The sequence below is a fragment of the Uloborus diversus genome, chromosome 5 (assembly GCF_026930045.1).
Source record: "Uloborus diversus isolate 005 chromosome 5, Udiv.v.3.1, whole genome shotgun sequence".
Lineage (NCBI taxonomy): Eukaryota > Metazoa > Arthropoda > Arachnida > Araneae > Uloboridae > Uloborus > Uloborus diversus.
Window position 1 is genome coordinate 118,948,616 of NC_072735.1, and position 72,089 is coordinate 119,020,704.

Here is a 72,089-nt window from a genome sequence, read left to right on the forward strand (position 1 = left end):
AAAGTGCAAGCGCACCAGAAAGCGGCCAAGAAAACGATCTAGCGGAGAAAACTAACATTCCACAAGAGTAGAAACAGCAGGGACAGGCCCAAGAACCTCGTGATCCATCTGATTTTCGTCTTCTAAACAATCCGTGTCTCCTCTTTGCCTCTTAAAGGCGTTCCAGTCGATCTTGGAGTCCGTGTTTTGAAAGGATATTTTTTTTTTATTACCAGAAGGTTGGTAACTAAATTTTGTAGCATTTTCGCCACGTTGGTGTTTATTTGAAGTATACAGTTTTTCATCACCATTTCAATTGATGTTTGTAGCTGGCTGATTTGGCTGATGAATTCAGCCCTAATTTTGGATTCGAATTTTTCCATTCTTTCTTGAATGGCTTTGTCCATAACATCGTTGGTTACAAATTTATTTTCCTCGCCCTTAGCAGTAATCTGAGCATAAGTGGTGTTGTTACTTTTTATTCTTCTTCTAGCTTCACTTAAACTTAAATGATTGATGCATTTGAATGCCATGATTTCAGCTTCTTTTATCCTCTTTGGGCATAAATTGAAATTAGCTGGATATGCATTTTCGCAATTGATACATTTTGGAGGGAAAGTACATATCTCTTTGTGTCTATCTCCGCAATTTATGCACTTACTTGCCTCTGTGCATTTGCTGGTGATATGGAAGAAAGAGAAACAGTTGCTGCATTGTCTTGGCTTGTCAATGAATAGAGATATTTTTTTTCTCATCATGAACAATTTTATATACTCAGGCACTTTGTGCCCTATGATTGTGATTAATATCATTTCTGTCGGTATCTGCCTCTGAGGGGTATTTTTCTGAAAGCGACGTGCTTCCAATATGATAATTTTTTTTTCTAATTCCAGTTCATATGTCAGGTCGGTTAGTCCTATGTCAATATTGATGTCCCTAAGGAGGAAGCGTGAGGTGTAGTTTTCAATGATTAGATGGGCTTGGACTTTTATATTAAGTATGGTGGTTATGGATGTGATTTCTTTAGCACATTCAAAGCTATCAGTGATAATCAAAAGGCTGTCAGTTCTGGTGAAGTTGATACTAGTTATCTCATTGGAGCGTTTGATTTTTGCCATTAATTCAGCCTTGATAAGCTTCGGTTTGTTACGGGGGATTTTTTCTGTGTCGATACCCGATAAAAATATGGGGAACTAGGTGACACCATTTTCAAATGCTGTTTTTACAATGTCCACATTTGGTACTTCTTTAGTGTATTTGTGGGGCTCCATGAGGATGGGAGAGCATGCATAAAAAAGGAGAAAGCAAGCAAAAAGCAAAAGGCACCTTACCTAGGAAACGAAAACATGAAGTGGCAAACCCCAGAGCAAGTAGAAAATTCATTCGTGAAAAACAGTCCTGTACTCGAGAACTACGAAGCCAATAGGAGAGAAAGACCAAGGCCGAGTAGAGTCTTATATACAATAGGCGGACATACAACGGGACCACCTCGCTCGGCAGCCAATCTACTAAACCTTAAATTTCTTAAAACGCAAAACTCGTGTTAAAAAAAGTTTCCTAATGTGCTTATCCGTCTATGTATGTATGTCCGTTTCTATGTGGCGTTCTACAGGCTAAACGCCTTGGCCAATTTTGGCAATTCTTACGTCAATCGATTTGTCTCAACCTTGGGAGTGTCACTAAACACATGACAGTAATCAAAAGTACAATTTCAAAAACCAGTTGCCATTTTGTCAGTTTGAGATCGGCGTACGCTGGGTATCGCACACTGTGTCGCACGCTACCTGCGTGCTACAAATACAGGTAGTTTTCGCTGCTTAAATTTTTACCCGACTGTGCGTACGCGACACAAAGGCGGGTAATGTGTTTATAAGTCTATGTATGTATGTTTGTTCCTATGTGGCGTTCTGCAGGCTAAACACCTTGGCCAATTTTGGTAATTCCTACGTCAATCGATTTATCTTAACCTTGGGAGTGTCCCTAAACACATGACAGTAATCAAAATTCACCATATCAACAACCAGTTGCCATATTTTGTCAGTTTGGGATCGGCACACGTTGGGTGTTGCACACTGTGTCGCACGCAGGTAGTGTGCGACGCAGGTAGTTTCCGCTGCCTGAAATTTTTTGTTTACTATAAGTCTACTAACTGGGATCTCATGGGGCCGTGGTAGCCCGATCGGTAGAGTGTCGGATTCGGGACCGGAGGGTCCTGAGTTCGAACCTCGATGGTCGTAGATCCACCGTCGTCATTAAAGGGGACTGGGCGACGCTAAATATGATCGTGGTCCCAATGTCCTCCAAGTGAAACGATAGATACCTCTGGGGGTGCTAGCACCAGGTAGCTATTTGCTCCTGGACTAGTTCTAAATTCTCATTAACTGTTCGATCCGGATCTGGTGCTGCCATCTATCGGTATGTAAAATAATGGAGGCAAGGCACTTAGTATGCAGTCCTCGACATAAATACAGTTGTAGTCAGGTGTGACTCTGAATAGGAATAGGGATCTCATTGGCCGAGTGGTCTAAGCGATTGCTTTTCCCACTTGAGGCGGTGGGTCAAGACACCCTCGCCCCGGATGTACTTTCCCCTCTCTCTGATGTAAATTCTGTCATGTGTTCTTTATATGTATTTTGAACTGTAGTAAAAAATATATTATGCGTAACGAAGGCAAGACACTCAGACTGTAGTCCTCCTCAAAATAAACCAGTGCAATAAGCACCAAAAGAAAGAGAGTCTGCTAATTCGATTTTCATTTCTAACATGTTGCATTTGTTTTTGCCTTGATTCAAGAGACTGAGTTTCGCGACGTGTACTTTCTTGAGAGGTTTTTTTTAGTTTCACGAGAAAGACTTGACTGACGACGTTTCAGATTTCGCGTCATCATGAGTTATACAGGCTGTTTATATAGCTGTGCTATGGTTGACTTAAGTTCGCGCATTTTTGCCGAAGGTCAAGCACATGTAGCTTTAAGCGGAGTTAGGTCCCTCGAGGGAGTAATTATCAGTAGTTTATTAGACCACAGCAAGTTACTTAATAAACTTCACGATGCAAACAAACTATCCCAATGAAATGACAAGGTTGCGAAATGTACCGTCTTATAATCATAATAACTAATAAATCAATGAAAATTAACTAAAAAGTGTAAAAATAAAAAATTATTAAATAAAAACAAAAAACCCGACTGCCCAATTAACCTTTGAAATTAGGGGAAGCTTGGTCTCATTTCGCCCCTCCCCCTACTTTTTGTTCTGAGAAATTTTTCTAAAAATTCTATGCACATTGATACAAAACTCATTAGTGCTACGAGTAGTAGTTACAAAAATGACCCAGCAGAATTCAGTAAAAGTATTCCACTTTTCCGACAGATTAAAATTTCTTACGTTACATATGTTGTACTGCAATGCTTGACGAATAAGGGGTAGTAACATGTTGAATCAGATTTAACACTGACACAAAAGAAATTAAATGACATAAATGTGCATTATAATAGAGTTGAACCAAATACCATGTTTGAAAATATAACTTGTATCCACATTTTATTGAATGTGTCCTTACCTTTTATGATTCAGTTCTTCCAAACATTTTTATTTAGCAAGCTCTAACGTTAGCAGTCCCCTTTAAGAACGAAGTTAAAAGCAGAAACTGAAATTGGAAAGCACATTTTTTCAGTAATATTTGGGCCCATTAAAAATTCTGAGGGGAAGTTCAAGCTCTCGAGGGATGGCCTGGCCCGCCGGGACATGTCCAGATGCGCTCATCACCAAAGTGCCCCCACTAGAAAAGAGGGTAAAATATATTTTTTTTAGTAATTTACAAAAAAAAAAAAAAAAAGTTCCTCCTCGGGTAGCCATATAACCTCGACAGGGGCGCCACCAAAATTTTGCAATAACGTCGCAAATAATTGGGTACTTAAATAATGAAACCTTTCAATGTTTCGCAGCGCCCCTAAATGGCAAAATCTTGCATTAGAGGATCGGCTCTGTATCACTGTATTCAAAAGAATGTTCTGCAGCAAAACTACTACTGTGAGCGCTATTGGACGTATTAATGTATTAGGGACGTATTTTAGTAAGGCTCCAGGTAATGATTCCCAAAATGTGCATCTCTTCGGCGAGCCACGAAGCCTCTACTGGCGCCCGCAATTAATGATTTAATAATAATGAAATGTTTCATTACTCGCGCCTCCCGATGATGGCGAAATCGTGCTAATCGGTTTTCTATCACTGTATGACTGTATTCAAAAGAATGTTAAAGAATTTTCCTGGCAAAACCTCAGTCCACATCTGTGAGCGTTTTGGGATATATCACGCATTCGGGGCATAACTCAGTAGGGGTCCGGACCGGACAGAAGGTTCAAAACTAAAAGATCCGCGGATATAGACTATCCACATACTCGTCCAAAAGGTCCGACGGACAGAAGGTCCAGCGGACATAAATTCCACGGATTGCAGGTCCCAATCATTGAACTAGAAAGTCTCGATTTTGGACATCTAGGATATTAGGTCAAGTTCTCTGAGCAAGCTGGGCATAAATTCCGGATATTGAAGTTTAACTTGTCTCAAACTAAATTTGTTAAATTTTAAATGGAAATAAAATTGATTTAATGACATCCAACAGGCAATCATCCCCAAAATGTGGGCCTCCCCGGGAGAGCCGTAGTCATCTACGGGGGGCACAGTGGGATATTGCAGTCGCGTAGGAAGTAATTATTATTAATGACGTTTTAAATAATTATACATTTTTGGCGGTACAGTTTTTGACCTTTTGCAGCCCGAACTTGGATCGCGCACAGTGCCCCCCATCAGCCCAGGACTTAATATAATATTTTTTCAAAAACATTCCATATTATTAAAGAGAAGAAACGAACGCTCCTGGGAAAACGAAGTAATTTTAATAGGAAAAAAATTATAAATGTTGTGAAAAAATCTTAATTTTTTTAAAGAAGAACCTTAAAATTCAATTATTTGATAGTTACAGATTATTACTCAGTTAGTCACGTCCCACAACTCCTGTTTTTTTTCATTCCCCTCCCACCTCTGCCCCCTCTTTTCCTGGACGGTCCAAAAATAAGAAAATCCTCAAAATGTTACGCTTTGGAAGCCCCCTACCTCAATCAACATCATTAAAGAGCGTCTCAAATTTTGTTTCCAGGGGTTTAATTTTGCAACATTTCTAGGGGAAGAACTATCAAACACTTCCCCTCCTAAAAACATCAAAAATCGTTTCAGACTGCTTTTTTGGAGCTGCAATTTTGAAACATTGCAGAGCCCCTAACGTTACCAAATATGGTGTACAGTCGCTTCGCTTCCTAGGACCTCCATTTCGAAAAACTTCCGCGGACAAAGGCCTCATCGCGCCTCGAACCCTTCCTTCTAATAGCATCCAAATCGTCAAAAATTAGATTTAAAAAAATGACTATTTGTTGAGGTCCTCTTTAAATTTGCAGTCCTCTTTAAAGCCGATGTTAACGTATGAAATCCTGAAAATGAAAAAAAAAATTGGGGTAAGGGTGATCGATTTCATTGTATTTTGAAAAAAAAAAAAAAAAAAAAAGAAAAAAAAACAAATTAATCGAAAACAGCGCCTAAGTGATCATCCCTTACTTTAACGTCAACACATATCGCCTATAATCGCGTTTTTAAGACTTCAGTTTCTTAAAATTTCCTCAGAAGGCTCCCTGGAACTTTACACCATCTAAACCTCAGAGACCGTCTAAAACTGCGTTCTTAGGAATTAAATTCAAAAAAATTCTCCGAGGGAGAACGTTCTTCCCCAGATCCCAAAACAGGCAAATTTTAATCAGAACTTTGATTTCTGATACTTTTTCAGCAACATATCGTATAGGTTGTGCTATTGATTTTGATTCTACCGAATTTATTTTAATTATCATGTTAAATTTAAATTAAATTAAAAAATAGTGTTAAATTTTTAAGATAACCAATATCATCAGACTCAGGCCATCACAGATTATATATTGCGACTGTAGGGAATCGCTTCTTCTTTTATGGTTCCTTAGAATCATGGGGTAATGTTCCTTTTTCTGCGGAAACAGCTGTAATTCGTAAAATCAAAACTCTGCATGTCGACTGATGAAACAGCAATAATCTCGATATTTTTTTCATGTAACGGCTCTAAATTTATTTTTATTTCTCTAAAATAATTTTTCAACACATCAAGATGTATGATTTAACATTAATTTATGCAAAATTACCTACTTTAAATAGACATTAACTGATTCTTATGATGATAAAATTTGTATGTAATCTAAAAGTAAAAAAATAAAGTGATTTTGAAGTTCTATTAATATGTACCAATCACTGGATCACAAGATGTCATACACTGAGGTATTAGGTACCAATTACAAAAAACTTTGGTAACTTTTTATACACATAATAGTCTCATACACTAATTAGTCTCATTCCCATGCTTCGTCTTTTGATTTGAACAATATATTGTTCATTTTCGAACAGCTGAAAAAAAATAGTTGCAAGGGGGGGGGGATGATTTGTAATCTAGAGGGAAATTTACATCTAATATGTGGCTTCACTGGAAAAGAATTACAAAGGTTTAGCCTGTACAAAATGATAAGTTATTTACAAAAAAAATAAGGTAACAATCCATCACCAAAAAGTATTTAATATCAGCTGTTACAGAAAAAAATAAAACTTTACAGCTATAAATCACTGGCAACAAAATGTTGCAGCCAAAAAAAAAAAAAAAAAAATCGAAAATACTGCAAAGATTCAGAAACATTTAGTTTTTTGTTCTATAAGTAAAAGCGCGGAGGGGGGGGGGGGTATTGGAAAAGGTACTTTTTCTCATCATTTCTTTTACAAAATGGAAAAAAATTTACTATGCAAAGTTGTTTTAATAAAATAATTTCAGAAGGTTTAGCTTCTAAAATTTGCGAAATGAATAAACTAAAAAATAATAAATAGCGCAACAGATGCATAGCTACTATTCATTTTAATATCTCGCATTTATTTTTTCGACTAAAGAATCATAACTTTTAAGCGTTTATCAAAAACTTAGTCTTTAAAATACTTCTCGGATTTGATATCAGCGTGGGTAATATTAAATCAACTGCATCGACTGCTTTTCAACAGCTGCTTAAGTTCCCGAAGTATTACCGATAACTGCTAAAGAAATCAAAGGTATTTTTATTTAACATCTGTGAGATAGTTAACTGTACTCCTCTAATGGGAGGGAATTGTTAGGTCTTGATGAGAACGAAGGTAAGCGAAAGTATTGTGTTATACATACAGTGTAACTTCGATTTAACGATACCCGATATAACAATTTCACCAATTTAATGATACATTTCTTTGGTTGAGATTTGACTTCACTATCTATGCTCCTCGAATGTCTATGCTCCTCGATTTAACGATATCCTTGATTTAGCGATTCTCAACTCCATAGCTCGAATACGATACCTTGTGGTGATTAACAATACTAAAGAAAAAGGTAAAACATTCCGTTCTACGTTTTCTTTGGAGAAAATTACAGGCTTCAGAGAGTTTGTGGTGTAACGTAATTTGAGAGGAATATAAAAGAAAGTTTCCCACAAGCACGATGAAATATTACTGTCATTCATTAAGCTTCAAAGCAAGTTATAAGTTACGGCATCTGTTTGTTTTACCTTTTTAATCCGCCATTAGACAGTGGCTGCAGCGCCCCCTATAGTTTATTGGAGTTGCAAATAACTTTTTCAAGTCCTTTGACAAACGTTAAATCATGGTTATACCGTATTTTTTAATTTAGAATAGATATGCTAAAACATGAGGCAGCGGATGACCAAGTTTTATTTTTTTCTGCAGCCGTAAAATGTTTTAGATATTTTCTAGTTTTAAAATACGTTGATTACTGATTATCAGGGCCAAGATACTGATGATTATAATCTTTTTTTTTTTTGTATTAGGGGTATTAAAACACTAAAAAACTTCATTGCGTAGTTTTTTTTTAATACTTCTCAGTCTTTTTTTTTTCGCTTAATAAGATGCAAAAAATATGTCGCAGGGATTTTTAAATGCACGTGAAATTTTTCTCGGACATAGGGCCTATAGGAGTGAGTCCTATACTCTGGTTTTATGCCGAAAAATCAGTGAAAAAATTGTAAAACAACCGTTAGAAGAAAAATAGATTGGTTTTAATGATTTAAAATATATTGTTGGCGGGAATTCCCCCATAAGTCTCCCAACTTGCTTCAAATGTTCATGTTTTTGAACTTTGCACCTTTTTAGTCCCTCAGAAGAGTGTTAATGGCTAATCAAATGCTCCCCAAGTAAATACAGAGACTGAAATTGTCGAAAAATGGAAAAGAAGGGGGGGGGGGATGCCATTTTTAAAAACTAGGCGTGATGGGGGAAAACGGTGGTCATATTTTTATTCAGGGGGTCATTTTACGACAAAAGAATCAACAAGAATTATATCAGATGCATTTTGAAAGGTTTTGTATTAATTATTATTATTATTACTAGCATTCCCGTACCCGGCATTGCTCGGGTAATGGAATTTGCAGGGTTAACAGTGCTTGGTGCACCTAGTTTCGAAAATCCTCTATAATAATTACTTATTTCCTATAAATTTTTCTAATTTTGGGAGGATCACGGGGTCCCTGGACTCCTTATATATATATGCCCTTGTCCTTAACCGATCTTTAACTATTATTAAAGATCCTTTTAAAGTATTGATTATCTTTGCAAACACAGGTCATCCACGTTTTATTGTTATACCTATGTTTAAGCAAGAATTTATTTGTATACAAAATATTTAGTTTTTTTTTTTTCTGGTGCTAAAATTATTAAGCTGCTTGATGAACTGACTTTCGAGCAAGCTACATAAAATTGGTCGTGTGAAAAAAGTCCTCTCTTAAACCAATCCCTGCTACTTTTAATGTCTGTCCTTGTGACTTATTAACGGTTATTGCAAAGCAAACTTTTACAGGAAACTGCACTCTTATAAATTCAAAAGGATAGCCCACCTGTGATAATGTTCTTAAAAACTTCGTTTCTAGTTTTAAAAAAATGAAAGCAAAAGACAGAAACATTATTATTTGACTTGAGAAAAGCCTCGAGAATCACGTGAGAAACAAAAACAATATCAAATTTAAAATTCGCTATCGAGCAAAAGTTGAGAAGAAGTACTGAATAATGATTTGAATGGAGGAAAGCCTCCAAAAATAAGGGATTTAAATTTCAATGACAGGTTTTAATTTCACAGAAATTAAGGGGTTTTAATTAATTTCTCCTGAACTAATTGATATTTCGAAAAATCCTTTCTTAGTGGTTACTTTCGTAATCATGTGGACATGCCTGCCAAATTTCAAGTCCGAGGCTTCAGCGATATTGACTGTGCGTTGATATATATATATATATATATATATATATATATATATATATATATATATATATATGTTATCTCAGGACATTGATTTTTTATATATTAAGATTAATATTATTAGTATTATTATTTTATTTATTTATTTATTTATTTTTTTGCCGCTTCATAAGTGTGATTAAACGCTCAGATAGTTTTCTTCTACTTAGAACGCGATTCAGTCAGTGGATAAATAGCACCCCTGCAACACCGGCGGGCGACTCAAGAGGGAGCCCGCTCCAGAAAAAATAAAGAGGTTTAATTGAAAAAAATGTTCTGATTTATTTTTGTCTAATGAAATGTCGCATCTAGGCTTTCTGAATGAAATCTTTTAAAAACTTAATGAATGCTTTCATTTCATGTTTTTTTTTTCTTTTTTTTTTCTCGAGATACTCACACATTTTTATTTTAAGTTTAAATATACTAGTATAGATTTTATTTCATTTTTAAAATTTTATATCTCAAATTTAACACATAAATGCATTTTTAATTTCCTAAACACTCTACAACATAATATGATATACATTACTAACTATGGGCAAAAATAAGCTTATGACCCTCAGAGTTTCTAAAAACCTGTAAAACTTTTAGTTTTGGAACAGAGGTGAAAGGAATTTACGGCTACACAATATGTTAGGTCTAATTTAAATTCCCCTCTGCTAGTATAAAGATAGAGCCAAATTTTTAAATAGACATAGAACTGTCTAGAACTGCAAAGATTCAGAGGCAGGAAAAATTTACGCTTCATCGATTTTTAGAATCTTTGCAAAAAAAATATCAGTGAATTCTTATTTTCTATAAGGAATTTTTTCTTCCTTTCTAATAAAAAACATAATTTTTACCCATTTCATAAAACTATTTTAATAGCAATCGTGGATAAAGCAATTGAAGGTACAGATTTCAGGCCTGTCAATGGAAGCATAAAGCTAAATTTGAACTCTGCGTAAGAGCCTGTAGCAGCAGAGGTTATCAAGCGTCGAAAGAGACCCAGATTTAATGTACTCTAAATCATGAATTTCTACTCTTTTTTAAAAAAGGAACTGTTGTTATTTTCTGCTTGAAAAACACATTTTTTAATGTACATATTTTTAAATTCTTATTTAAACTTTTTCGATGTTCGATTATCCAAGTTCCCTAAGTAAACGCTTCTATATAAGGGAAAGAAAAGGAAAAGCATGGTATTATTGAATGAGTTCAGCTTTTTCTCGAGAAAGACATATAATGGTGAGAATTTTAGCAATTCATACTTCATTAAAATTATGTAATTGTTGTTGTTATTATTGGAGCACACTATTTCAAAACTGTGCAAGTATAAGGAAAATTTAAACTCTCTGCACACCTTTTCCTAACTTTTAAGAAAATGAGTAAATTAGACATTTTCTATCTCAAGAAAAAGAGAGAAAGAGAGAGAAAAGGAATTCTGGTTATGGTCGTGTCCAAGCAAAAAAAAAAGGAAAAAATGGCATGATACGGTCATGCGGTCTGTATAGGCCAGGGGTGCCCACAGGGGGCGGGGGGATTATGGTGCAAATTGCGCTATCAAAATTTTTGGGCGGGATTTTAAAAGTTATTTATTTAAATTTATTTATTAATATATTTAAATTTATGTATTGATTTATTTTTAATTTTTTTATAAATTTTATTTTATTCTGTTTATATTTTAATTTATTCATTTATTTAGTTTGTGTGTGTACTGTGTATATGTTTTTGGCGAGGCATACAACTTTTCTTTTAAAATAATATAAATAAAAGTTTATAAACAAATTTAAAAAAAAAAATAAATTAACAAATTTTTAAAAAAATAATTTATAAAAAAAATTAAAATAATAATTCATAAAAAAATATTAAAAAAATTAACAAAGTTTAAAAAATTAACTAAAAAAATAAAAAATAAAAAAGGGAAAGAGGGTTGAAAAAACTTTAGGAGGGAATTTGCGCCACTGAATTGGGGGGGGGGATGAGCACCCCTGTGTATAGGAGTTCTAGGTTTCACACGACCTGTGCAGCGTGCAGCCTATATTTCAATCAAAGAATTTCATATCAAAGAAAGCTTGCTCTCCCTTCTTTAAAAAAGAAAGAAAAAAACCATACACACATTTGTTTCACTTTCAGATTACTTAGCAATGACTGCCACAATAATTCCAGTTCTGGCTGCTATGTACTTGGGCAGCACATTCAATCTCATCAAATATCAGAAAGGCAACGTAGATGTTTACAGTGAAAGTACATTACAAGGAAACATTCAAGTAAGTTCGGCTAAATACTTCTCTGACTTATTTTATAATCAGTGAAATCAAACGTTTAAATTTCATTTCTTGAACTAGTAGAAATTTTAAAAAATAAAGTTTTTTTTAGCTGGTTAACTTCAGTTGTTTGACCGCAACTGCGATTCTTACTTTACGGATTATCGTGCTCTAACTGTTGAAGTATACCAAATAGTCTAGGTAGTTACAAAAATAAAAAAAAGTCGAGCGAATTCTCATATAAGCCACTGCTCGTAAAAATCCATGATTAAACACTTAAAAAGAAGTGAAAAAGTTAAACAACTGCTCGTATTAAAAAATAATCACTAAATGCATAAACATACAGGATGTTCAAAAGAGTGTTACAGTATCATATAGTCTACCAGTATCCTATCTGGCAAATAACAGAGGAAAGTTTCCCGCTAAAAGTGAGCAACCTCCCAAAAATTAACCTGAAATCTTTCTGGAAAATACAGAAACCTTCCTAATAAAAGCCAGTCCCTTTTCTGGAATAAATGAGGAACCTTATAAGAAAACTTAAAAATTGTTATTGTAATAACCTGACACTTTCTTGATTTACCAGGAAAACTCATAAAGCAGCTTAAGAAAAAAGCCGAAGCTAAAGCAGAATTAAAAGCAAATGCCGAGCAGCTTATTTGCATGCAATTCTTGCAACGGTGCACTGACAAAGACTGCATCAGTTCGCCTTCGCTTAAGGCTCTACCAATCTTGAAGGCTGTAGCAGAGCTGAAGACGAAAACCTAATAAAGAAGCTAAATATATCTTCACACTGGCTGCTAAAAACATTTTTTACAGGAGTGAAAGTCTCCATTCAGGCAAATCGTAGCTTTTTAGAGTAGCTTGAGCAATGAATGAAGACTTGAGCAGAATTCCAATTTTAGAAATCTATAAAATTATTAGCACTAGTATTTTGTACAAAGGATTAAAAGTATTTTTATTGATATCTGTCATTATTAATAAAAAAAGTATGAGAATTTTAATGATTTAAGTTTTTTTTGGGAGGGGGGAGTATTAAAATGAAAAAGTGCAGCAATCCAGTTAACGATTACGTCTATCTAGGGTACAAACAAATCATTTTCTGGTTATTTTCCTTTTTGTAATTGTACAATGGAAGCTACTTTTCCCAACTCTTCTAAGAAATAAACTTTTGAAAGCTTGCTTTTGGATACAAATTACAAACTGTTCATTCACTGGTCGCATTGTACTATTCTAAGCTTTTACCTTTATTTTTCAATATGTATTACACATAATATGTTTGCGGGACCTCTCGCTGGAATTCTGAAATATTTTTAGCTACCACAATGTGAAGATATACTTATTATCTCCTTTATGAAGTACGAACTGTTGGAACCATGAGAAAGTGTTCGCAAAATCGAGAGTTCATGAGATCGAATAGCATTATTTCAATAGATGGACTTTTGGGACTGGTAAACTGTTAAAAATTCGTGAGTGTTCGTAAAGTAGAGGTTCGTGCAATCGAGCCAGGGTCAGATTAAGGCCCATGGGACACAGGCCAGGGTACCAAAACGAGGGGAGCGCCAAATCTATTGGTAAAGTTTTTAAAATTGGAGTAATTTTATATGGCATTACAGAAAGATGTAAATATTAAATATAATTCCCCCCCCCTAAAATGTTAACCATTTTTGCGAATTCCAAAACCAAAATATTTTATCACTTCACTAGTTTTAGTGGGAGGGGGAGGGGGTTTGGTACGAAATAAAGTTCGTTCCTAGTGTCTCAAAAGTCTTAGTCGGACCATAAATCGAGCGGCAACTGTATTTTGCGGTCAGCTCTCTGTTTTGGTTATTCCAGTTTGGTAATCCTAAAACAAGCATCAAAGCGAAGAGGTGAGTTGTTGATTAAAAAAAAAAAAAAAAAGAGAAGAAGCAAAATGTGCTGTCACAGAACTGAAAAACTTTCCAAAAAGAAACTTGTTTTTTGGAGAAAAAAGGTGGAAACCCATTAAATTCTGGAATACTGCTGGAAATAACCCGACTTTTTTTTTTTTTTTTGTCGGTGACAAAGCACTGACACGTTGATTACAAGGTACACCGAGAGATTAGCAGATTGGTACGTGCAAAATTTTCCCATGAGCGCTAGTTAGCAGCACGGGCAATATACTGATTGGTATACACTGTTAAAAATTTTCCGGAAAATTTACGGTAATTGTTACTGGCATCCATGTTGCCAGTAACTATTACCGTAAAAATCAAATGATACTGTAAAATTTTACGGTTTCCTCGGTAGGCCACAGCAACCAGTTGGCGCTGGGATCGCTTATTTCTCCGGTATAAATTACCGTAAAAATCAGCGATGCGTCGGCGATGCAATTTTACAGTAACAATTACCAGAAAATCTTCCTGAATTTTTAACAGTGTAGCATTTATTTCGAACAGGTCCCAAAGTTATGCGGAATCCGATTAAATTATAGGTTATCCTGCGGCTATTCTGAAGCAAGTCACATCGTGTTTGTATTGTCTTGTCAAGCATAAAAGGACTAAGGACACAAGAAAGTCGGTCATTAGGTTATAACCTAATAAACAAACAGCATAACCTGATAGACCAACAATCTAATATACCAACTTTTAACAGAGGTTAAAACTTGGGTAAGGTTCTAGAAACTAGATAATACACAGAGATGAAGGTTTACCGTTTAACAATAAGCAAATTAGCGTTCAGATTCTAATTTTGGGCGAGTATGAATGGTAGAAAACTAGCAGTGCAAACATTCTTTCAAACAAGTTTTAAAACAAACAAATATTCAATCATGATGGCTAGAAAAAAAAAACGAAATTTTTAAGTTTCAATACTAGTTTGTTTTCACAAAAACGTTAGAAAGTAAATTCATAGACTTTTTTTTTTCTTTGCAACTTGTATAAAAATGGTCAGTGGAAAATAAATTAATATATTTCTTTTCTAGTCTATTAACAGAAGTTTCACCCGATCCCAATACAAATTAGTTGAAACATCAAATGAAGCAAGAGAGTTTTTAGATGTAAGTGGGGCCCTTTCTTTGCGCATAAAAAAGGGAGAAATCAAGCTCGAAGTTCCTGGTACTTATCTTGCAGAAACAGCAAACAGACAGAAATTTGTTGAACTTCTCATCCGAGTTCAGCATGAGACGGTAAGGTTTATATTTTAACTTTAGTGATAAAAGTAAAAGGAATTTGTTTCGCGATTTTTTTCATTCTAAAACTAACTAATTCTTCGATGCCGTGATTTCTTTTACACGAAAATCTAATATACTACAGTTGAAATTGCACCAAATATGTTTATGGAAAAGGTACTGTATGTAATCAAAAGTACGTTAAAAGAAACTTGTCATAAACTATAAATGTATATATTTATGCACTAGCAAAATTCATCTCAACAATAATAAGAGGCTGTCAATATATAAATGATGTCATACTTCTTTTCAGCATTTTTGACTCCCATCTCCTCTTGGTGACAAAGTATTACACTTCACCTTATCCTCTCCCCCTTTGTCACATGGCATGCGATTTTTCATAAATTCTAATGGAAAAAAAAAACCTCAATGTTACTGTTCTCGCTTCTCCTTCCCTCCCTAGTCTTAAACTGCCACTTTTCACGAACTCCTCTCCCTGTGAGTGGTGTTCGTGACGTTCAAGTGACGTTCTTTGTAGACAGATCCTAAAATACATAGCTGTCTCTGCCGGAAAATTTATTTTAAAGCGAATTGAAAATGGTGTGATTATCATACAAGGAACAAGTACCCTTTCTTCACTATCATTGCTGATGTAATAATCAGTACCATTTTTTCATTCTTTTTCCGTGAATGTATTTTCAAATACGGATACATTTGTCCTTTACAGCATTTACCCGTGAGTAAAATTTCAAAACTTTACCTCAAAAATCATTCAATATATGAAAGCCTATTGCAGATAACTGCATTTCATATCTGACTGAAAATGATATGATTATACAGGAAAAGAGTGCTAAAAGTTTAATCCTAATGCTCTGCTAGTTTGATAATCAAGATATTTTTTCCCCCAATGAGTGTATTTTCAACTTCTATGACACTTTACCTTTTCAACATTTACCTTTCTACGTCATGAAATTAGTGTTTATAGTGAAGGAGCAGCAAGTAGGTGACCAAAATTTCTCCTAACAAAGAACAACAACAACTGGCTCAACTGTAAAGAGAGGTTGTCCCTGGTCATCCCCACTTCCCCGATTTAAGCACGAGTCTGAAGGGGAGGAAATTTCTCCAACCTCATGTAGTTATCAGGAACGCCCCGAGCTGAAATTTTTTGGGAGGGCTGAAATTCTTCATTTTCCGAATGGAGCTCCAAATTTTGCCGAATGATGATAATTTTGCCTTAAGAACTCCAAATTTCGTCGAATGATGATAATTTTGCCAAATGGAACACCAAATTTTGCAGAGTAAAACTCCAATTTTTCCCGAATGGAACTTCAAATTCCGCCGAATGATGATAGTTTTGCCAAAAAGAACTCCAAATTTTGGGAATGATATTAATTTTGTCGAACTGTCAAAGAAAATTTGTCGAATATAAAATTTTTTGGAAGTTCACGGTGACTTCCCGTAATCTCTAATTGGAGTGCCTTTGATGATGAACTGCTGAGTGACCAATCACAGGGCTTTAGACCCACAAATTTAACAAGAACTTATATACTTGATGAGTCTTTATAATCTCGAGGATTGAACTCGGGATCCTCCGATCACGAATTCGCTACAGTAACCACTAGGTCCTCTCGGCCTTTTCTGTACACGTATAAGTGTTTATTGTGTATTTCATGTGTCATATGCTACCAGTAATTACTAATGCCCATTTCCGCTTGCTGCAGGTAACAGAAACAATTCCTTCTCATTTAAAGCCAAATACTGGTTGGATGGACAAAGCACCAGACAAAGTGGGCACGCATTTCGTTAGAAGCATTACGTATGGTGGTGAACTGATAGCTTCCTTGCGATTGAAAGCCAATAATAGAGAAGAGAGGGAAAAAATCAAAGCGGCAGTTGCGACTAATCTACAACTTACAGGAACTTTCGACCTTAATGCCAATGGTAAAATTTTTAAAATTATGTCTCGAAATTTTAGGTTTTCTTTCGTTTCTCTCTTTGGTTTAACCTGAGAAGTTTTTATGTACAGACGCTACTGTTAACTGCATCAATATCTCCAATGAATCAGAAATTCTTTATTCAGACATTGTTTCTTCAGGCTCTGCTCACGTGACTTAATTGTTTTCCATCGACGTCACCCACTTGCAGTCTTGTAGCGCTTTGTCTCTTTTTTTACTACAACCTACATTGGTATTTTGAAAAAACCTATGAAATATTCTTCAACTTGTGTACTTTAGAAATGTGACTGATATTTATTTGGTAACTCTCTCTCTTTTCGCGAATAGTAGCTTGCACTATATTTAGGGTTTTCGTCTAGAAATCTTAGAATGAAAACGGAATAAAACTAATTCCAAATGTCACAAATTAAAATGCCTCATCAAATCCATAAAAAAAGTTTTCTCACTTACATACTTATGTATTTATTTTTTTGTGTGCATAAAAACATTTAGACGAGTCATACTAGTAAGCAAATTATTGGTACTTCATTTCTTTTCTAAAGGAAGCTTCGACAAATTGAGAAGGGATTTGGCAGGAATGTACAAGGAAGAGATTAAAGTAATGGCGACTCAGAAACCTGCAAGTCCGCCTCAGACTGTGGAAGCTCTTATGAAGCTGGTTGAGAACTACCCGAACGAAATCCAGAAGATTGGAAATGGTAAAGGAAAGGCCCTCAAAGCAGAACTCTATCCCATTGCCTCTTTGAAAAAAGATTTTCCAAATTACTTACCCAATAGGTATATAATTTTAGTAAAAAGTTTAAGAGTAATTCCATTTCTAATATTTTGATGTTTCGTTTAATTGCAGATGTTAGATGTAAATGATGTTAATAAGTAGCCGATAATACGATGGGGTCGTTTCCAATATCTTAAAAGTATTTTTTCTGAAAGAACATGCTTGAAAACATAGGATTTAACCATTTTTTAGCCTACTTTCCCAGTAAAAATCAGAGAAAGAAGAAAAAAGCATGAAAGAAGGCTTAATACATCTTAAAAATATCCCGAAAAACAAAAAAAAGTCAAAAATAAATAAAATAGTTAGATAAATATTGAAAAATTAAAAATTGGAAAGTAGGGTATTGAGATGGGGAAAAATGTCTGTCGGTCTGTCTGTCTGTCGGTCTGTCTGTCTGTCGGTCTGTCTGTCTGTCGGTCTGTCTGTCTGTCTGTCGGTCTGTCTGTCTGTCCCCCCCTAATAACTTTTGAATGAATAGTCCGATTCGAACAAATTTTTTTTTGTTAGAAAGATCTCGGCGAGGACATCTCATTCCCATAATTCATTTTTTGATTTGAACAATTTTTCGTTCAATTTTGAACAGTTCAAAAAAACTTAACATTAGCGCCTACGGGGAAATTCAAATCAAAAATAAATCTTGAACTTAGAAGCGAAGTGGCTTCAAACAAACTTTGTAGGGAAAAACTTTTGATAAAAAACATGTATCGAAAATATCTTTTTGATTTGAACAAGTTTTCGTTCAATTTTGAACAGTTCAAATCCCTTAACATTAGCGCCTAAGGGGAAACTGAAAGTCAGTATAGATTCCGAACTTAAAGGCGGATTTACTTCAAACAAACTTTGTTGGAAATAGCTCTTGACGATCTACTCCCGACTCCGACTCCGAGAATTTAGGGGCACCTGACACCGACTCTGACTCCTGTTCCCGACAATTAATCGGACTCCGACTCCCCGACTTCGACTCTGACTTCGTAGCTTTGGCAAACATTTATACACGGAGGACAAATGACTGACTCCGATTCTTGGATATTCGACTCCGACTCTTTTATCCCAAAATGAGATTGACTCCGACTCCGACTCCGCTGCTGTGGTTTTAACTGTGAAATAATTATTGTTGATATGATTTGTTTTTATTTTCACGCTAAAGTTTTAATTTAGGTATTTAGTTTTCGGTAAATAAACTCAAAAAATATGCGCAGACGATTTTTTTTTTTTTTGACAATGAAAATTGTTTCTTTAAGTTGACATTTTATTGTTTTTTTTTTTTATTTTGGTAAGTGCATTAATTCGTTTAAAAAATTATTTTTGGCAACAGGGGAAAAAGAAACGATTTTTTTTTTATGATGTATTTATTTCAATGAACTTAATATTATTATTTTTTCGTTTTGAAAGCTGTTAAAAAAATTTTTTAATGGAAGGAAGTGTATTAGCTGCTTTGTTTAAAAGGTGCTGCTATTTTATTTGTTCGTTTTTTTGAAGAAAAGTAAGGAATATTTTATTTCTAGAAATCAGCTTAAAATATTAAAAAAAATATGTTTGAAAAAATTTGCGATTTTAGCTATTTTTGAGAATATTGATCAGGTACTAGAAAGTAGTATGGGTATACGGAAAAGTAGGCTCGTCTAGTTCTAGACGGAACTTCTTGTTAAATAATTTGTTTAAGTTTAATATTTTTAAAAAAATTACTTAAATCGGTGGTCTTTCATTGTTTACATTTCTTACCGATGACATCACAAATGATGAAATGCCATTCTGTATTGCCATTCACAGAGCAAAATATTTAATTCTCATCTTTACTGACGTGTATTGGCAACGATATGGTTGATAGCAAGCGTAGAGCGTAATTTTAATTCGCTTTTTGATTATCATAACGTGGAAACACGGTACAAAGATGCGCCAAAAAGCATCATTTGTGACGTCATCTAGACCACGCCCTGTTTGAAAAATCGGATATTTTAAAAAAATAATTAAAAAATCACGGTTGGGAAAACGAAATAATTTTCTGGGTTCATGTTATTTTTTTTACTTATTGTATCAATTTCAGTGACTAAAAGTACTACTTTTGACTGAAGGAAACAACCCCGTTGTGCCAAGATATTAACCTAATGCATAAAAGCGAATGCTTTCGTTGTCAAAATATTCTCTGATTATCAAATTCAATTGAAACCTCTTTTTAATAGTATATCACGTTTCAGATAAAAACCGGAAGCAATAGGGTCACTATAGGGGGAGGGGGTGGACCTTTTCTGTGGTTTGTGTCACTTAAAATGGATTTAAGTTTGTAAAGAATACAAATATACTTTAATACTACTAGTGGTGCTCAACTTACGGCCCGCGGGCCAAATGTTTCCCGCGTAGCCTATCCATGTGACCCGTTGTTATGTTTAATGTAACCAACAACCCGTTGTTATATTTAATGTAACCGTTGTTATATTTAATGTAAGTAATCCTGCTCTCCAATCGAAAAATTTATTCTAGAATCTTTTAAAACAATCGACAGTTATTATTTGGTATTGCGAATAATTGTTTCAAATTTGAAGCCAAGTATATTATTAGAAACTTGTTTCTAAAAGACAGATGGAAATTTCGCATTAATAAAATAAGTATGTAATAATGACAACAACAATTCCTGGTTTGTAATTTTCTTTCCTTTCAAACGCTTTCCCATGTTATTATCTTTTAAAAAAATATTGAAATAAATTTTAATTTTATTCTTGCTCTGGCCAGCGAGATTAATTTTACTTTTAGATGCAGTCTTCGGATAAAGAAAGATTGGACACCACGGATATATATGTAGATAGAGTAGATCGGGCACGTTTACGCATGGGGCACGTTTACGCAGTGCCCTTTTTTTCAAAACGAATTATAACTGGAGAGACAACAGTCATAACAGATTGATGCTGCTCCCTAGCAAATATCCTCAGAAGTTTTTGAGCATCAGTCGAGCTTCGGTCTAGCAGACAGAAAGAATAATCTGTTTTCTACCAAGTCAAATAAGTTTTGAGTTGAACGTTTAGAAGCTTCTTGTGAACAAATAATACTTCGTTAAGAAAGAACAAATATATAAAAATTAGCAGAATTTCATCCTTTTTTGAGAATTGTATTTGTATGAACTGAAATGTTATTGAATTTTTTTGCACGGTAAAAATAAATCCAAACTCGGCTACGGGCACGGGGCAAGTTTACGCGTTGACGTCTGAACATCTTTAAATGCACGTTCTTACTGTGTCTTACTTCTTAAACGTGCCCTGATATTTTTTTTTTTTTTGCTCTAAACTGTCTTAACACTTTTTAGTATTTTCAGGCTATTTAGTTTTGAAAATCACCATTTAATTTTTAATTGAGTTACAAATTCGTATCTTATAGCTTACAATCATGTAGTACTGTCTTCATGCCCGTTCTTCTTTTACTTTATATATTCTATTCAGTCTGTAATAAATTTGCTTTATTTTAACGATGGTAAGACATTATGTTCAAAACACTAACAGAACCACGTTAGGTGTCAAAATAAATATGAGTAAACGTGCACCGTGTCTAGGGCAAGTTTACGCAACTGACTTGGACTGAAAAATAAATTTATTAATGGATAAAAACAAAAACTGTGAGCAACAACTGAATATACCAATTTTGACTCCATTACTGCTTTATAAAACCGCATAGTCTAAAATTTCCTAAGTTAAAACATAAAATTTAGAAATTTCATTGAAAAAAAATCCTTGTAAATGTGCCCCGGTCTACCCTACAAAATTTTTAATTGTATGAACATCACACAATACATTCATAATAGACGGAGAGCCCAGGGCCGCCAGACCTGACCAGACCTAACTTATTTTCTAAGTAACAAAATGTGTAGAACAGAATAGAGTTAGCATGTACTTTCAACATACGCGTGTTTATTAACTTTTTCCGCGGGCCAATTTGCAGGTACTGGGTACTGAATGTACGCAAAAACAGTGCTAAACTAAGTTATTTTCTAAGTCTCAATTTTTATATTGTGATACCCAGGGAACTATTCCAAGGCATTTTGTAAGCTGCCAAACCAATCGCATGGACCAAACATCCCGCCAGACACAGTTAAATCAACCTACCAAACTACCAGATACGTCCCGTGGGCACTAATGGCTACCAGTGGCGCAACCTTACCTATTTTCTAAGTCTCAATTTTTATATAATAATACGCATCGAACTATTCCAAAGCGTTTTGTAAGCTGCCAGACCAATCGCATGGGTCAAACATACCGCCAGACACAGTTAAAGCAACCTTCCAAACTACCAGACACTTCCGTGGGCACTAATGGCCGCAAGTGACATAACCTTACTTATTTTTAGGTCTCAATTTTTATATTATGATATTGTGCAGCTCTGGCTAGTTAAGCTATGACCTTGACTATATTTACCGGTTTCAGGGGAATTTAGTGAAAAATAGACGTGTTATTGACTCGGATTTTAATGGGAATATTTTTAAAAAACTACTAAGAAAGTTTCTCAACTCAACTTAGCGCCAATCACCCCTCCCTATTTTACGAAACAGAGGTAAACATTGTCAGAGTCGGAGCTCAACTTGCCAGAGCCGCACAATACTCAGGGAACTATTCCAAAACATTTTGTAAGCAGCCAGACCATGTATGAGCAAAACATCCTGCCAGATACAGTTGAAATGTCGCTGTGAGTACGAGCGCGTGAAAAAAATAAGTCAAGTTATCGCTGTTTTTGCTTACATTCAGTATCCCGTACCTGAAATTTGACCCGGGTCTAAGTTAGCAGGCATAAGGGGGGACCTGATTAAAAAACGTGAAATGTGGAGAAAATGTAGATTCGGGGGACGTAAAATCGGGGTTTCTCTGAAATCCTATTCCATGTCTTTTTTTTACTAGGTTTTCTGCTTTAACAATATTGCTTTTTGAAAGCAGACGATATTTTCCAGTGCTTAAGCGCAAGAATAATAGCATTGCGCTCGTACTCAGAGCGACGTTTTAACTGTGTCTGGCGGGGTGTTTGGCCCATACGATTGGTCTGGCTGCTTACAAAATGTTTTGGAATAGTTCCCTGAGTATCATTATATAAAAATTGAGACTTAGAAAAAAAGTAAGGTTGCGCCACTGGCAGCCATTAATGCCCACGGGACGTGCCTGGTAGTTTGGTAGGTTGTTTTAACTGTGCCTATGGCGGGATGCTTGACCCATACGATTGGTCTGGAAGCTTACAAAATGCTTTGCAATAATTCCCTGAGTATCATCATATAAAAATTGAGACTTAGAAAATAAGTAAGGTTGCGCCACTGGAAGCCATTAGTGCCCTCGGAACGTATCTGGTAGTTTGGTAGGTTGTATTAACTGTGTCTGGCGGGATGTTTGGCCCATACGATTGGTCTGGCAGCTTACAAAATGCTTTGGAATATTCCCTGAATATCATCATATAAAAATTGAGACTTAGAAAACAAGTAAGGTTGCGCCACTGGAAGCCATTAGTGCCCACGGGACATATCTGGTAGTTTGGTAGGTTGTTTTAACTGTGTCTGGCGGGATGTTTGGCCCATACGATTGGTCTGGCAGCTTACAAAATGCCTTGGAATAGTTCCCTTGGAATAGGTATCATAATATAAAAATTGAGACTTAGAAAATAACTTAGTTTAGCACTTTTTTGCGTACATTCAGTACCCAGTACCTGCAAATTGGCCCGCGGACCAAGTTAATAAACACGTGTATGTTGAAAGTACACGCTAACTCTATTCTGTCCTACACATTTTGTTACTTAGAAAATAACTTAGGTCTGGCGACCCTGGGTTCTTTGACTATAACTCATATCTGTTTTATGTAGTTCTACGAATCAAAAGTACCATTTCAAAAACCAGTTGCCATTTTGTCAGTTTGAGATCGGCGTACGCTGGGTATCGCACTCTGTGTCGCACGCTACCTGCGTGCTGCAAATACAGGTAGTTTTCGCTGCTTGAATTTTTACCCGACTGTGCGTGCGCGACACAAAGGAGGGTAATGTGTTTATAAGTATATGTATGTATGTATGTTTGTTCCTATGTGGCGTTCTGCAAGCTAAACACCTTGGCCAATTTTGGTAATTCCTACTTCAATCGATTTGTCTTAACCTTGGGAGTGTCCCTAAACACATGACAGTAATCAAAATTCACCATATCAACAACCAGTTGCCATATTTTGTCAGTTTGGGATCGGCACACGTTGGGTGTTGCATACTGTGTCGCACGCAGGTAGTGTGCGGCAAATGCAGGTAGTTTTCCCTGAAATTTTTTTGTTTACTAAGTTTACTAATTGGGATCTCAGTGGCCGAGTGATCTAAGCGATTGCTTCTCCCACTTGAGGCGATGGGTCAAGACACCCTCGCTCTGGATGTAATTTCCCCTCTGTCTCATGAAAATTCTTTCATGTGTTCTTTATTTGTATTCTGTACAGTAATAAAAAGTATATTATGCGTAACGAAGGCAAGACACTCAGATTGTAGTCCTCATCAAAATAAACCCGTGCAATAAGCACCCAAGAGAAAGAAAGTCTACTAATTCGATTTTCATCTCTAACATGTTGCATTTGTTTTTGCCTTAATTCAAGGGACTGAATTTTCGAGGGGGGGGGGGGTTCCGATTTCGTGTCATCATGTTATACAGGCTGTTTATATAGCTGTGCTGTGATTGACTTAAGTTCGCGCATTTTTGCCGAAGCTTACGCACATGTTGCTTTAAGAGGAGTTAGGTCCGTAGAGGGACTAATTATCAGTAGTTTAGACCACCGCAAGTTGCTTAACAGACCTCACGATATAAAAAAAAAACCCTCTCAATGAAATGACAAGATTGCGAAATGTACCATATCATAATCATGATAGCTAAGTCAATGAAAATTAACTAAAAAGTGTCAAATAAAAAAATATTAAATAAAAAGGAAAAACCCCGACTGCGTAAAAACCGAAAAAACTAAAAAGAAAAATGTATAAGCCCAGTAGTTTAGAATGTTATTAAGTACTACTGAATAACTACACCGTTGAAATAGTTTTATAACCGTACGCAGATAAGACAAATCATAAATTCAAAAGCAGAATAGAAGAATCAACAGTCGGGGCTCATTCAAATTTTACGGGGATCCTTGAATCAGAAAGGAATGGGCCCCGACTGTTGATTCTTCTATTCTGCTTTTGAATTTATGATTTGTCTTATCTGTGTACGGTTATAAAACTATTTCAACGGTGTAGTTATTCAGTAGTACTTAATAACATTCTAAACTACTGGACTTATACATTTTTCTTTTTAGTTTTTTCGGTTTTTACGCAGTCGGGTTTTTTGTTTTTATTTAATAATTTTTTATTAATTTTCGGTATTCATTTAATTATTTTATTTATTTTTGAATCTTTTTACTTTCTTATATATCTAATATATAGAAGAAAGTATTGGATTCGAGCAAATTTTCGAATTTTGACGGATTCGAACGTTTTGAGGTGTGTTGAGTCCATTTCGACTATTTTTGGAAAATTTCTGTCTGTGTGTGTGTGTGTGTGTGTCACGTCTGTGTGTGACCAGTTTTTTTTGGCCGCTCTAAAGCAAAAACTACAGCATGAAATCGAACGAAATTTGGTACACATATGTGTCCCTATGTGAAATTGTGCCCATTGGTTTTTGGCGCGAATTCCTCCAAGGGGGGGGGGGGTGGAGCAATGGGACGTTTTTTGAGTTACGCGTGCTTGCTATTCCTCAGGAAGTAACTGGCGGAATCAAACAAAATTTGGCCCATATGTTGCCATTAACAGGAACAGGTGATGATTTCATTTTGGTGTCAATAACTCAAACGGGGGTTGAGCTATAGAACATTTTTTATCGTCAATTGTGACTGCTGTATCTCAAGAAATAATGAACGGAATGAAAGAAAAATATATCGGCAAGTAGCCCTTAGTGGGTATAAGAGCTGATTTTATTTTGGTGTCAACAGCTAAAAAGGGGCGCAATCGCCCGTTATTTTTTTCCATTGGGAGTGCCCTATCTCAAGAAGTAATGCTACGTTCTGGTTGAAATTTGGAATATATGTGAATCCATATGTAAACAGGCTTTGGTTCAATTTTGACGCCAATCGCTATAAGAGGTGTTTTTTTTTTTTTTTTTGCGAATAAAAGTAGCTTTATTAATGCAACAATAAGAAAGATAAATCGTAATAGATTGTCGTCTGCGTATTTCTCCTGATTTTAATTGTATGGAAATGATCGGAAATATCGCAATGGTTTAAAATTTTTAACTGCTGCCATCTTATGTTTGTTAACAAATAAAATATTTGTAATTAATTCAAGCAAGGCTTTTAAAATAACTTTCAATTTTCACTCTTTGCTTTGCTTTTGCAATTCGCAACTCCAACGAACTATAGGGGGCACTGCAGTCACTGTCTAATGGCGGACGAAAAAACTAAAACAAACGCACGTGGTAACGAAGAAAAGGCTAAAATTGTTGTGATTTTTGTTCGTAGGCATGATTTTTTTGTTTTATCCTTTTTAAATCAATATTCTAAGTCCTGAGGATATTTTGGCCCACGTAGAAAGAGATTAGAATTCAAGAAGCAGTACTAAACGTCATTAATGCAAACTACGTAGTTCGTAGTTCTAAGCAGCCATTTCCTCGATGTTGAATTCGATATTTATCAATTCTTGATAAAACTAAATAATAATTGTGGCCTGACAAGAATAACAATTAATGCTAGAAAATTTAATATGACATTACAAATTATTATCAAAAGAAAATGATACTTCTTTGCCTTGCTTGGCTAGCGCTTATTGTTTTGCATTTGTAGCTGAGTCATTTCTCTCAAATTCCCGAATCGGTTAATTTAAAATTTTTCTGTTTCGATGTTTCTAATTTCTGAGTTACGATTTAATTATGTCATGTTATGCAAATCATCAACAAAATTCTCACGGAAAAATGGTAGTAGTTTTCTTTTCAGTTGAATGACCATTATTTCTTTTAACTTATCGAATTCTGTAATCTTACTGCCATTTAATTCCACTCATGATAAAAATTAAAAATGGTTTAACTAAAAACGCGAAATCTCGCCAAGGTTACTTTGCTCGCACAATACTAAAACTATAACCCTAAACAAATTTGGCGAAACCTTTCAACTGAGAATAAAAGGAATAAAGTAAATTATTTCTCGGTTAAACATTTTTCATTTTGTTGTTTGTTCTACGATAATATATTCAAGAAAATATTTTGCATACTGTCCATTCCTACTGAATGCTGCTGTAAAATATGGTTAGTTTAATTAATTTAAGATTAATATAAAAAAAACCATATTCTTACAAATTCATGCAAAACAATAAATTTTTTTACCTTGTATAACGTTATCCAAGTTTGTTAATCCAGAGTTTTCGCTTTAACCATTGTTCAATCAACTCACATTTTAGAAGGAAATAAGGAAAACTAACATTATTCTGAGAAGCTCGAGAGTACTATACTAAGGGACGAAACAATTTCTGTAGCTGAAAACTACAGAAATCGAACTAAGACACATCGATTACGTTAATAAATACTCAGAACAAACTGCCTGTGTTTACTTCAACAGACTAGACCTCAAGATTCAGAAATTTTTCAAGTGGCCAATGGCCACTAGACTCAAACAACTTGGTGGCCACCAGTTTTACCGGGTTTCGAAAACAGCGCTTTGGTACGAGAATTGGGGGGGGGGGGGACATCTATTTGTATTTTTTGAAACAAATATTATGAAAGTGATGCTTATAAGATATAGTTTATAGAAATATAGTTTTTTCGTACTATTTTTAATGATGTATAGGATTTTTAATGAAATACAGGATTTTGAGACAACATGGAACATTGATTATGGCAAAGGAATGGTAAAATGGGGGGGGGGGGGGGGTCTTTGTGCAGTTAAAAACAAGTTGCCTGTTCAAGTTTTAAATTAATTAATTTGTCTTCCTATTTTGACGATTTTCAGAATAAAGGCTGTTTGAGTTAATTGGGAATCAAATAGGATCGGAACGACCTTTGAGGGTTTATGTAAAAAAAACATACATTTTGGTGTGTTTTTTTAAAGAACCAAAATTTGCATAATATTTTCATACTTTCAGAACAAGATTTAAAGCAAAACATAAAACTGTTTTAGAAAAAGAATTTGAAAAAAGTACAGGGTTCATACACTTTCGGTTAAAAAAAATTCCCTGACTTTTCCAGGTTTTCCAGCTATTTTTTAGAAAATTCCAGGTTACTCGTTTCATTCAAAATTAAGCTTAAGTAACAATATTTTCAAAATAGTCAAAATCGTTCAAAGTAGCAATGCGTAAGACTAAAACTTCTCCACTTGTAAAATAATAAAAAAAAACCTGGATTTAAAAAAAAAAAAAAAATTCTATCACAATGTTTTTTTTTTAACATTTTGTTTAAAATTGTTTTTATTTGTTTACTGTTTGTTAAAAACAAAGTACTTTCAACTTATTTTAACGTTTCTTTGATGCCACATATCATGCATATTAGCGTTTTGCTGTAATCGGCACCAATCTTTCTCCGCTTTTGGTTTACGATTCTTCTTTTTACTTTCTTTTTAGTATGTAACACAAAACATATTGAGCAAAGTACAAAGCTATTTCTCAGTATAAATATGATTAACTTGTTGCATCAATGGGCGTACCATATAATGCATTCTAACAAAAGTCAACATCCGTCGATCATTAGGCCAATGCCAATAATCAGTTTTGTTGTTTTTTCCTTTTGCATATAAAGGATGCTTGCATTAAAATTAAAAAATTTCTTTTTTGCACATTTACTTTCAATAGACTTTCAATAGACATTGAGATAAACATCTAATTATGTTCTTGTAAGTTTTTGTCTACTTCCATCTCGCAAACGACCAAATATGGCGACTAAGTAAAAAATTTAAGACAATGAGTAGATTTTTAAATTTGTAGCATAAAAGTAGTTATAAATAATAATTTATCCTTAAAAAACTACAATTAATACAAAATAGCCAGTTTTTAGCTCATAAGAGTCTAAATCAATGAGAATTTCAAAAAATGTCCTGGAGATAAAATTTCGCATTTTTCCAGAAAATAATTACGAATTACACGGAAAAAAAGGGCACATTTTGTGTTTTTATCAATACTTTGCTTGCAGTAAATATCCAATGCCAGTTTCGGAAACTTAGGCACTTAAAAAGTCTTGTGTACTGCCATCTTGGGAATGCCCAAATATGGCGGCTACGACAAAAATTAAGAAATAATTTTTTGAATTTGTCGCTGAAAACAATTTAAAAATAATAAATCTTCATGAAACTACAATTCAGTTGAAAAGTTTTTAGCACATTTGCGTCCAAGGCAATGAGGATAAGATTAAGTTTTAAGAACAAAATTTTTCATTTCTCAAGAAAATTACATATTTAAAATAAAATTTAAAAAAAAAAAAGTTGCAGCACATTTTGCATTGTTTTCAATAGTTTGCAGTTAAAGAAAACATCCAACTTTGCTTTGTTTATGGAAACTTAGGCATTTAAGCATCGTGTCTACTTTTATCTTATGAATGACCAAAAATGGCGACTACGTCCAATTCGTAGCTGAAAAGACTTTTCGATTAAAAAAAGATTTTCCCAATTGACCCTACCATTTGCAGGCTTGTGTTTTAGAAGGAGGAAAATGTTCTTCTCCAGTTAAATTTGTGCATAATTCCTGTTCACCCTAGGATTTTTTTCTTTGGAACTGTTTATTGGCAAATATGGCGTCCACGGAAGTTTTTTTGGTCGCCTTTTTTATTTTATTGCAAGCGTCATTTTGCCTCAAAACTTTTACACTTTTTTTTTTTTTTCAGGAAACATCGATAAAAATGAAGATTAGAACTCAAAATACAAAATTCCCTGGGAAAAAATTGGAAAAAAAAAATTTTGGGGGGCAAAATTTGAAATTTCCCTGACATTTTTAACTATGTCACGATGCAAAAAAAAAAAAAGATTAAATTTAATATTCCATTTGAGCAACTAAACTAAAAACGTGAAAAGGTAATTACTTTGAAGGCATAATCAAAGTTAATCTGAAATATAATCTAAAATATAATGATTCTTTCTTGAAATCATGATTATAGTACGCTAATTACTTGAAAAACAAAGAGTCAAGACAAAGGAGCAAACGCTATGATCTTGTGCAAATGGCTTCCTAATTCACTGTATTCTTGCTTACTTTACATGGCCTGAATCGCGTAAGAAGAACATTCAAGCAACGTAAAATAACCAACATACAGGAAGGCAGTGAGAAAGAACATGCAAGGTTTGTAAAATAAACAACATTCAGTCGGAGTACGGTCTCTGTCGGTGAATCCTTATTGTACTGATGCATCTGTGGAATGGTGTGGAATTCTTTTCTTGGGATCAAAAATGAAAATAACCATCCAAAAAAGTTGGCGACTGTAGAAATTTTTTGAGGTCGCCAATTTTGAAAACTGAGTTGCCACGTGGCGAGTGGCGACCGTAAATCTTGACCTTTACAACAGACACACATGGAACGCAACGTGGCAAAGTTTTAGTTTTTCCGGCAGTTTTGTAAATCACCGCAAGGTAGCGTATTCGAGCGCTGGAGTTGCGAATAACTCAGACATTGGGATGGTCGACAAGTTTTTGAATGTTTAGTTTTGTTTTTGTTGGGAATATTCGCAACTCCAGAGCTCGAATACGCTACCTTGCTGATATTTACAAAACTGCCGAAAAAACTAAAACATTGCGTCCCACGTGTTCATTTTGGGCAAAATAAACAGTTTGTTATGTGTATTTGTTTTATTTTAATAAAAGTTTGGAATTTTTATCGCTAAAATATCGCGCCAACTTAACTTTATTGCTCTGCAAAAGCTGTCATATCGGTGGAAAAGTTTCGCCAAAAATCTTTTTATAGGGTTATGGTTTTAAAATTGTGCGAAAGAATAATGTATCTTGACAAGATTTCACATATCAGTTAAATCATTTCCATGACGAATGAATTAAATGCATGATGATTTCTTTTGATATCCAATCATATAGTCATAGAAATAAATTATCTAGTGTTAAATGTTACTCTTGACAGTCTGTCACGTATGTGCACTATGTGACAAAAATGTCAACAAATGCCGGAAATGTCACAAAAATGTCAACAAATGCCGGAAATGTCACGAAACTGGACATAATATGTACTACTAATGTATAGAAAAAACGGTACAAAATGAAAATGTTGTTCGAAGCGAACCAAAAATTTATGAATTCCGAATTCAACATCGTGAAAATGACTGCTTCAGAACAACTTACTGTGTGTTCTGCATTAATTTTTTACTTTCGTAATACTTTTTGATTTCTAATCTCATTCTACATGGGTCAGAATAACTAAAAGACTTTGAAAAATCTTTTCAAGTGAATAAAGAACAAAAAATCATGCATGCGAACAAAAAATTCTCTCATTTCCTAAGTTTAGAAGCAATTTATACGTTACAGCGTGCGTTTGTTTTAGTTTTTTCATCCGCCATTAGACAGTGATTGCTGCGCCCCCTATAGTTTGTTGGAGTTGCGAATTGCTTCCTCGTCAAGCATGGGGAGGGATCAGAAAAAAAAGAAAAATATAGAAGAAAGTTTCGTAATGGCCACAACATACTAGTTCTTTTTTGCTTTGTTTTTAACGATATTTTAAAGATGCATTAAGCTTCTTGTTATCTCTTTTTTTCTCTTCCTCATACTTTTACGGGAAAGTAGGCTAAAATTTGAACCCATATTGTAATATTTTGTTGTAAGTCAACACCTATTTTTGTTATTATAAAATCATAAGGCTCTAGTTATTCACATTTAAATACTAATCGAGGCTTACTAATATTCAAGGCAGCATTTATTTAATTATATTTTATTTTAAATGTTTCGTTATATTAGTGGTCACGTGCATGCAGGAAAAAGTGAAAAATAATTTTGATAAAATAAATTATTACTTTATTCTATTAAAATTACTATTTTTGCCTTTAATTTTAATAGAATAAATATGGGCTTTTAAAAGTGTTCTTAAGATACAGAGATCGTACTGAGTTCCCAAAAGGAGATGACTTTAAACAGGCTTGAAGTATATCTGTAAGCGCTCATCTATGGAACCACTGGAATTTTTTTTTTTTTAATCATCAGCAAATGCGACGATGACACCTCTCATTATGTTGTCTTAACATTTTAATTCTTTTAGAGTTCTATCCACAGCTTCAATATTCAAACAGTGGCTCATCAAACAACCGTCCTGCATTATGGGGCTGACCTCTTGAAGACGCTTTGCAAATGGACCATTTTTTTTTCTTATAAAAGGCACGGAGTCTTTCTGAAGGGAGACATTCAAAGTAGTTTATATCTAGAGTAGTCAGTAACTAAGTAAAATTGCTGCAATTTAGTAAAAGAAAGGAAAAAAACTTGCACCTTAGTGTGCTTGTTGATCTTGACCAGTGGTAAATATGTTAAACTTTTTTCAGTTCCACCGGGTATGCCGATAAACATTACTTTGCATTCTGGTATCATAGACAAGTCGCTGATAGGCTACTAATTCGGTTCCGTAATTAGAAACGTACTTATTCAGTAAGTTGCAATCATGTATCAATCTTGTTATAGAAACGTTTTCGTTTATTATCTGCGGCGCTGGCAAACAAAACTCAACCATAGACCCTTTGCTTCATACAATCATGGTTTTATCTGTTTTTTCTTTTTTTTTCTGTTTTTTTACACTCTCCTTGCAATGTGTCGTCACAAAAATTTTTTGTAAATGTTCGCTATAAAGAAAAAGATCAAAAAGTTGATTTTATAGTAAAAGTGTTACAAAAAATTCTCTGAGTTTAGGATTGGAGTTTGAAAGTTGTATGCATTAAGTAAGGTTTGCTTCAAAGGGTCTATTCCTCTAAAAGTCCAAGGAACCGCGAAAATTTAAAAAAAGAATTCTTTAAAAAAAATCCGATAAGCAAGTAGGATGAATATGAGATATTCTGATAAGAGGTGAGTTTTTCTCAATCCCGGGACGTCGCTCAACCTCTTGTACTCGTTTTTGTCGGAAAAAACTTGTTTTTTTTTTTTTTTTTTCACTTTTTTGTTTTTTTAATTTCTTTCGGACGGGATATTTGAAAGCTAGTATTTCGTTTCATACGCGTAGATACTGACATTATGAAGAATAATTCTCCAAATCATTTTTATTTCTTTTTTTCATCTTGTTTGGTAATTTCTTTCGTATTGTATGTTCTTTGTTCGTAAATGTTGAAGCTCTTAACTGAAAATAAATGGAAACTGCATGCAATTACTCTTTGACTTAAAAACTTTCTAAACTAAATGCAACTTATGTGAATTCATTAGCACGTGTTTTTTTATTTTGGTTTTCGTATGCACATAATACCTGAAGTAATGAATGCAAAATTACAACTTTTAGAAGCACGGCCACACATTCAGATAAAGCTATTGATGGTTCTTAAGCTGACAACGTTCCTTTTCTCTACCTTAGCATGTCACTCGAAGAGGACTGTTTACCAGACATACATTTTAAATCAGGATTTGTTTTTACTTATATAAGAACAAAACAGTACTAACTTACTGGTAGCGAAGATAACTTATTAGTTTTAAAATTTTATATAAAGACATATGTTCATAATTTATAGCCCACCATACCCAGTAAAAATGCACCTTTAATATAGTGTAAGAATTTTTCAAATAGGTTCAGTGGTTTCGGAGATTACCCGGAACACATAAACATATAAAATCCGCTCTCTCTCTCTTTATAATATTAGTACAGATGTCACGCTGCAAGAATGTGCCTTTCATACAAAAAAGGAGTTTTTTGAATAGGTGCAGTGGTTCTGGAGATTACCTGGTACATATAAACATGCAAAAATCCGCCATCCGCCCTCTCTCTCTTTATAATATTAGTATAGATACTTGTATGCATAATTTATAGCCTGTGCCACTCTGCAAGAATGTACCTTTCTTGCAATGAATGATGTTTTTGAAAAAGTGCAGTGATTCCGGCGATTACCCGGAACATATAAACAAACATGCAAGGTAAACCCTTTCTCTTTATAATATTAGTATAGATGAAAACACCTCAAAGGATAGCCTGAAATGCATGCAAAATTAGAACTTTTAGAATCACAGATTAGTATTGGCTATCTGCATTAATTGAGTTCAAAAGCTTATTTGCTTGAAGCGAATGTCAGTTACATTTCTTTTAAGTAAATTTTTGTGTAAAAACACTCTGCGATTCTGAATGGTTTGCAATGTCCACGGTGAATGGAATGCCATAAACCTTATACTCTACAATTTCACATACATGTTAAAGTTTGACGGTTCTTATGCTGACCTCGTGCACTTTTTTTTCTTTGAGTCGTTTCCATCCCTCAGCGTCAATCAAAGAGAAACTTCAACGATTTTGTGAGTGAAAAGGTGAGACAATCGGCGCTTGTGTTTACATTTATAAGAACAAAACATTGCGAAACATAAACTGGTGGCGTAGACAAACTACTGGTTTAAAAAAATAGAATAAATACATATATGCATAATTTATAGCTTATGTCACTCAGTGCACCTTTCATATACTGAAAGAATTTTTCAAATAGCTGCAATGGGTCCAGAGATTATCTTAAACATATAAACACACAATAATCCCGTCTCACTCTTTATAATATTAGTATAGATTTATTTAACTTATTTTCTTTTTCGTTTACTATTTTATTCATTCACTTATTTTTTCTCATTTATGAACTCATTTCATCTAATTATTTATTCGTTTATTGCTTCATTTTCTTTTCATTAATTCATACATTCTTTTATTTACTCACGTATTTGATCAAAAATATTTTTTTATTATCAAATCAAAAATTGATCATAAGAAATATTTTATTTTTCATTTTGCCCCACGAAATTTCCACATTTTTCTGAGGTATACAAATTTACTGCCAAAAATGAAAAATAATGTTTCAATGCAAGTATTATTTTTGATACATTGCTCTTTCTTTATGCACAGTAATTTTCGAAACAAATTTCCAATTCGTTCATTTTGAAAAAAAAGTAAGTTATCTTAACGAGTTCACTTTGCCTCATATTCCCCTAATTGACAAACTCTTTCCTTAAAAAATAAGTTGTCATCCAGGAGAAAAAAAGAAAAAAAAAATTACAAAACAGCTACTTACTCTTGAAAATCCTCAGAGTATGAGGTTGCTTTAAGCAAATGCATTCGATGTATTTTCTTCTAATACATAGCATCCCAGGCTAGTCATGCTGATCTTGTTTACTTTGATAATATCAAAATTAAACTCAAGGACTTCGTTACATTTTTGCTTTCTCGAATTAATCGGACAATGCTGTGGGGGGGGGGGGAGGTAAAATGCAATTATTTGCAGAAATGAATTTTTGATACATTTAAAGAATCGCGTTTTGGATCCCATAGCAACAGTAGGGGAATGTTGGAACTTGATGTTTTTTTTTCTTTTCTTTTTGTGCTTTATTTTCAGCGGAAACAAATAAGCAAACTTGTTCAATAAAGCAAATATACGATAGATAGCAAAATTGAAAAAAAGGGGGGGGGGGGGGATTGCAGATACTGCGCTTTATCTTCCAACGGCAGAATACTCTAGAACGGTTTTCACTGTAGAGACATTATTTCGGCGGTGAAAGAAGCGTTAAATATATGGGATCAAGTTTCACAAATCCGAAAATACTGCTTCGAATGCGGAAAACACAAATTTCTGAAACATTAAATAAATGCAAAAGTTTTGGATAATTTTATTTATTTATTTTTTAACCTATCTCTTGGTACATTTTCTTTCTTTTCTCTTTTCTTAACGTTGGTGAGCTTGTTCAATAAAACAATGTTTAATAGATAGCAAAAAAAAAAAAAAAAAGAAAAGAAAAAAAAGGAAAGAAAGAAAAGCGACAAATTTGCAGATACTGTGCTTTATCTTCCCACGGTAGATTATTCTGTAGAACGGTTTTCACTGTAGAGATATTATTTCGGCGGTGAAACAAGCGTTAAATATATGGGATCAAGTTCTACAAATCTAAAAATTTTACTTTGAATAAGGAAAAAAACAATTTTCTAAAACATTAAATGTGTGCAAAAAGTTTGGATAAGTTGATTTACTAATTTTTTAACTTATCGCTCGGTTTATTCTCTTTTTCTTATTTACGTTGGTGAGAGGTTGAATAATTTCAACGACTTTTTTTCTTTTTTAAAAATTTCTTCCCATAGCAATGTCTTGAATTCGTTCAATGTGTCTTCTCTCACTATGAGATTTCTAGTACGAGTATTCAAATTGATTTTTCCTCAGTGAGAATTATAAAGTATGTTCAAAGGGATATTCAAAATATGTCTTAAGTCATTGGCTGACATTTTTTTACGTTTCGAAAAAAAATATTTACGCGCTTAATCTTGTGGATGTTGCCAAATCGTACACTTGTCTTGTTTTTTATATCACTTCTTACTATTATTACTTCCTTTTACAAAAAAAGGAAGTATTGTATTCGCGAAAAAAAAATTTCTCTCAAAAATCGACCTTAATTTCCATTTTGCTCACCCCCGAATGAATGTTGAGTTTTTTTTTTTTTTTTCGAATCGACCACACGTGGATAAGTGCCTAAGAATGCATATACACGCGAAATATCCATTTTGACGATTCCCGAGATAGTTACAACGAGTTTTCTCGTGACGTCTGTATGTACGTATGTATGTATGTGCGTATATGCGGATGTGCGTATGTATGTCGCATTACTCAAGAACGGTATGTCCTAGAAAGTTTAAATTTGGTACGTAGACTCCTGTGGAGTCTAGTTGTGCACCTCCCCTTTTGGTTGCATTCGGGTCTTTCTAAGGCGGTCTTTTGCCCTTTTTGTGGGGAAATCATTGTTAATTTTGGTGTAAACTCAATTGGTGTTACAATTTGGCGGACACTTGGCGATATATCGCCAAGTCTTGTCGCCAACTTGGCGACAAATTTGGCGGTTTTTTTCTTTAAATCTACTTTCAATTTGGCCACTGTTGGTGATATTTCGAGAGTAAACTATTGAATCACATTAAAATTACCAATAATGGGAAAATGACATTAAATTGGAGTAAAAGGAAGTCATGTGAGGCACACATCAGCTCGTTTTTTAGTGCAACCGGAATACAACTGAAAAAGTTGGGGACTACTGATTACTCTTGGAATCAAATGTGTTCCAATCTATCTGAACTATATGCCATCATATACAGTGGTGGACAAAATTATAGACTCAATTTTTTTTATTTTGTTTCAATTGCAACATGACTCAGTTTAAATTATTTTCATTGAAGTAAAGATGAATAGTTGAAGAAATAGTTCTAAAATTAGTACATCTTATCACTTTAATTAAAAAATTCATAAAATTAGAAAATTTGCAAATTTAATATTTTATCATTACGTGAAACCTGGACAAAAAGATAAACTCAAAGGTAAAAAATCCAGAATTACGAGAAAGTTTCGTTCCAAAAGGTTAATTTAACGCCATAGAATGAATAAATGTTGCCATCAGTGATTGCTAAAAGTTTGGTTTTTGGAAATTTATGAGAAACATATAAATGCACTGCTGGACAAAATTATAAACTCATTTTTTTTTTCATTTTTTAAATCATAATTTAACTTAGTTAAAAAAATTTTTGTTCCAGTAAAGATAAATAACTCTTTTAGCATGGTAAAGCAGAATTGGCATTTCTTAGTGGAAGATAGAACGCTGAAGATTACCAATTAATACTGGAAGATCATCTCTTACCTTTTGCTCATCTGATTCCTGGAGGTAACTGGTCATTTTAGCAAGATAACGCGAAAAAGTACAAAACAACACACAGCGAAAAGTACAAAAGAATGGTTCAAGCGCTGGGGTATCAAAGTAATCTAATGGAAAGCTCGTAGTCCGGATCTTAATCCGATTGAAAATCTTTGGGGGACCACGGTTCGCAAAGTTTATCATGATCGGCACCAGTACCAAACCATAGGGGAATTAAAAAGGGCAATATTTTTAGCATGGAACCATATGCCACTGCAGCTGTTGGAAAGGCTTGTGAAATCTACATGCCCATTCGCATATTCGAGGCAATTCAGAAAACTGGGAGCCCAACTCTTTTTTAAAAGTTTGTAGTTTACACTAATGGCTAGATTTAATGCAGTGTTAGTTTTTAAAACATTTCAAATATTGATTTTTTTTGAAAATTTATCCATGTTAATAGCAAAATTATATTTTCCTAAATCTACGCTTTTGTTTTACTGAAGTAATTGCAAATTTAACTTAATTAAACTCAAAAAAATTTAAATTTTGTTAGCTTATAATTGTGTTTATGCAGTATTGTAAGTTTGTAATTTTGTAATTCAGCATTGGTTCATTTTTGGACATTAAATGATTAAGTATTTGAGTAAAATTCTACCAAACTTCAGAGTTTCTTACTTTTGTGAGCTGATACTTTTGTCCAGGTTTCATGTATTATAAAGATATTAAAGTTGAGATTTTTTTAATTAAATTATTTATTTCATAAAGTTTATGAGTTATACTGAATTCAGTACTATTTAGTCAGTTATTTATCTTTACTGGAACAAAAAGTTTTTTAACTGAGTTAAATTATGATTGAAAAAAAGAAAAAAAAGTGAGTTTATAATTTTGTCCAGGGGTGCATTTATATGTTTCTCATTAATTTCCAAAAACCAAACTTTTAGCAATCACTGATGGCAACATTTATTCATTCTATGGCGTTAAATTAACATTTTGGAACGAAACTTTCTTATATTCCTGGATTGTTTACCTCTGAGTTTATACTTTTGTCCAGGTTTCATGTAATGATAATATATTAAATTTGCAAATTATCTAATTTTATGAATTTTTTAATGTAATTGATAAGATGTACTAATTTTAGAATTATTTTTTCAACTATTCATCTTTACTTCAATGAAAATAATTTAAACTGAGTCATGTTGTAATCGAAACAAAAGAAAAAAAAATTGAGTCTACACTTTTGTCCACCACTGTATGAGGCAGTGAGAAGCAAAGGGTTGCAAGTGGACATTTTCAAGTTTTGAGTAAATCGCGTTCAAAGATAACATCCTAGTTAGGCTTTTATTGATTTTTTTTTTATAAATTATATTGTACAGCAGCACCTACCAATGCTACTAGTACTATCTCTTTCCCTAACACAGAGGAGAAGTTCCCCTACTATTTGTAAAGATTATCTCCAAATATTTAATTTTGCCACTTACATCTCTTTGCTTTTCATTGCTTCATATATATAAAAAAGTAATTTAAAAATTGGGCATTTTTAACACAGCTGGTACATTTTAGTGCTCTCAGTTCACTTTTGGATGATGTGGAAACAAAATATGATGATATACGAATTGTAAGAGAAGAATTTACTCCTTGGAATGAGAAACGAATCGATGCAACGGAAGAAGAAGATGAACTTGTAAGTAGCAATCTGAAGCACTTCCCTTAGATATTTTGTGAGTCATTTTTTGCTTATCTGTAAAATCTAAAGTTGGGAACTATATTTTTTTTAAAGATTTTATCATCTACCTTATTTTTTTCAATTATTATTATTGATAATTACTAATTAAAATCCCGTTTTTTCATGTTCAACTAGAATTTCGTTGAGAATTAATGAACTCAGTTTTCTCACATCAGCATGAATTTTGTTGTATATGATCACTCAATCATCGGTTTTTTTACAGTAAATTCTTTGATAGGTTACAAAAATAATGTTAATTAATGCCATTATCAATATTTATTTGGTTATGAAAAGTAATACAATATTTTTTTTCAATCTATAAAACCATTTACAGTAGGAATACACTCGCCAGATAAAAATTTCTTCAGATCAGTTTTAAAATACTCAAAATCCATGCAGTTATGTTTAGAGTCCAACAAATAATGTTTTAACTTCCATGTTCCTCCTGAGTTTGTCGAAATTGAACACTTTGGTGCTGGCCATTGCAGATAGATTTTTTGAATTACTCCTTGCCAAGTACAAGCAGGATAGTTCAAAGGAGTTATTGGTCAACTGCAGAGCTTAATGTAAACGCATGCTATAGAAAAGTAGTGGACAAACTACGGCTTGCGGATCACATCCGGCCCGCGAAGATGATCCGTGAAGCTTGTTGTTTTGTTTAATGTTATAAATTAAAAAGCACAATTAATGACAATGTTACAAATTTGACGTCAGATCTGAGAAGCTGATACATAAATTAAAAGAAAAATATTGGTGATAACAACAATTGTTGGTATTTTCCTTTCCTTTTCCATATTTTACCATGTTTATCAGAACTTTTTTAAACATTTCGAAATTATATATGTATTTTGACCCATGAGAATCATTTTAATATGAGATGAAGCTCGCGGGAACAAACGGTTGGGCACCACTGCTATAGAAAATCCCTACTTCCGATACTAAGCCAAGTCATTGCATTTCCTCTGTATGAGTGCTCTTGATGTCAACTATACATAGGGTAGACCGAGGCACGGTTACGCGGATTTTTTTCTACGAATTTTCTAATTTTTATGTTTTAACTTAGGAAATTTTAGGGTATCGTGGTTTTATGAAACAGTTGATGAAGTCAAAATTTGTATATTCAGTTGTTGTTCAGCTTGTGTTTTTAACCGTAAAAAAAAAAAAAAAAAAAAAAAAAAAATTGAGTCCAAGTCGGTTGCGTAAATTTGCCCCGAACACGGGGCAAGTTTACGCATATTAAAAGTGATACCAAGGCGTAAATGAAACATATATTTAACGAAATTTAAAGGTTTTGTTTCTCCTTAAACACTTTAAAAATGAGAAAATTACAAATCATTAATAAAAGCACATTTCATAGACTAAATTAAAGCCGTATGGCTTACTGCTAATTAAAAACAGAAACTATTTAATCATCTTCATCATTACTGTTCGGTTCTACTAACAAAAATAAAGTACTTCTCTTCAGAAATTTGCATGGGACCACGGTTTGACATTTTTAGGACAATGAATCCTGTCTTGTCCTTTTTTGGATTGGTTGCGTGCTTTCAAAAGTAGATACATGCACAATTTTATACTTCGTTATCAGAATCGTTCACTAATTTTCTTTTTACAGAGTGTACTAACTTTTTTCTAACGTTTCTCCTAACTTTTTAAATCATGATTTTAAGATTTTAACTACTTAGAAACGGTTTTACTTAAGATCAGGGCCTGATTACCGCATAGCAATCTAGGCCTGGACCTCGGTCCCCATTTTATTAAGGGCCCCCAAATTACTTAAAAAATTATGCATAGCATTATGACTGTACGAAAAATACCTTTTTAAGATATACTAAAAAAAAATAATAAATTGTAAATTGAAAAAAGAAAAACTTTTTAAAAGTAGAATTTTTATTCATTTTTCCAGTAGCGAATTTACCAGGTCACAATTATGAGGGTCCCCGAAGGGGATTCATAAATGCATAGATTAAATGATTTGCATAGTTCTGGGACAGACAAAGAAGCCCCCAAATATTCATTCCTACAGGCCCCAAACCTGTAAATCAACCACTGCATTCCGCTATAAATTCTTTAAGGCACCTCCAAATTATTTTGAGCATAGGGCCTCACTTTTAGCTAGCCGGACTCTGCTGAAGGCTACAGCCAAGCTCAGTCAGAAGGTTATAATTCGATCGTTTAAATTTATTAGTGAAAGAAGCAGATGATTAAATTTTAGCCCAGAAGGCAGAATCTCAATTAAGTTTTTTAAGCTCTTCGATTCTGATGCAAACCTTCTAACCCAAAATTAACTACATCAACTGGGTTTTACGCATTTGAAACAGCTTAACCAAGATCGGTTGTTACGTTTGCAAAAGGGTAAATAATTTTATTTTTAGAGGGTGATTATACTACTGATCTATAAATTGATCATAGGACTACATCAATGGGTCGTCTCTTTGTATTTGGTATGTATATTTTTATTTGCAATTAATCATCCTATCAACTGCATGTCGAAGTTCGGCCAGAACTACATAAATCATCCAACTTACAATTTGAAAGTAAAGTGATGGACAGCGTTCTTGTATTTCTAGGTATATGAAATGTTTAATGCTTTGAAAAAGGCTCAAAAGGAATTTCATGCAGCTATCAATGACCTCGACGTTTCTATCAATGGTAAAGTTGAACAATTCAAAAAAGCATTTGAAAGTTATGGCATGGGAAAAAATAACATACCGAATCGTTTTCAACGATGGTTCGGGAAACTGAAACACGAAATAGTAAGTTAACTTTTGAAACCTTTGAAACTTTATAATAACTTTCAAAAGTTTTAAATTAGCGAACATTCTTACATTTGTACAAACTGAAAGCAAATTTAAATTAATCATAGTAATATTGCGTGTATGTCTGTGTGAATATGTATGCATATACTAAATATTAAGGAAACTTGAAAGTAATGTTTTTGCAATTTTTTTCCCTTTCAAACAAATAAATTTTTAACAAGTTTTATTTTTAATCATGATTCTAATACTCTCTCAATTAACGACTTGATGCCATTCGGTGTGCGAAGTGGTTTGATTCATTTGCCATGTTTACATAAAGTGTTAAAATGCGCATGCGCAGATGCTTCTCACCTTGCTGGAGAGCTTGGTTAGGTCATTGGACTATAAAACCAGAAACAAGGTATTGAGGAAACCTACCGGAAAGTAATGTCAGTTTTTTCTAACAATACATTTTTAACAAGAAGTTCCGTCTAAAACTAAAGGAGCCTACTTTCCCGTATATCCATACTAGTATCTGATCAATATTCTCAAAAATAGCTAAAATCGCAAATTGTTTCAAACATATTTTTAAAATATTTTAAACTGATTTCTAGGAATAAAATATTCCTCACTCATCTAAAAAATTAGATGCGTAAAAAATAAATAAATAAATAAACGAACAAATAAAATAACAGCACCTTTTAAACAAAGCAGGTAATAAACTTTTTTTCCATAAAAAAAAAATTCTTTAACAGCTTTCAAAACGAAAAAATGATAATTAAAATTAATAAGCTCATTAAAACAAATCCATCATATCAAAAAAAAAAAAAAAAATCGTTTCTTTTTCCCCTGGTGCCAAAAATAATTTTTAAATGAATTAATGCATTTACCAAAACAAATAAAAACAATAAAATGTAAACTTAAAGAATAATTTTCACTGTCAAAAAAAAACAAATCTTCTGCGCATATCTTTATGTAGAAAAATAAATGACTTCGAGTTTATCCGCCGAAAACTGCATACCTAAATTAAAACTTTAGCGTGAAAATAAAAACAAGTCATATTAACAGTTATTTCACAGTTAAAAACATAGCTGTGGAGTCGGAGTTGGGGTCAATCTCATTTTGGGATAAAGGAGTCGGAGTCGAATATCCAAGAATCGGAGTCAGTCATTTGTCCTCCGTGCATAAATTTTTGCCAAAGCTATGAAGTCAGAGTCGAAGTCGGGAAGTCGGAGTCCGATTAATTGTCGGCACAGGAGTCGGAGTCGGAGTCTGGAGTTTGGCGTCAAGAGCTATTTCCAACAAAATTTGCTTCAGATAAATCCGCCTTCAAGTACGGAATCTACATTGACTTTTTTTTTAATCTAATGTTAAGGGATTTGAACTGTTCAAAATTGAACGGAAAATTGTTGAAATCAAAAAGATATTTTATATGCAAGTTTTTCATCAAAAGCTTTTTCCTACAAAGTTTCCTTGAAGCAAATTCACCTCACAGTTCGGAATTGCCTTGCATTTCCCCGTAGGCGCTAATGTTAAGTTTTTTTGAACTGTTCAAAATTGAACAAAAAATAATTCAAATCAAAAAGTCAAACATTGGAATGAGGTGTCCTCGCCGAGATCTTTCGAACAAAAAATAGTTTGTTCGAATCAGACTATTCATTCAAAAGTTATTAGGGGGGGGACAGACAGACCGACAGACAGACCCACAGACATTTTTTTCCCATCTCAATGCCCTACTTTCCAATTTTTAATTTTTCGATATTTATTTATTTGATTTTGACTTTTTTTTTTGTTTTTCGCGATATTTTTAAGATTCATTAAGCCTTCTTTCATGCTTTTTTCTTCTTTTTCTGACTTTTACTGGGAAAGTAGGCAAAAAGGATTTTTTTTCGGTTTTTTAACTCAATGATTTATATAATTTCCATGTTTATCAACAACCTTTTCCAAGCGTACACGTTATCAACTTTCAACTCTTGATGGATAATAACAGAATTTCTTAAAAAATACCAAGCACTTTTCATAATGCACTCAAAAGGACAAAATAACTTTTCTGGGTCATAAAGGACAATTTAAGAATTCCTGTAGTTTTCGAAAATTAGAAGAAAACGACACCACAAACGAAGAAAAGTGCGGCTCAAGTCATGAAGAGAATTTATTATAATTATCTAGCTTTCAATCATAACTTTTGAGTATTGAAACATGCATATTTTTCGTATTAGGAAAGCTTGGTTCGAAATGACTAGAACCGCACTTTTCTTCATTTGTGGTGTTATTTTCTTGGAATTTTTGAAAACTACAGGAATTCTTAAATTTTCCTTTCTGACCCAGAAAAGTTATTTTGTCCTTTTGAGTGCATTATGAAAAGTGCTTGGTATTTTTTTAAAAAATTCTGTTATTTTATTCTTTTTAGTGTAAATGTATTTCAGAAATAGAATAATTTTATCCTCACGAAACTTCACCTTATTTTTTAGCCTACTTTTCCAGTAAAAGTCAGAGAAAGAAGAAAAAAGCATGAAAGAAGGCTTAATGCATCTTAAAAATATACCGGAAAACAAAAAAAATTGAAAAATAAATAAGATAGTTAGCTAAATATTGAAAAGTTACAAATTGGAAAGTAGGGTATTGAGATGGGGAAAAATGTCTGTCGGTCTGTCTGTTTGTCCCCCCCCCCCCTAATAACTTTTGAATGAATAGTCCGATTCGAACAATTTTTTTTTGTTAGGAAGATCTCGGCAAGGACATCTCATTCCCATAATTCATTTTTTGATTCGAACAATTTTTCGTTCAATTTTGAACAGTTCAAAAAAACTTAACATTAGCGCCTACGGAAAAATCCAAGGCAAAAATAAATCTTGAATTTAGAGGCGAAGTGGCTCCAAATAAACTTTGTAGGGAATTTTGATGAAAAACATGTATCGAAAATATCTTTTTGATTTGAACAAGTTTTCGTTCATTTCTGAACAGTTCAAATCTCTTAACATTTAGCGCCTACGGGGAAACTGAAAGTCAATATAGATTCCGAACTTAAAAGCGGATTTACTTCAAACGAACTTTGTTGGAAATAGCTCTTGACGACCTACTCCCGACTCCGACTCCGATAATTTTGGTGCTTCTGACTCCGACTCCGACTCCTGTGCCCGAAAATTACTCGGACTTCGACTTCCCGACTTTGAATCTGACTACGTAGCTTTGGCAAAAATTTATGCACGGAGGAAAAATGGCTGACTCCAACTCTTAGATATTCGACTCTAACTCCAATTCCTGTATCAAATAATAAGTCCTACTCGGTCTCTGCAAATATTGGCTGACTTGCGGACTTTTTGGGGAAATGACCGATTCCAACTCCGAGTCTTTGAATTTAAAACTTTCGGCTCTCGAATCTAAATCTTTTGTCCCAAAATCAGATGGACTCCGACTCTGACTCCACAACCATGGTTTTTACTGTGAAATAATTGTTTTGATTCTATTTTCAAGCTAAAGTTTTAATTTATGTATTCAGTTTTTACGAAATTCGGAGTCCTTTATGTTTCTACATAAAGATATGCGCAGACGATTTTTTTTCGACAATGAAAATTATTTCTTTACGTTGACATTTTATTGTTTTTATTTATTTTTGAAAGGTACATTAATTCGCAACTCCAACGAACTATAGGGGGCACTGCAGTCACTGTCTAATGGCCGACTTAAAAACTAAAGCAAACGCAAGTGGTAACGAAGAAAATGCTAAAAGTGTTGTGATTTTTGTTCGTATGTATGATATTTTTCGCTTTATTCTTTTTAAATTAATTTTCAAAGTCTTGTGGATATTCTGGCCCACGTAGAAAGAAATGAGAATTCAAGAAGCATTACTAAACGTCAAAGATTAATGCAAACTACGTTGTTCGTAGTTCTAAGCAGCTATTTCCACGATGTTGAATTCGATATTTATCAATTCTTGATAAAACTAAATAATAATTGTGGCCTGACAAGAACAACAATTAATGCTAGAAAATTCAATATGACATTACAAATTATTATCGAAAGAAGATGATACTTCTTTGCCTTGCTTGACTATAGCGGTTATTGTTTTGCATTTGTTGCTGAGTTATTTCTCTCGAATTCCCGAATCGGTTCATTTAAAATTTTTCTGTTTCGATTTTTCTAATTTCTGAGTTACGATTTAATTATGTCAAGTTATGAAAATCATCTACAGAATTCTTACGGATATATGGTGGTAGTTTTCTTTTCAGTTGATTGACCATTATTTCTTTTTACTTATCGAATTCTGTAATCTTACTACCATTTTATTCCACTCATGATAAAAATTAAAAATGGTTTAACTAAAAACGCGAAATCTCGCCAAGGCTACTTTTCTCGCACAATACTAAAACTATAACCCTAAACAAATTTGGCGGAACCTTTCAGCTGAGAATAAAAGGAATAAAGTAAATTCTTTCTCGGTGAAACATTTTTCATTTTGTTCTACGATAATATATTCAAGAAAATATTTTGCATACCGTCCATTCCAACTAAATGCTGCTGTAAAAGATGGTTAGTTAAATTAATTTAAGATTAAAAAAAACTCATATTACAAATTCATACAAAACAATAAAATTTTTTACCTTGTATAACATTATCCAAGTTTGTTAATCCAGTTTTCGCTTTCACTATTTTCAATCAACTCATATTTTAGAAGGAAATAAGGAAAACTAACATTATTTTGAGAAGCTCGAGAATACTACTAAGGGACGAACTAATTTCTGTAGCTGAAAGCAAACTAAGACTCATCGATTGCGTTAATAAATACTCAGAACAAACTGCCTGTGTTTACGTCAACAGACACACGTGGAACGCAACGTGGCAATGTTTTAGTTTCATCGGCAGTTTTGTAAATCACCGCAAGGTAGCGTATTCGAGCGCTGGAGTTCCGAATTCATTCTTAAAAAAATTTTGACAACAGGGGAAAACAAACGATTTTTTTTTTTTTTTGATATGATTATTTTAATGAGCTTTTAATTTTTTTTTTCTCCTTTTCGAAAGCGGTTGAAGATTGTTTTTCTGATGGAAAAAATGTATTTAGCTGCTATGTTTAAGAGGTGCTGCTATTTTATTTGTTCTTATATTTATTTTTTACGTATCTGCTTCTTTAGAAGAGCGAGGCATACTTTATTTCTCAAAATCAGCTTAAAATATTTAAAAAAATATGTTTGAAATAGTTTACGATTTTAGCGAATTTTGAAAATACTGATCAGATACTAGAAAGTCGATATTGGTATACGGGAAAGTAGGCTCGTTTAGTTCTAGACAGAACTTCTTGTTCATATAAATGCTCGGTACTTAAAGGGAAAAAACCTATATACGTGTCTAAATGTCTATGGTTTAAACATTTAATAAGGAAATTACATGAAATTTGCTTTTTTCCATCCATACTGAAACAATAATTTTATTTTAGAATTTTAATTTTTCAGCGCTAAGTTGACCCTTAAGATCAAGCAAATCATTAAGTGAAATTCCGAAGTCTCTTAGTAGTCTAGTTGCAGGGATATAAGCAAAACCAGGCCTCAGATTTCTCCGTAACAATTAGGGCAAGTATAATAAAAGTGCTTAAAATTCAGTTCGTTTTAGAGCAAAAGGTCTGCAGATAGCATTTTGGATATCATCCACATTTTCAAGTTTATTCAGGGGCGAATACAGAAATAGTTTTTGGAGGGGACCCGGGAATTGCAAAGCACCCCCCCCCCCCCCCAAACAACGTTTCGTAACGAAGTTTTCATGACTTTATGTTTTAATGTTCATTTAGGACCCTAGGATCTTTTAAGGCCAAGTAATCTCTTTATAAGTAGATAAACATTATGCACTAATATATTTTAAATGTGGATGCAAAATATCTTTCACATTTCAAGTCAATTAAATAATAAGCCCAATATTATTTCACCGAGACGCTATAAAATGATCCGTTTTAATTAGGAACGTTGTCATAATGTTGAGAGCGAGCTATTAGCACGACAGCTATTAAATAGACCCATATATAAACATATATATTGAAAATTATTAAATAAACCTGTACCTCATTTGGGTTTTTATAAATAAATTTATGTAAAATATTTAGTAATTAGGGAAAAAAATCATAGCTTCATAACTTATACGTTTTATTGAAGAATTTACAAACTATTTCTTTTGCGAATTTGAAAGCAGTTGTTGATTTGTTTTATAAGCCATGATACAGTTGAGATAACATTGTGATACTACTTGACACTTCCTTTAATATTATGGTTTTTGCCAAGAAACTACCATGTGGTTTTCTTTCATTTTGTATTTTTTATGAGCTAAAAAAGAAATTTATTATTTCGCAAATAGCTTCTTGGATCAAAGTGACTCTTTTAGGTAGGTCTATACATTTTTTTAAATATAAATTACTGATCCCATCAAAGAAGAATTATTGGACGAATCGCGATATTACATTCCTTTGAGCTCGAAACCAGTGAGTTAAATGTATTCTCCCCCTCTGCCCATTGATTGTAGTATTACTTCTTTAGCAAACATAAATGTTTTAATTCTAATATGCCTTTGTGTGTGTGATGTTCTTTTTAAGTAATTTAATTAATTGGTTCCTTTTGGGAGGGGCCCGGGACCCCTGCCTCCCCTTCCTAAAATCCGCTACTGAGTTCGTTGTCATGTAATGATCGGAATAGTAAGAAATCAGATGGTGTACTGTCCAGTGAGTATGATGGGTGAAGCAGTTCATCACCATTCACTAATATTTTTTCCAGTGTTTGTCTTGAGAATTCTTGTTTAGCAAAATCATGTTTCAGAACTACGCTCTTTCTTTTAACAATCGCTGGAATAAATTCGTCCGACATTGCATCATCTGATTTCCCTTTACTCCGGTCACTATATGACAAAAAACTTAAAAATTTAGCCGATACCCAAAATTCCTTCTCCAGATATTTTAATCCAAGACCAATTGATTTTTAACAATCTAGCACTGAAAATTTGCTTGCTAGATGGCAAAAGGCTGTTGACAACAGGTTTAATTACAACTGTTTCAAAATGAAAACTAGTTCAACATTTAGGGTTTAAAGAAAAAAGCGACATTGTCTTTTCGGTCCTCTGAATATCGTATTTTTATTATACAGTGGAGTCTCGAAAATCGGTGATGATTTGGGCTCACACTAAGCACCTGGAAAAACCTTTAAAAAATATACCTGAAAATACGAATAAAGCACCTCAAAATAAACAGAATCTCGAACTTTGAAGACTCGCATTTTCGAGACTGTACTGTATTTGCAATTTTTTCTTTAATATTTTGTGGAGCTATCAACTCATTTAGTGTTAGTTTGGTTGGCGAAACTCCTTTTTTTAGAACAGTTCGTTTTTGAAACCTTATGCAAAAGTTTTGGAACAAAAAAAATTTTAAGTTATTGATTTATTTTATCGTCTACTTTTTTATTAACAAAAGCTCATCGACATTTCCTAAAATAAGGCTTTAAACATTCCTAACGATTTTATTTTTTTAAAAATCAGATGGGTGTCCTGCTGCCCCATTTACCCCTTACGAAGGGGTAAGTGAGTCACCCACCTTTTATTTAAATTTAAAGCAAGCTAATCTAAAAAACGGAGTGAATAGGCTTTACTTGATAAAGTAAGTAAATTTTTAGTACCTATGAAATACTTTTTTTGCAAATGCAACCATATATGAGATATAATGACATTTGAATTTGTTCGACGTAAACTTATCGATACAAAAACAAATATCTGGGAAATATATTGACAGCCTTTAGGTTATATTTTACTTTTGCATATTGTTGTTGAACAAACATAATATATTTGATTAAGACCAATTTTGGTAAATTAGTAAACATTATAAATTGGAAAAGAAATTCGAAACACTAAATGGCTGCGTGGCTGCGTCTATTTAAAATTGGCTGAGAAAATCACTATCACTTCATACACAGCAAAAATTCCAACATCATCTGCATCAAGTCAATAAAAAATATCGCTATTTCTATTCTTTTCTGCAAAGTTGGCAGTATTTTTTTGATTTGCATTATCAGTTTCCAAAATTAGAGCAACATAATATTTTATGGTTTTCTTTGACGCAAGTTTCACAAATGGTCAACAGTTTTTAGTTTTTGTAGCATAAATATCAGTTCCTTCCCGGTCTTCATAGTTATATTTTATTTCATTGTAGAAATTTCTTCATTAGAGTTTCCTTTCATTTTAAAATGGTCACTATTAAGAAGGGTCCCGCTGACCCCTTATAAGAAAAATTTACGGGGTAAATGAGCCCCCTCTTAGATAATTATTAGTGATTCTTTGTGTAAAAATTCCTATTAAAGTATGCATTTTAGGTTTATTTATACTACATAAAAGTTTAATGAGCATGAAAAAAAAATAAAAATTAAATTGGAGATACTTCTTTGGAAAAATGGTACTAGAATTCCCGCCCCCCCCCAAAAAAAAATCTATAATATTTTTTGACGCACATTCTATGACCTAGAAAACAACTCTGCGAAGACCAAAGACATGCAAAACCAATCACTGTGATAAAATACATGATCAGCGTAAAAAAGTAAAAACCCTATGCATATTTCAGTTTTAGGAGGTCCGGGTGTCCCACTTACCCCAGTGACCTACTTTCTCCAGCCAACCCTATATCAAGCAAATATTTGCGAAGTGCAAACTTGATTGTATTAATTTTATTTTTTGGTGTTGATTTAGTAATGTTTAAGTTTCATTTGTTGATTATTCTTTCTCTTTTTCCTTTTTCAGACTAAAGAGGGAATCGGTAAGTTTTACAACAATTTTCTTTGAAAGGTATTTGCAATGAAATTTTTTTTTAATATGAAATTCAACTATCGGATATAATTAACTTAACAATTTTGCAATTTCTTAGTTTTAAAAGAAAATGTAGTTGTTCGTTATACTACATGTAAGTGAACTTTATGAAAGAATCGATCAATGGATGTTAACTTTTGAATAAACTTTTATTTGCATTTTTAATAGTTATATCCTTTCAAGAAAATTTCTTTTACACAAAAATTCCTTCATAGGCGCATATACATAATATGTGCATTGCCAAACGTGAACATTTCTCTGAGAATTATTAAGAATCCTTTGAGTCCCAAGAGTACCAAGTTTTATTATTTTCGAATCTGAACTCTCATTAATTTATGTTTATGCTAGTCATTGTATTTTTCTGAAATTACGGTCAATAATGTGGCACAAATATTATAAATTCCTAGTCGTCAGGGCCAGGGTTGTGATCAGCCATCTAAAAGCCGTCTGCTTACCAGGAGCCAACATGATGCAGATTTTCGTTTGACTGTCACGTGACAAGTTGAAGCACTAGTGAATTTCATTAGATTTAAAAGGCTTATTCATCGCGTTGGTTTCTATTTCGCAACTCAAGTTAACTCAATTAAGCTGCCAATAACCAAGGATTAACATTAAGTTATCGCTTCTAAAGTTATTTGTAGATCTGTCACGTGACAAGTGAAAAAGTTGTAGGTGTCTAAGGAGCTTTTGTAGTACTTCGGAAAGGAAACAGTCTCTAATATCTCTACTACTACTTCTTATGAGAGTTTAAAGAAGCCATTCTAACATTTCTCAAAATGTTTTTTTTTTTCTGCTACAGTTATCATTTAATATTTTAGCAAATTCTTTACATTTGAGTTTAAATGTATTTACATGATTTTTCACTTTGTGTGCAGTTTGGGAAAAGCCTGCTGGCAGTGGAGCCGTCTTCATAAACTGGGGTTCAGATTCCTGCCAAACGAATTCTAATATTGAGCGGCTATACGTTGGTTATGCTGGAGGAACACCCAGCAAGCAATGGGCTGGCGGCAGGAACTACGAATGTCTACCAGATACTAACCCAGAGCTTTCAAAACCTATTAAACCCCAACCGAAAGCAGCTTTTATTGAAGGAGTCAGTTACAGAAGCTTCTCTGAGCCGGAAAAAAGTCAACAGTTAATCTGTGCTGCATGTTTTGTTCCAAAAACAACTGCTGTGAAAACGTTCTACGCTCATAGCAGCTGTCCAAAAGATTGGAGAAAGGAATATTCTGGATTTGCAATGGCTGATAGCATTTCCAGTGTGGACACTGACTTGGTTTGTTTGAATAAGGATGCTTTGAAGACGGGATTATTCCTCGCCGAGAGTAATCAAATTGCTAAATTGAATCCCTTATGGATGACTTGCACAAAATGCAACGGGGAGAAGGTGGTTCCCTGCGTTGTGTGTAGTACAGAAAATAAAGCTGAAGTGTTCTGAAACGTTGCTATTTAGCAAAAGATTTATTTTGAAATTGAAACATAAATTGAAATAAAAATTATATCTCCTGTTTTATTTATATGGTCAGAAAAACACATAGTTTGCACGATTTTCAATCATTCACGATGCTAAATCATGAAACTTAGTTGATGATTAATCTTTTCGCTGCTACGGGCTCTCGTAGGCGAAGAACGGTTGCCATATAACTTGCTACGGCTGCTCTGGTGGGGCAAAAGCCAAGCACAATATATTCTTCTAAACTGATGTAGATCTTTAGGCTATTGTGGCTTTGTTTTATCTCATAATAATATTTCACGTTAAGTAAATTTGATAGTTGAAAACTTGCCAAGGAACATCAGCAAGGAAAGGGTCAAATATACCAGACCTAAACGAGTATACACATAGCGCTACACAGATTTTATACATTCAATCTCTAGAGAATTTGTTAATAGTTTCCTTACGCCTATTAATTAGGCGTAAGGAAACTATCACTATTAACAACAGAACTTTTTAAAAAATACTAAGCACTTTTCATAATGCACTCAAAAGGACAAAATAACTTTTCTGAGTCAGAAAGGACAATTTAAATATTCCTGTAGTTTTCAATTATTCCAAGAAAATGTCACCACAAACATTGAAAAGTGCTGCTCAAGTCATGTAGAGAGAGAACTTCTTATCATTATCTAGCTTTGAATCATAAATTTGAGTGTGGAACTATGCATATTTTTCTGGGAAGTTTGGTGTGAAATGACTTGAGCCGCACTTTCTGTGTTTGTGGCGTCATTTTCTTGGAATAATTGAAAACTACAGGAATATTTAAATTGTCCTTTCTGACTCAGAAAAGTTATTTTGTCCTTTTGAGTGCATTATGAAAAGTGCTTAACATTTAAAAAAAAAATCTGTTATTTTATTCCTTTTAGTGAAATGTATTTCAGAAATAGAATAAAGTTACCATCACGAAACTTCACCTTATTTGTTCATATAAATGCTCCATACTAAAACAAAAAGGAAACCTATATACGTGTCTAAAACTTTAAAGCAATTGGAATTAAAAATTAATCTTTGTTCCTCTCTAGGATTTATTTGTATACTAATTTTATTGGAACCATTCAACAATTAAAGGTTTCCCAAACTAATAATTTCACAACATACAAGTTACTCGTAATCCTAACATGTCTCTTTACTTAGCCCGTTATCGATTATTGGCATGATAAAGATAAAAATCCTACAAAAGAAATGATTCCTGCTTGCTTCAGAAGAGCCTTGATTCAAAATTTTCATTATGATTACTATTAACATTACTGTTGCAAGGCATCAAAATTTATAACTGGGTTTCATGTTTAAACAATTACCGGGGAAATTACATGAAATTTGCTGTTTTCCATCCTAACCGAAATAATAATTTTATTTTAGAATTTTAATTTTTCAGTGTTAAGTTGTACCCTAAGATTAAGCAAATCATTTAGCGAAATCCCGAAGTCTCTAAGACAGTAAGGTATAAAGCTAAAGCAGGCCGCAGATTTTTCCGTGACAATCAGGCCAAGTATAATACAAGTGCTTAAAAAGACTCCTCATTGATCATCCGAGCGTTCACAACAAGAGGGATGAGTTTACATTTGTTATACTTTAGTTATCTTTCTTTATCTTTATCTTTACAAATAATAAAGCTCAAAGTTTCTGGATCTCTGTGACGCGAATAGCGCCTAAACCGTACGGCCGATTTTCACGAAATTTGGTATAGAATTAGTTCATAGCATGAGGGTGTGCACCTCGAAGCGATTTTTCGAAAATTTGATTTTGTTATTTTTCTATTCCAATTTTAAGAAAATTTTACCGAGCCAATTATCATAACGTGGAGTAGAGCAACTTACTATAACGTGGAGAAGGAGAAGATTATCATAACGTGGAACATGGGTGAGCAAATGAAAATAGCAAATTGGCGAGAAGTTCATCATCCATTATTTGTAAATATACAAGCTAACCGAATAACCTCTTTATTTTCTACTACGGGCAAAATCGTGGGGGTACCACTAGTCACCAATAAAGGAAAAATCACAAAAATGACGATTACTCAAAAGGTTACGTGTGGAATTTCATGAAACTTACCCCCATTATGCAACAGATAGTAAGGTATAAAATAAAATAATAGTTTAAAAAACTAAAAAAAAACACGCTTTCGTAGCAAAATGAACTAAAAAGTGAAAAATAACCTTTGGATGATAGTAGTTGACCAATCACTTAATTTTAATGTAATACAAAAAAGCATGGGGTGCTGTCTATTTACATTTTTGCTTGGACAACAAATGGAAGAAATTCAAGACAACTGATAAGAAGCCCCCCACGCTTTTTTGTATTACATTAAAATTAAGTGATCGGTCAGCTACTATCATCCAAAAAATTTTTTTTATTTTTCAGTTCATTTTGCTACGAAAGCGTGTTTTTTTAGTTTTTTAAACTATTATTTTATTTTTCTGCTTTTTAGTCTTATGTTGGAGAATTATCAAGGGACGAAATCTTACTACTATTATATATGCGAAAGTTTGTCTGTATGGATGTATGGATGTATAGATGGATGTTTGTTACTCTTTCACGCAAAAACTACTGAACGGATTTTGATGAAACTTTACAATAATATAGCTTATGCATCAGAATAACACATAGGGTAGTTTTTGTCCCGTTATGGGGCGCAAAACCCCCTTAGGGGAGCAATAAAATACAATTTTTGTATAAATTCTCTAATATAGGGATGAAAAAATACTTGCACATATTTACATTATATGTCCATCGAAAGCTCTGATTTTTTTGATGAAGATGGCACCTGTTCGAAATTTCTAAGTAGAATAAAAAACGAGTTATGAGCTTTTTAGTTCCAAGTTCGAAGGCTTTCCTAAACTCGATACAGTATTTAGTGTATCATCTCAACTCCCTGTCGATAGCGACAATTGTTGTATTGTTGACTATCTTTGCTTTTCGTGACTGTTCAAGGCTTTTCTCAAGTCAAATCTTGAAGTAAGATTTTTGCACATTATTGGCAAATAATATATGATTTGGCTGATCAATTTCCATTTAAACGGAACTTTAATGTAATTAATGATTTTTATTATTATTTATGCTGATTGAACACTTACTCATTATTCATTCAACTAGCAGATCGCCAAAATTTTTGCAGAAAGATTTCTGTACCTGATGCATTTGGCAGTTTTTTTCAACGTCGCTGTTTTTGAAGCCGAAGACTACGTCATAATGTTTCTCAGCTTTCACCATGTAAACAAAATATCACCAATCAAAGAATCTTTAAAAAACTTTCTTTACTGTGTTAAATAATCCAGCAACTAAATTAGGCGAATCCATAAACAGCACAAACACTTCCATTAATTTTCCTTTTTGCACAATTTCAAAAAATCGCCAAATTTTACTACTTATTTTGGAAACATTTCGAATGAAACTCTTTAGCACCATTTTATGGTTACCAAAAGTATCTCAGCACCTGGCGATAATATCTTTGTAACGAAAATTAATATCATATCGTTTTACAAAGTAAGGAAAGAAGGAGGGAGCATCATCGAAGTTATCCCAAAACGATTCCCGCAAATTCAGTAAAATCGCACCAAGGGCCCTCAATGATTGAAATTTCCCAAAATAACTAAAGCAAGTATAAGGGGATTACGAGCAACTTCAATAGCAATACAGAAAAGGTTTTAGACTCCATGTAAAAAAAAAAAGTATCAACAGATTAATCTTTTTAAACATGAGAAGAATAATTTCATGTTTTGGAAATTTGTATATGCTTAAATATAGTGCTTTCGTTTCAAAATCAATACTAGTTTGTTCTTTATACTTATTGCTATTTTACTTTTATGGGTAAGGAAGAAACTCGATTTTTAATCACGTCAAAAAGATGTGTTTTAAATTCTTTCACTTAAACCAGAAAACAAAAGCAAGTAATGATTTTTTCTCATAATTATTACTGACCCAGGCAACGCGGGGTATTTTTGATAGTTATTTATAAAACGAGTGCGAGGTAATATCATAAAGTTAAAACAAGGGCACCCCGATGGGAAGCTACTGTGAGTCATCGATGTATGTTTGCGGAAATCATATTTATATTACTTTGAAAATTTGAGATGCATTTGAATAAAAGTTTTGTTCAACAATGGTCTGATCAGCAATGAATTTCCAATTGAAGGCTCACCTAAATTTTGGCATGAAATTAGTTAAAAACAATTAGATTTCATGTTCTAATTACCTTGGAACATTGGAACAAATTTTGTCTGATGCAGAAAAATTAAAGGTTTTTGTAGATATTTTTAAATAATTTTTGCGAGCATTTTTTGATGTATTTTTTTAAATTTTTCCTTTTTTACATTGTTGGATTTATGCTAAAATATTGATTAAAATTGGAGAAAACTAACAATTAAAAGGGTTAATTAATTAATTTGATTATAGAATATTGCATTGTCATTGGGTCTGAGATCGCGTGCCAAATTTCAAAAGAATCCGATCGCAGGAAGTGGGCGAAATTTGAGCTGCAAGATTCCATTACAAGATACATACATACATACATACATACATACATACATACATACAGGTGAAGCTAATAAAAGCGTATTAATAATAACATACGAAGAAATTACCAGACAGTTATGGTAGTATAAAAATTAACACATGTTTAATATGAACAAATCGAAGGCATCAGGTTGCTATAGGAAAAGTATCCTTAATATAGAAGATGAGCCCCTCTAGAAGCTATACAGCATATACAGCGGTGTGTGATGCTTTCAATTATGTGGTCTATCAATCCCATAGGAAGCGGAACCATTGCTCTTTTAGGGGTGGCCACCTAGGAGGGGTTATGGCGCGGACTGCGCCATTGAAATTTTTAGGGGGTGGTAGTTTTGACGGGTGTTTTTCTCATTTAGGGGAAGGGCTCTTGCTTTTTAAAGAGGTGTTCACGATATTTGGGGGACGGATACGCCATTGCTCTTAGGGGGGCACCCCTGGCTCTTGCAAAGCAGTTGCAAGCTCTGAGGGAGCGGATCGAGAGCAGCTTTAGACGTCTCTCTAAAACATCCCAAAATAATCATCCGCGAATCAAGTTGGCTCTCTATGCACAGAATGTTGCCTGTTAAAGATATCATTTACGATGCGAGCCCTGTCCCAGTAAGCAAAATATCTTGCCTCAGTATTGCATAAAGGTTGACGTGCAAGAAAAATCATCTTGCATTAATGCTGCCTCAATGTTGTTATGTTACTCCATTTATGCTGTCAGCATGCTGCCGCAATATTGACTGACAAGGTGTATGCAGCATAATATCAGGAAAATATCAAGGTATGCTGCTTTTGTAATGTTGCATACGTATTGATATGACAGGATAATATCAAGATGTTGTCATGACAGCATGAATGCAAGGTCTAGGCAAGATGATCTTGCTTTTGTAATCTTGCATACGTATTGATATGACAGTATAATATCAAGATGTTGTCATGACAGCATGAATGCAAGGTCTAGGCAAGATGATCTTGCTTTTGTAATCTTGCATACGTATTGATATGACAGGATAATATCAAGATGTTGTCATGACAGCATGAAATCAAGGTCTAGGCAAGATGATCTTGCCTTTGTAACATTGCATACGTATTGATATGACAGGAAACTGTCAGGATACATTGTCATGACAGTATGAAATCAGCACGTTTGCAAGGTGTTTTATCTATTTATTTTATTTATTTATTTTATTTTATTTTTTGTATTATTTTCACTTTGAAGTGCAGAATTAAATTTCATTCTTTAATTATTTCTGTTATTCTTCAATTTAGTTTTCTAGCCTAAGAATATTTTCTTAAAGCTGACATCTGATCGGAAATTCATAAAAATGTATTAATAGTACTCGCAATTTAATTTAAAAAATTAAAGTTTCTTCGTTTTGCGTAATACTTGACTTATTTTTTAAATTCATGCTTCTAATTGTATTATAAAGACATAAAATGCCTAGTTAGGAATAATTGCGGAAGTTTTTTAACACATTTAGGAGTATATAAAGCAAAATAATAAATAAGTAAATAAATACAATAAAGTACATTTCCAAATGGATGTCAGCATTGAAAATATACCATGGCAAAACACATGAATTTATCTTAAAGAATAACATAAATAACCATTGAATAAAATTAATCTTACTCATGAGATTGAAGTGAGAATACGAAATTCTGGGCTTCATGTCCTTTGTTTCAAAGTCTAGGGACGAAAAAAGTTATTTTCAGCCATTTTTAACGTTGATCACACATTGTCTGCGATATGATTTGTTTAGTACTATATTAATAAACAAATGCAGTTATCAGTCATTCATAAGTTATTCCTAAAACTATACGATTCCACACTAATAACTAAGCAACCAACTTAACGAAGCCTAAAGAAATGCAACGCCACGTGCAGCTCCTCTGAACCGACTGAATCAAATTAGAAAAATGTGCCACCAAGCAATGCGAGGGACGCTGGGTAGAAAGAACTGTGCGCATGCGCAAGTATTAACGAAGGTCCACCTGTTCTATTGTGTACTAATTACCTTGACGGCGACAGCATGAAATCAATATCATCTTGATGGCGTCAACATGTATGCAATGTTGTTATTGTAAGGTAATATCAATATTGATATTTTAAGATGAATGCAATGTTGCATACGTGTTGTTATTTTAAGGTAATATCAATATTGCTATTTTAAGATGAATGCAATGTTGCATACGTGTTGTTATTTTAAGGTAATATCAGTATTGATATTTTAAGATGAATGCAATGTTGCATACGTGTTGTTATTGTAATATTGCTTTTTAATCTTTATGCAAGCTTTATGCAGTATGAAACACGTCAATATTGACGCCGTCAGTATAATATCAAGATCTGTCAACGTTGATGCAAGAAATTTTGCTAGTAGGGGTGTGGTCTTGTGTAGTTGACCTGTAACAGGAAAGCATCACCTACTTCCCCCATACATAAGCATCAAGGATGTCATCTCTATAAACCTGAGCTTTCTCGGTCTATGTCTTCATTCCTTGAAGACTTACACAGGGATTCAAGTGAAACACGGCCGATCGCAATGCACCGATGCAATCGCTATTTCCCCAATTTGAATTCAAGTGTAACATTGCGATTGTCTTCAGTCCCGATTCCCTCGCAAAATTTGCAATTGCTCTCGAGCTCTTGTAAGTCTGGAAAATCCCTCGCAAGTGCAGAAAAACATCAATGGCGTCTGTTTTGAATGCAAAGTTGATTTTAGAATTAATGGAATGTAATGGTTGAAAATTTTCAATTCTAAATTGGCAACTCAATGCAAGACTCGTTTTTGTTTAGCGTAGCATTTTTCCAGTAGCTTCAGTTTACATTGGAAGTATAATTGGTTTTATTTACTTAAAATATGCGATACTTCTTCAATTTAACATTGTTTTCATCCACAAATGCAGTACTTATTTTAATTATGACTTAAAACTTGATGGCATAATATTCTGCATAGTCATTATACTACTTCGTCGTTTTGAAGAAATCAACGGAATTTTTTTCCGGCTGAACAACAATACAAGTTGAATTACGACTGTGATGAGAAATTATAATTAAATTCTCTTCATTGTTGTAATTTTACTAGTTAGTACTATACCAGTTGAGAAAGAAAAAGAAAAGGGATTGTTGAAAGTGAGTAAATTTGTTTAACGTTCACTATCTTACTAATATAAAATCTCAATTCTAGGCTAGTATTTTTCAATTATTTGCTAAAATTGCATTTACTTGCGCATTATGGTACAATAACAAAATGCATCAAACTTAGCTACATGCCCCCCCCCCCCCGTATAAGTTCCTACTATGACATGCATTGTACTCCCATTAAAAGGTAAATTGTGAAAGTCTGAAATCTGGTAAATGTCGACACTAGTCAGTGCATATCAACATACACGTACCAAAGGCATCGGTGATATACTTAATATTTCTGGTGAATCGCCAGTAAAAGTCGACATTCTTTAATTTTGGTGTTTTGCAGTAACATATATGTACTGCATATCCATGATTTTAAAAAAAGTAATTGGCAGAAACATTTCGCTGTAAATGAATAAAAAAATAAATGACGATCCAAATCCCGTTGTTTTTTTTTCCAATGAGGAAAAAAATAATGGCAGTACTTCACAAAGGTGCATATGCAAAACGTAGTCAGACAAATTTGGAATTCAGTCGTTTAATACTGGTTTGGGAGGGGGGGATAGTGAAAAGCGAGCAGTGCCAGATGTTTAATTTTTCTGTTATTTTTATATGTCTGTGGCAAATGTTCAAACTGATGCCCTCACTAGTGATGGGCATTATCGAGACCTTTTGATAATATCTTTCCAAATCGAGAACTTGAGCGATTGATAATCCAGATCTTTTGAAATTGTAGAACTCCAGCTGAGTCAATCAATAACCTAGAATTTGTGACAATAAGAGTTCTCGAGTGATTCGATTATGCCCATCACTAGTCCTTACCCGTCTACCTTCAAGGTTTTATATCAAGTTTGAATAAATTTGAAGAAAATAATTATGGTGAATTTTGCCACCTTTCAGAAGTTGCCGCCTGTAGCAAGGGCTTGCTCCCATATATGTAGTACAGTCCAACTCACTAAAAACAAGTGCAAAGAGACCGCAGCATTTGCTTGTTATATATACCAGAGTGCTCGAAAAAAAAGGGTTTGTGGAAAAAATCATGAAAATTTATACATACTGAGTTATTTTTATATTTCAATATAACACCAAAGTTTTGCTATTTTCTTTGAACTGTCTTATTTCTCTCTTTCTTGTTATTTTTTCAAGGATTTCATGATATGAAGAACATCGCCAATGGCATCTGCGGCTTAAAATAGTTTGAATTTTTTCTGCGCTTTGGAAACTATTGAATACTGTAAGCCCCGCTTAATCGGGTAACGGATAAACGAATAAGCCGTTTATATGAATAAAACCTCCTGGAACCGAATATTTCCCCATAGATGCAATACTAAAGATCCCCGCTTAATCGAATAATTTCCCCGGATAATCGAAATTAAGTAAGAACACTTATTGTTTGCATTCGACGAACCTCACCGGTCGACCGGTGAGTAACGGGTTACTAACCGCAACGTTCTATTATCTTTCGGTTACCATTTTAAGCTGTTGATTGGTTGATTAAAGCACATGATCGGTTAACTGGTTGAGCCGGTCGCAAGCAAGCATCGAGTTAAACTATAAAGTAATATTTATTGCCAACCGTCTTTACATTAAGAAAAATAGCGCAGTCGATAACCTGATTAAATAACACAAATAAATATTGTACACAATTTAGACGATGATAAATTGACAAATATTTAATGTAAGATATGGTAGACAAGGAGGGGGAAAAGGGTGTCAGAAAGTGTTCCCATAAGATCTTGAGCGAGCAATCGCCTATTATGGAATTTTTCAAAAAACAATGTTGTTCTGAAAAAAAGTGCCAAAAATAAAGATTTCATAACTGAAGTTGTAAGCTACTTTTTATAATTTTCATACATACTTGTAATATACTTGTTTAAAAAAAAAATTATTTTTTTGTTCATTTAGCTTATTTCTAAAACTTAAGAAATAACACTAATTATTTCCCTTAAAAACTTGTTTTTTTATTATTATGTTTTAAGACAAGTTGTAAATTTAAAAAGGTAAATAAAATTTCCCCGCTTAATCAAATAATATTTCTTGGGACCGACGATATTTGATTAAGCCGGTCTGACAGTATGTCCAAGGCTTAAGGCTTAGAGCTACAATATCCTTGGAAGTATATCTCGGAAATGATTTAACATTCGCTTCAACAAATATAATTTCTAAATCCTCCTAAACTCCACAAATTTTTTTAAAAAAGGCTGTGTCACTTTTTCTCAGGATTTATGTCTTTTTTTTTAAATTCAAAATGTTAATGAAATTTTTCGAGAAATAGAATAATGTTTTCTGCAGTGGAAATTGACAGAAATTTTATGACTGACAAAAATATTGCTCGCTTGAAACGGGGTTTGCTCGATAAGGTGAGTTACGCTCTTATAGGCTTAACATTGTACCAGCCAAAGCTTTTTGATTCCCTCGCTAAATCCAAGTTCTCGTTAAATCAGGGCTCGTTATAAGCAAATTCGACTGTATTAACCAGATACACTACAAGAAATGGTTCCGTAGGTAATTTAGACCTTTAAGTAAATAGACAAGTGCTCGAACAAGATGTGCAGAAACAACTTCTGCCGTAGCCTCTGATAGGATGGAAACAGCATTGCATCCTTGTTGGCTATGTTTTTGCCCATTTACTTCAAAATTTGCACAGTCGGTGGCTGCAGCTGAGTTTTGCATGTAGTTATATTACAACATGCTTCCTTCGCCCTGGATCTGGCACTTGATGTACGAGAGAATAACCTGCAATTGTACCAGACAGTCTGGTTATCACATCCAAAGACTGCAGTTTGGTTCTTATGGAACTCATCAGTCTGGAATAGTGTGAACAACCGAGCTGGAGGCAGATATCATCTCATTGGAGCTGAGAGCGCCAACAAACTGGTAGACAAAGTAAATTTATCTCACCAGTGGGTGTCCGCAGCATGGTGCGGTTCGACTTGTGGCGGGTTATACAGCATGTAGCGCCGTGATACTACATGACGTACATGGCTGGTTTTAAGGCCAATGTATGCCTTTACGTGCGGCAATGATGGGAAAATTGTATTACAGCAATGCATTTGAATTTTTAAATCTCAGACTTGTTTACGCAGGGCTAACGAGAGACCATTGCAGCCTAGTCGAAAACTAGGGGTCACAGCTCAGAGTTTTATGAGGAGAGTGGGGGCTGGGGACCAAACTAACAACAGGTTCGCCTTGGCTCTCAGCTGCTCTGCTTTTACCCCAAAAGCAAACCAATTCCCACTATTACTCCGTATCCCTGAAACAGCTATAGTCTAGAGGGAAAAAGATTCCAAATTCTAGAATTTCAAAGTTTCCAACTCGTATCTCCTAACCTAAAATTGACCTGACACTGCAACCCCGGTTATAAGTAAACCTTCACCTCCATATAAAAAATTTCTTGTTATACTACAATGCCCAAAAACACCCCTTTGTGTCCATTTCCAGGGCTAGCAGGCCCCTTGTGAGCCAGCTTCAAAGTTTTTGCCTGGCATATGGCTGTCCAAAGAGAAGGATGAGCAGGGCATCCCCCGCCGGGTGGGAGTGAAGACATGACAGCGAGCTCTAAACTGAACTTTAGCTGCATTAAAATGTATTCTTTTTACTTTTACTCAATACTAGTGGTACCCACACTGCTTTGCCCATAGTAGAAAATTAAAAGGTCTTTTAGTTCGTCTTTATATTTAAGTAATGCATGGTGAATTTCTCGCCAATTCGCTTGCCCATGTTACAGTTCCGCGTTATGATGATTTCGTAATTTACTATTCCACATTGTGATAATTTGTTCGGAGAAATTTTCTGAAAATTGGAATAGAAAAAAAACAAAATTGAATTTTTGAAAAATCGCTTCGAGGTGCGCACCCTCATGCTACAAACTTTGCTAAATTTCATGAAAATTGGCCATATGGTCTAGGTGCTATGCGAGTCACAGAGATCCAGACAGAGAGACTTTCAGCTTTATTATTAGTAGAGATTTAATTTAAAATACTAACACATTCCTGTCTTTTTTAATAAAAGGAAAGATAACATGGTCAGTCTCTTCGGACGGCCCTGCCCCTGCTTTCCTACCCTCTGTGCGGCCTTGGTCAGGCCCGGATCTACACACTTGCAGACCCTGCTGTGTGTGTGGGGAGGGGGGCATGCCACTGAAAGTGCCCCCCGGCCCTTATTGACATAGAAATTTTGTAGGCAGTTAGCCGCCGTGGTGTTTTTTGGCAGGGGGCCTCAAAATTGATAGATTCGGGCCCGGCCCTGGTCATACTGTGTTCTTTCATTGTTCGTATTACAGTACATGTAGGTGTAATTAGTTTTATAATTTTGTATTTGAATAAAATTTCTTTTTTGAAGCTACACTTATTTCAGGGTAACAAGAAATTAGTTTACATTTTACTGATGAAAAAACAACTGACTTCCCTTAATAACAAAGAAGATATACTGCAATCACACCTGTTTAAACGAAATCAAAGAGACCTATTATGATCTAGATGAAATAAAATAAGTAAAATACAGTAAAAATGTGTTTAGTTGAAGTAAAAAGAACTTATCTCTGCACAATGTGTGTCAGCATTTCAAAACTGGATGTATCTTATCAATGTGATTATTTGTAACTATTCTAGAAATTGGCTCCATTTTTTGAATTTAAACTTGTATATAACCCAAACTATTAACAAAAACTCTCATTTTGCTTCATAAGTAAACATATTTTTACTATTACTTGTGCGTAGTAATGTATTCAACGTAGGGAAAAAAAAACATGTTCAAATCAAACAGATATTACAATAGGCAGTTTAAATTCAAAATTCTCTAAGTATTATTCAATTGTCGTTGTGAGAAAATTATTTGAAAATCTTTGATCCTCATCAGATTCATTCTCATCAGATGATTATCAAATCGTAATTTTTCCTTTAAACATCATGCGTTTTATTCAAAACAAATACAATGTGCATGTGGAACATATAGAGCATTTCTTAAACGGCAACATTTTTTATCCAGTTTGCTTTCTTTTCCAACTGTAGAACTGAAAGTTGAAAAAAAAAAAATAGCATGGAATATATCCATTACGCGAGCGAACATGAATTCAACATCAAAACAAATATTGCATCACGATTTTAACCATCTCAAACCCAGGGAGCTCAAACCTAATTCTCTCATTGGTTGACATCAGTTCATCGCTCCAAGTACATGCGATTATCATCGACCAGTAGCTCCTACCCCGACTTCTCACTTGCGATTGTCCAAATTGTTTCACTTGAATTCGACTGCCAACAGCGATTGCAAATCTCGTCGATTGCGATTGTCTTTTTTGCGATTGTGTAGTGTTTCACTTGAATCCGGCCCTTAGACTCTTACATAATAAAAACCTCTTTTACGTTCAATATTCCTTTGGAAGGTTTGCAGAATGGAAACGGAGATTTTTCAATCTTTTCAAAACTTTTTAAAATGAATATCAAATTAAAAATGGTAATTAACTCCCACCCATGTAGCTAATTTTCAGGATTCCAATCTATTAGACCTAACTATTGTCTCAGTTGACTTGTTCAATGAAGTTACCTTTGAAGTTTTTCCTGACCCTTGTGCCAGCGATCACCACCCAGTGAATGCCATGTTTTCTAATCTACAGTTGGTCGATTGTAATTGGCGTAAAATACTGTGGGGTCAGTTTGAAACAGATTTAAATCAATAATTGCATTCCATGGAGAATGAGAACTTAAACAATCTTAACAGCATGATGGCAAAAGTTCTTGTTAATAATAGCAGAATGGTTAAGATAAGCCGAAATAAAGGAAACTCCTGGTGGGATAGCACCTGCAGTTTCCCAACTTAAAAGAAATTTTTGGAACAAAACCATGGAAATTGCAGGAAAGAACAACTCGATCTATAAAATTCTAAATAGATTAAAAAATCGGCGTATGGATAGTCCAGACTTGAATCTCTCCCTCTCGACCGCTGGGAAGGAAATTCTTTTCCCCTCAGCTTAAGCCAATGCTTTTCGCAACGTCGTTTAAAAGATCGACAGTGAAGGAGTTCGTTCCATTAAATTTCAGCGGCAATATCGAAATCAACAGACCTTTTACCATCAATGAACTTGAAGATGTAATCCACCGTAATCGGGAGACTTCCCTCGGCCCTAATAGCATTTCTACCAAGGCCCTCAAAAAAATCAATTTCTCGAATTTACCTAAACTTTTAAACATCATGAACAGGTTGTGGATAAACGGAGATGTGCCGGATGCGTTTAAACGAGCACTCATTATACCTATTCATAAACGTGGAAAGCCGCATAATGACATCAATTCCTATAAACCTATTTCTCTAACTTCTGCCCCTTCGAAAACTATGGAGAGAATTATTTTAAGCAGGCTCGTTACCTTTTGTCTAAAGGCAAAGATTTTCCCTGATAATCAGTTTGAATTCTTGCCATTCAGAAGCTGCGATGCGGTACTCTCTAGTATTCATCATAAAATTTTTGAAGTTCGGTCTCAGAAAAAATTTGTTATTTTCACTGCACTTGATTTAAAAGCTGCATATGACTCGGTATGGATTGATGGTCTTGGGTGGAAACCTATTGCTGTTGGGGGATCAAAGGGAATGCAGGACTATGGATTTATAACATCATCTCCAATAGAACCTTTCAAGTCAAATGGAGGAAGACGCTCTCTGCGGAGATGCGCATCAATAGAGTGTTCCCGCAGGGATCTGTGCTGAGCCCTTTCCTGTTTCAGGTTTATGCTAAAAATTTGTGTGACCTCAGCTCTAAAAAAGTCAACTTGTTAATGTACGCTGAAGATATATTTTTAATAAGCTCTGGGGACAACTTATCAAACGTGTTGAAAGAGACCCAAAAAACACTTGGGAATGTACAAAAGTGGTGCAAAACCTGGCACATGGAAATTGTTCCAGAAAAATGTGTCGCTGTAAATTTTTCTGACAAACGACTTGAGCCCGATAGAAACTTAGAAATCTTTGGTTCTCCAATCCGCTGGAAGGACAAGATAAGGATTCTGGGAATTCATTTTAACAAAAACCTTACGTTTAAGTACCACTTTGAATATCTATATAAAAAGATCTTCAAAGTCACTAACGTTTTAAAAGTTGTAACGTCTAAGAAGTGGGGTGCATGAACGCAACATCTTTTAAATATCGTGAAGTGCTGTGTCATAAGCAAAATGGATTACGGATGTCATGTTTTTATTGCTTCCTCGAAATCGGACAAGAAGCAACTTGAAACGATGTTTCATGAGGCGCTAAGAGTAGCCGTAGGGCTTCTTCGTTTTACCCCTATTCCTGTCCTCCTGAAAGAAGCCGGCGAGCTGCCTTGTTCGATTAGGCACAAAATGAAAGTAGAATGTTTCTTTGCCAAACAAATCGCTCTGGGAAATTTCTATTTCTCAGTGACTAGGAATATGATACTAGCTTACGCTCTAGATAGACTGCCAGCGATCTCTGAGAAATTACCTCTTGCGTGTCTTTGAAAAAGCTTGCTTAATGATCTCAACATTTTCCCCAGTCAATTTATTAATTATTATCTTCCTTCCAGTAAGCAAAATATCTTGCCTTCGTATTGCATATAAAGGTTGACATGCAAAAAAAAATCATCTTGCATTAATGCTGCCTCAATATTGTTATGTTACTCCATTTATATTATCAGCAGGCTGCCACAATATGGACTGACAAGGTGCATGCAGCGTAATATCAGGAAAATATGAAGGTAGGCTGCTTTTGTAATCTTGCATACGTATTGATATGACAGGATAATATCAAGATGTTGCCATGACAGCATGAAATCAGAGACTGATTAGTTTTCTAGCCTATGAATATTTTCTTAAAGCTGACATCTGATCGGAAATTCAAAAAAAAAAAAAAAAAAAAATCCTCGTATTGCGTAATACTTGACTTATTTTTTTAAATTCATGCTTCTAATTGTATTATAAAGACATAAAATGCTTAGTTAGGAATAACTGCGGAAGTTTTTATAGCACATTTAAGAGTGAAGACAGCCATTAATAAATAGAGAGAATAAAGTACATTACCGAATGGATGTCAGCACAACAATAAAAATTTAAATGTGCCCTATACAAAACATATGAATTTATCTTAAAGAATAACATAAATAATCATAGAATAAAATTAAATTTACTCGTGAGATTGAAGTGATAATAGGAAATTCTGGGCTGTTTGTCCTTTGTTTAAAAGTCTAGGGACGCAAAACCTTTTTTTCGGCCATTTTTATCATTGATCGCACATCGTCTGCGATATGGCTTGTCTAGTACTATATTAATAAACAAATTCAGTTATCAGACATTCATAAGTTATTCCTAAAACAATACTATTCCACACTAATAACTAAGGAACCAACTGAGGAAAATTTTTGGAAAATGGATATGTTTTCCCTTTTGATAAATTAGTCCTCATTTGAAATGAGGGAGAAAAAGGAATTGGGAATGTCTAGAAATACAACTTTCACTTGCAAAATTAAAATGAGTGTAGTTATCTACATTGATCTTACGGATAATCAAAAGTTTACTTAATTTTACTACTTCGTATGGTTCCCTTGTTTAGCACAGGGATTCAAGTGAAACACGGCCGATCGCAATGCACCGATGCGATCGCTATTTCCCCAATTTGAGTTCAAGTGTAGCATTGCGATTGTCTTCAGTCCCGATTTCCTCGCAAAATTTGCAATTGCTCTCGAGCTCTTGTAAGTCTGGAAAATCTCTCGCAAGTGCAGAGAAACATCAATGGCGTCTGTTTTGAATGCAAAGTTGATTTTAGAATTAATGGAATGTTATTGTTGAAAATTTTCAATTCTAAATTGGCAAGTCAATGCAAGACTCGTTTTTTGTTTATCGTAGCATTTTTGCAGTAGCCTTCATTTTACATTGGAAGTAAAATTGGTTTTATTTACTTAAAATATGCGATACTTCTTCAATTTAACATTTTTTTCATCCACAAATGCAGTACTTATTTTAATTATGACTTAATACTTGATGGCATAATATTCTGCATAGTCATTATACTACTTCGTCGTTTTGAAGAAATCAACGGAATTTTTTTCCGGCTGAACAACAATACAAGTTGAATTACGACTGTGATGAGAAATTATAATTCAATTCTCTTCATTTTTGTAATTTTACTAGTTAGTACTATACTAGTTGAGAAAGAAAAAGAAAAGGGATTGTTGAAAGTGAGTAAATTTGTTTAACGTTCACTATCTTACTAATATAAAATCTCAATTCTAGGCTAGTATTTTTCAATTATTTGCTAAAATTGCATTTACTTGCGCATTATGGTACAATAACAAAATGCATCAAACTTAGCTATATGGCCCCGGCATAAGTTCCTACTATGATGACATGCATTGTACTCCCATTAAAAGGTAAATTGTGAAAGTCTGAAATCTGGTAAATGTCGACACTAGTCAGTGCATATCAACATACACATACCAAAGGCATCGGTGATATACTTAATATTTCTGGTGAATCGTCAGTAAAAATCGACATTCTTTAATTTTGGTGTTTTGCAGTAACATATATGTACTGCATATCCATGATTTTAAAAAAAGTAATTGGCAGAAACATTTCGCTGTAAATAAACGAAAAAATAAATGACGATCCAAATCCCGTTGTTTTTTTTCCAATGAGGAAAAAAATAATGACAGTACTTCACAAAGGTGCATATGCAAAACGTAGTCAGACAAGGGGGACAAATTTCGAATTCAGTCGTTTAATACTGGTTTGGGAGGGGGTGATAGTGAAAAGCGAGCAGTGCCAGATGTTTAATTTTTCTGTTATTTTTATATGTCTGTGGCAAATGTTGAAACTGATGCCCTCACTAGTGATGGGCATTATCGAAACCTTTTGATAATCAATATCTTTCCAAATCGAGAACTTGAGCGATTGATAATCCAGATCTTTTGAAATCGAGAACTCCAGCCGAGTCAATCAATAACCAAGAATTCGTGACAATAAGAGTTCTCGAGTGATTCGATTATGCCCATCACTAGTCCTTACCCGTCTACCTTCAAGGTTTCATATCAAGTTTGAAAAAATTTGAAGAAAATAATTATGGTGAATTTTGCCGCCTTTCAGAAGATGCCGCCTGTAGCAAGGGCTTGCTCCCATATATGTAGTACAGTCCAACTCACTAAAAACAAGCGCAAAGAGACTGCATTGTTTGCATTCGACGAACCTCACCGGTCGACCGGTGAGTAACGTGTTACTAACCGTAACGTTCTATCATCTTTCGGTTACCATTTTAAGCTGTTGATTGGTTGATTAAAGCACGTGATCGGTTAACTGGTTGAGCCGGTCGCAAGCAAGCATCGACTTAAACTAGAAAGTAATATTTATTGCCAACTATCTTTACATTAAAAAAAAATTGCGCAGTCGATAACCTGATTAAATAACACAAATAAATATTGTACACAATTTAGACGATGATAAATTGACAAATATTTAATGTAAGATACGGTAGACAAGGAGTGGGAAAAGGGTGTCAGAAAGTGTTCTCAAAAGATCTTGAGCGAGCAATCGCCTATTATGGAATTTTTCAAAAAGCAACGTTGTTCTGAAAAAAAAAAGTGCCAAAAATAAAGATTTCATTACTGAAGTTGTAAGCTACTTTTTATAATTTTCATACGTGCTTGTAATATACTTGTTTATATAAGAAATTATTTTGTTGTTTATTTAGCTTATTTCTAAAACTTAAGAAATAACACTAATTATTTCCCTTAAATACTTGTTTTTTTATTATTATGTTTTAAGACAAGTTGTAAATTTAAAAAGATAAATAAAATTTCCCCGCTTAATCAAATAATATTTCTTGGAACCGACGATATTCGATTAAGCCGGTCTGACAGTATGTCCAAGGCTTAAGGCTTAGAGCTACAATATCCTTGGAAGTATATCTCGGAAATGATTTAACATTCGCTTCAACAAATATAATTTCTAAATCCTCCTAAACTCCACAAATTTTTTTAAAAAAGGCTGTGCCACTTTTTCTCAGGATTTATGTCTTTTTTTTTAATTCAAAATGTTAATGAAATTTTTCGAGAAATATAATAAAGTTTTCTGCAGTGGAAATTGACAGAAATTTTATGACTGACAAAAATATTGCTCGCTTGAAGCGGGGTTTGCTCGATAAGGTGAGTTACGCTCTTATAGGCTTAACATTGTACCAGCCAAAGCTTTTTGATTCCCTCGCTGAATCCATGTTCTCGTTAAAACAGGGCTCGTTATAAGCAAATTTGACTGTATTAACCAGATACACTACAAGAAATGGTTCCGTAGGTAATTTAGACCTTTTAGTAAATAGACAAGTGCTCGGATGTGAAGAAACAACTTCTGCATTAGCCTCTGATAGGATGGAAACAGCATTGTATCCTCGATGGCTATGTTTTTGCCCATTTACTTCAAAATTTGCACAGTCGGTGGCTGCAGCTGAGTTTTGCATCTAGTTATATTACAACATGCTTCCTTCGCCCTGAATCCGGCACTTGATGTACGAGAGAATAACCTGCAATTGTACCAGACAGTCCGTTTATCACATCCAAAGACTGCAGTTTGGTTCTTATTGGAACTCATCAGTCTGGAATAGTGTGAACAACCGAGCTGGAGGCAGATATCAACTCATTGGAGCTGAGAACACCACCAAACTGGTAGACAAAGTAAATTTATCTCACCAGTGAGTGTCCGCAGCATGGTGCGGTTCGACTTGTGGCGGGTTATACAGCATGTAGCTCTGTAATACTACATGAAGTACATGGCTGGTTTAAGGCCAATGTATGTCTTTACGTGCGGCAGTGATGGGAAAATTGTATTACAGCAATGCATTTGAATTTTTAAATCTCAGACTTGTTTACGCAGGGCCAACGAGAGACCATTGCAGCCTAGTCGAAAACTAGGGGTCACAGCTCAGAGTTTTATGAGGAGAGTGGGGGCTGGGGACCAAACTAACAACAGGTTCGTCTTGGCTCTCAGCTGCCCTGCTTTTACCCCAAAAGCAAACCAATTTCCACTATTACTCCGTATCCCTGAAACAGCTATAATCTAGAGGGAAAAAGATTCCAAATTCCTAGAATTTCAAAGCCAACTTGTATCTCCTAACCTAAAGTTGGCCTGACACTGCAACCCCAGTTATAAGTAAACCTTCACCTCCATATAAAAAATTTCTCGTTATGCTACAATGCCCAAAAACACCCCTTTGTGTCCATTTCCAGGGCTAGCAGGCCCCTTGTGAGCCAGCTTCAAAGTTTTTGCCTGGCACATGGCTGTCCAAAGAGAAGGATGAGGAGGGCATCCCCCGCTGGGCGGGAGTGAAGACATGACAGCGCGAGCTCTAAACTGAGCTTTAGCTGCATTAAAATGTATTCTTTTTACTTTTATTCAGTACTAGTGGTACCCACACGGCTTTGCCCATAGTAGAAAATTAAAAGGTCATTCGGTTCGCCTTTATATTTAAATAATGTATGGTGAATTTCTCGCCAATTCGCTTGCCCATGTTACAGTTCCGCGTTATGATGATTTCG

General features: G+C 34.0%; 1 protein-coding gene across 1 annotated transcript; it reads left to right on the top strand.

The window, feature by feature from the left end:
• Window positions 1-7,174: 7,174 nt before the first annotated feature.
• Window positions 7,175-51,952, top strand: LOC129222549 (uncharacterized). Its single transcript, XM_054857062.1, has 9 exons — window positions 7,175-7,217; window positions 11,470-11,603; window positions 14,542-14,745; window positions 16,449-16,668; window positions 17,225-17,459; window positions 38,739-38,859; window positions 41,469-41,654; window positions 50,388-50,403; window positions 51,329-51,952. Exons 2-9 carry the CDS (start codon window positions 11,481-11,483, stop codon window positions 51,889-51,891), a joined length of 1,668 nt encoding a protein of 555 aa, XP_054713037.1. The 5' UTR covers window positions 7,175-7,217; window positions 11,470-11,480; the 3' UTR covers window positions 51,892-51,952.
• The last annotated feature ends 20,137 nt before the right edge of the window (window positions 51,953-72,089 follow it).

Bases quoted from the DNA above. Each gene is read 5' to 3' on its own strand.
- LOC129222549 (XM_054857062.1), top strand. From the start codon at position 11,481: ATGACTGCCACAATAATTCCAGTTCTGGCTGCTATGTACTTGGGCAGC. The intron at 14,746-16,448 runs GTAAGGTTTATA...CGCTTGCTGCAG, and splicing joins TCCGAGTTCAGCATGAGACG to GTAACAGAAACAATTCCTTC. The intron at 17,460-38,738 runs GTATATAATTTT...GGTACATTTTAG, and splicing joins CCAAATTACTTACCCAATAG to TGCTCTCAGTTCACTTTTGG.